Source organism: Patiria miniata, unplaced genomic scaffold, assembly GCF_015706575.1.
Source record: "Patiria miniata isolate m_02_andy unplaced genomic scaffold, ASM1570657v1 HiC_scaffold_7, whole genome shotgun sequence".
Classification (NCBI taxonomy): domain Eukaryota; kingdom Metazoa; phylum Echinodermata; class Asteroidea; order Valvatida; family Asterinidae; genus Patiria; species Patiria miniata.
Window position 1 is genome coordinate 4660564 of NW_024037074.1, and position 71987 is coordinate 4732550.

Sequence of the window (71987 nt, forward strand, 5' to 3'; positions counted from 1 at the left end):
CTGTAAGAATGATGGTACAGTATACAGCGTGTCCCCCAAAAAATGTCCCTCTCATAGACCACAGAATTATTACCAAAATCAAGTTTTATACTCCATTAAGTTTACATATTTAGATAGCCCACTTAATTTTGTAGTACCTGTAAAAATTTCAAAGGTCTCGCTTCATTGGTTTTGAATACACAGGCTCTTATGTAACAGCAGTGCTTTCCGGCCCATTCCAAGTTTGATAAAAAGAAATGCACACTACAGACATACCATACCTTATTCCATGCTTCACTTTTATTTCAACAACTGTGTTCTTGTTTTTGTTATTAAGTAACTAAAGTCAAGTTCATTTACTTTTTTTAAATGAAAACTAATCAAAGTTTAGTTCCACTGGTCGTGTTTGCTCTCACAGGGTGTGCTCCACTTATGGTTTGTTCTTCAATGTCCATCTTGTAAACCTTTATTGTCCTCCTGCACATCCTTCCACCTGCAAACTTGGAATGGGCTGAAAAGCACTGCTGTTACATAATAGACTGTGTATTCAAAACCAATGAAGCGAGACCAATTAAATTTTCACAGAAGTTACAAAATTGAATGGGCTTTCTTAATCTGAACACTAAATTGAGAATAATACTTGATTTTGGAATTAATTTAGCAGTCTATCAGAGGGACATTTTTTTTTGGGACACGCTGTATAAGATCATACAAATGCTATTTTCGAAGGCGTTTGAAAGTGGGAAGAATACTGTATTGTAATTATAGGCCTATTGATATGATTCATGTCATATATTGATTGATATTATAATAGTATACTGTAAGTTATAGATTGATATGATTTTGATGAAATTCCGGTTTTGTCTCATGCATAATATACCCTATCTTAAAAAGAAGTGGATTTTTGTGTGCACAATGTTGGAAGTATACGCACAAAATTATCGGTAAAATAATGTTTAACGTTTAAAAAAACATTGTTTGATTTTGTTTCAGTCTCTTGTCATGTTATGTAATATTATTATTAAAAGTTAGTGGAAATTTCTTGAATTTGAATTACGTTTTATCAGACAGTTTTAGTGATTATTTATAGCAAACTCTAAAACCATGGCACCTGAAATGTTAATAAAATTATATCGTATGGTAGTCTGTATAACCATTAGGAATAACATTTATATAACTACGTTCATATTTTTGTGGCACTAGAGGAGATTAAAAAAAAAGTTGTCACTGTTTATATGCTTATATGAGTTGGAAAAAAAATAATGTCAGTGAGCTTGGCAGGTTGCGTTGTAAAAACAATAGTATATCGGCTTCGCATGGAAAACTGACCATGACTGATTTCTTTCCAAATGAATGGAGAATGTTTGTTAGGTTCAGGTTCAGAGGTTAAATTTTAAACAAATCGCTGTCATTTTGGACTGTTCGTCCACAGAAACAATTGAATTGTGGACCCTATAATTTATTATGTCCTCTATTGTTCAACGCCTCTATTTAATACAATATGAGACCCACCAATGTGTGCAGGTTCATGGTTTCTTATGGGGCAGTAAACACAATAGAACAATAAACCCCACAACGAAGTCTTTTGAAATATATTTGCCCCAAGGGAGACGCTATGGAGTTTGAGATTTCAAAATGTCCGTGCCCCCAGGTGTCCCCCCCCCCACATTTTATAATGTTGAATGGTATACCATTGGCCTGCAGTGCCCCCTTGAAAAGTTTATGCACCCCTAGGTGCCCCCCCCCCCCCCCCCCCCCATTGTAAACCGAGTTACGCCACTGCCAGGAATTATAATTTATACAATGAGCACGTCCAAAGTTTCCTTTAAAAAAGTCCAAAAATAACGTCATCACTCAATATTGCACATCCTGCTTCACTGCTTCTGATTTAGTCTTTACAGGGTGAGTAAAAAAACCGAAACCCAAATGTCGGGACCATTGTTTTAGTGAAGTTCTGCATGTAGCACTTTCAAAATCTAGGATATAAAAGCCCAATTCATAAGCTTTCTTTTAGTTTAAGAATCATTCAAATCACTCATGTACTTTTCAAGTTACGGAATTTTAAACACAACCACCGTTTTAAGGTTCTGTCCACGGATCACAAAAAAAGTTAAGTGTTCTTTCGGCAAAACGAAACACTTCACACACATCCCTATGTGATTTGTTTTCGCACTTCACACAAAAATGGTCCCAACATGTTGGTTTCGTTTTTTTTACTCACCCTGTACAACGCTTCATCCAACACCTTGAAAAATCTCGGACTTCAAAACCCCGGCCCATCCTTTGGGATTTTCTACATCTGCCGCGCCACTGCGTTGTAAGGTTTATTATTTTGTGCTGAAAAAAAAAATACATGCAAATCGAATGTCAGTTGTAACCCTTCCGCTTTGACACCTCGATCTATCAGTTAAAGGCATTATTATAAGCCTCACCTGCATTTGTCCCAAAAGTATAACCTACAGAAATGTTATTGAAAAACCTTACTCAGGTTAATGAGCATACCAATTATACTAAACACCACGGGAAATTACTCCGTGTAGATTGCTAATTCAGGGTTGTTCAAGTTGTGAAGTGAACCCAAAAATTTGCTCTTAGTGAAAACATTTTTTGAGAAAAGTTTGCTCATTGGCTTACTGCTATGTACTGACACTACAACGAAGCACTAAATTATAAAGAAAAGAAAATTTACGACAGCGAAGTACATGTATCCACAAAATTCTGGCAAGGCTTGAAACTTGTGGTGCTAAATTTTAGCTGTAGTGAGGTTTCTGCCTGAAATGACATCACACTTTTGCTTGCGAATATGGAAAGTTTCATCAGCATAAAAACCAAGAAAGCACAAAAAACACTCTTGACTAGACTAAATAAAGGTTAAATAGGACATAAAGGTGATTTTCAAGGATTGCATTAAAATATATGAGCCCTTTATTGCGCCTTCTGTTATTTAGATCTGCAGAGGATAGGATGCTGATATCCAATTGGTAGTTGCACGGATGGGGATCATCTACAAGATGTTTTCTTTTTCTTCTCGCAAAGGAAAGGATTCTAAGCGAAATTAATCTGTAAAAAACTAATCTAGTTAACTATTGTGCAAGCGCTAGTATGTCATGCGAGGGAGCCCTTCTGATGTGGCAATCAATCGATCGCTAGCGTCTTGAACAAAGACTATCATTGCTCACGTACATGCACATGTACCCACGCCACCGCACATGTCACACGCGCACGTGGCGGACACGCGATAATACATGCACCTTGTAAGTTCTATAACACATGGGACAACCGTAGAAACTGGTACTGTGCATATTATGACTGGCTATAATTTGCAAGGAACTCTCTTAATAACCAGTGGACCTACTTCTATTGCATGTAGAATAATAAATATGTAGCATATGCTGTGTTTACGACTGACGCAAAATCACTCCACCGAAGGTTTTTTGTCTGCTAGCCTAAAGTGCTATTTTTTCGGGTGTTCCACAGTTTTTCGTCATGGATTCGTTGCGCGAGGGTTGGTTTAGTGAGTTCAGCACGCTGTGGCCCGGCCAGTGTATGTCACTGAAAGTCAAGGAGGTTCTGTTTCACGAAAAATCTAAATTTCAGGACGTGCTTGTATTCGAAAGGTAAAAGTTTAACGTATTATTACTACTATTAACGTAACAATTGCAACGCTATGGCTATTTTAGCCCTGTCACGCCCCAACTATCGCATCGGTCCCAACTATAGTTGGGCCTGTCCCAACTGTAGTTCCACAGTTGGGCTGGCCCAACTATAGTTGGGCCTGTCCCAACTATAGTTGGGACGGTCCCAACTGTAAGTTCCACTGTTGAGCTGGCCCATCTATCATGTCTATAGTTGGGCCACTCCGATCTTTTTATTTTGCGGTGTCCCAACTATAGTTTACATTGATGTACAACTGTAAAACGTTCCCTACAGCTCTGATACACGTCTGACTTTACTGGGGACCACTGAAATTAGTTATTGATGGGGCGAATCTATAGTTGGGCCACTCCAATCTTTTTATTTTGCAGTCCCAACTATAGTGTACATTGTTGTACGATTATAAAACATTCCCTACAACTCTAATACACATCTGACTTTACTTGGGACCAACTTATCTATGGGTGGGGACCATCTGTAGTTGGGCCACCGCAATATTTTTATTTGGCGGTCCCAACTATAGTTTACATTGATGTACAACGACTATAAAACATTCCCTACAGCTCTGTTACATACTGTCCGACTTTACTTGGGACCTTTGACATTAGCTATGGGTGGGGCCCATCTATAGTTGGCCGGCCATGGCAATCTTTGAATTTTGCAAAATGTTGCTGGACAATCAACCCAGCAGCTGGACAACTCATCCAACTAGGCAGTACCACGTGACCGGCCAGCCTTGCGGCATGCATGCACGACGAATACACGGTGCCAGCGCCGCGGAACATTTAATCCAACAAGATCTAGATCAAGCATGAAGCATCCGGCGCAACTCCAGTCCTAACTATAGTTGGGCCGACCCAACTGCCGCACTGTAGTTGGGACAGTCCCAAGTCCCAACTATAGTTGGGACCGATGCGATAGTTGGGGCGTAACAGCTCTACTGAGTGGAGCGTTGAACTACGGTACCCTCCGTACGGAGGGTACCGTAGTTCAACGCTCCACTCAGTACTAGAGCTAAACACTAACACAGTGCAGTTCTAGGCCTACATACACATGTGTACATTGTATTTATTTTGCATTAGGGGCCTATATAAATCGAAGTGCAGTTTTGTGATATTAATTAATAACTTAGAGTCTTAGGCGGGCGATCGTATATCTAAGGGCCCGGTTCTTATAACAAGGGAACAAAATCCACTTTTAAATTATTTGACCAACCAAGCTAGTTCAAGTTGGCATGCGCCCAGCAGGCATCACTTTGTACATGAGTTAGCGCTCTACATGAGTTAGCGCTCTGGGCTAGCCCCATAAATGTGGCTCAAATACTGGACTTCCTCCATATTGTGAGCCACATGGTGTTTATAACAAGTTAACAACTTATGAGGAAAAGCCTTTTTTGCGAAAGTCAAATACACGATAAGCCAGTTTGGTACAGCTGCGCATGTGCACAATGATATGGGTCATGGGTCATTCGGGATAATCGAATGTTTCGAAGGCACATTTCAAAATCAAAATCATATCAATTCAAAACAACATTTCCTCAAATGTTATCACCGCTGAGTGACTCGCAAGACACAGAATATCCAGTATTTGAGCAACTTTTATGTGGCTATGGGGCCTTACATTATGCTATGCGATGACTTTTAGTATTATCACTGAATTTGTATGAGGTGAAAATAGAATCAGGATACTTCATTTCCCCCTTTTTGTACTTTGACAGTGAGAACTACGGCAATGTGCTTGTTCTCGATGGCGTCATTCAGTGCACGGAGCGGGACGAGTTCAGCTATCAGGAGATGATAACCCACCTGCCTCTCAACTCACATCCCAACCCAAAGAAGGTACCGGTAAAAATGTAGACAAGATATAACATCAAGGCTTTAACCTTAAAAGGGCAAGGTTATTTTGACCTTCTCACAGCAGGGGGGAGGGAGGGGGGGGGAGGGGCGGTTTAGGTATTTTGCCCCCCTCTCCCTCCCCCTCCCTTAGATCTCGATCATCCAGTGACGAAAAATTATGAAACCCGGTACATTTACATGCATAGAACAACTTAACACGAACATACCCAAGATATTTCAAGACCAGGCCAAAGGGTTTTGGAATTATGGCTTATTATTTATTCATATGCACCAATGGTAATTCTGCTTTGTGTACACTACGTACATGTATGGGGAAATTTAGTCTTCACAGCGGGTATTTTTTTTTGCTTCTCGGCAACCCGCTGTCTAAATTTTATATTTTTTGGTATCAAAAGATGCACGAGATTCGAGGTTAAAACGTCAGGACAGACTGGACACCAACATTTTTTGCTTGACAAAATTGATAGATTTTGGCAGATTCAGGATACTTTCTAGTAAAAGTGCTCAAGGGGTTAGGGTTAAAAATAGAACTTGGTCAATTTTATAAGTCTTTCAGTTTAATATATTAATGCTGAGTAAAACAAAAATTGAGCTGTTTCACGTCCGGCCTTAGTGGACGTTTCACTATAAGCCAAGCAATCACTCACGTTTTAGAACTTTGGTCTTTACATTATATGTCTGTCTTTGTGTTTGCCGCGCGTTTCTCGTGAAAAAAAGTTTTGTGTGTAGATTGACCAATGTCTTTCATGTGGCGTGAGAATTTAAAGAACGCAGCCTTCTTTTGCACCGAGTGCTTTTCAATTAATTAATTGAACTGAAAAATGCAATAATGATCGATAAATCAATATTTTTTTCTGCCTTCTAAAACGGAAGCCTTCACTTTTATGAAATAAGTTTCTATTTGTGGAAAGAAAAACTGCACCTGAACAACTGACACATTGATAAATCAATTAATCAAACAGTTACATTTTTGGAACTTCTGAAAAGGAAGCCTTCATTTTCATGAAGTACGTTTCAATTAATGTAACCATAAAATGAAACTGAATAGCCCACACAATGATCAGTTAATCAAATGAGTGATTTTTGTGCCTTCTAAAAAAAGAAGCCATCATATTTGCGGTAAGTGCTTTTCAATTAAGGCCTAACAATAAAATACCTTTGGTTCAGGTCACATGATTAGAACAAAATTGGGTCAGTTGGTCGGCATGGCATTTCATTTCATTAAAAATTTTTTTTCTGGAGCCAATACATTTGAGTGATTGATACATGTTTAAGTGGTCCCCATGGGATGTTTTTTGAGACGTGTTTTGTCGAAATAAGTTCGTATTTAAGTTCAACCATACAGCAAGCAATTGAAAAATCGTCAACTTCCCCATGGGTTTTCACGAAGAATTCCCTGAATGTCATTTTGAGATGTCACTATGAGAAATTTGCTTTGTGTTTTTGGGAAGTGCTCACATTCTCTGATGTCTAGAGCAAATTGCAGTCTTGCGTGCACGTGCACGAGAGCCGAACAAAAGCCACAAAAGTGGTGCGGCCGTGTGATCCGATGTGAAGTATAGTACATTTTCTTATTGGCTAACATGATGTTTACAAAGACTTGCTTTCAGCAACCTAACAGCGTTTAGTTTGGAAAACGATCGTTAGGACACTTTGCTTCCATGATTTCTCCCACGATTTGAAACAAAAGTTTCATCGAAAAAATTGTTTTCCATGCTGCTGCTGCATGGCGTCCCAAGGCTTGAAAGTTTGTGTAGCTGTGTAACAAGCTGTCTTGGTACAACGTACATGTATGGGTTTTCAAAGTACATGCAATCTGATGTTAGACCTTGATGATTTCTTTCGGATAGTACCAGAAAGAAAAAAAAAATCACTTGCTGATAAATGCCTATAAATTGTTCTGGCGGTCGGCGATTTTGAAACATTTTGATCAGACATCGGTATCGTAATATTTGTTTTCCAACTAACCAATAAAATGGTGTGGGGTCGCATTTCGGTTAGTCCGGTGACCCGGACCAAACATCTTTTTTTGTTCGGCCTAATGGAATTAAAAAAATACAACTGACTTACTGACACAATGATTGATTGATTTATCAAATAACAACATTTTTTTTGTGCCTTCTGAAAAAGGGAGCCTTCGTTCTACTTAATGGAACCGAAAAATGCAACTGAATAACCGACACAAAGATCGCTTTGAATCAAATAACTGAAGCATTGAAAAGCTGTGGTGAATCAAATATCTGAAGCATTGAGGCTGTGGTCCGGAATTTAACCAACTTTGAATCATTCTTTGCGGCAGAAAATACAGCACAAAGGAAAGAATCCCAGTTGCAAAACCCGGGGAAGATTTGTTAGACCTTAATTGAAAAAAAAAAAAAAAACAGGAAGTTTAAGCATTTGCTGTGTTCCTTATAGGTAGATTACACCATTTGTATGTTTTTTTGTCCCGTTTTTTTTTTGAACCAACAAAAGTGCTCAAATTGTAAAGAAAGATGCTTAACCCTAACTCCCTAGGCCTTTTTGCTAGGATGTAGCCACAATCCTGCAAAATCCTCCAATTGGCCTCATGGAAAAATAGCATATTAGCGTTGTAGTCTCAATCCTGTGATTTCCTTCATTATTCTTCGAATATGGTCCATGGAGGGGTGACCACTGCCTGAATCCTGCAAAATCCTGCGGCAGTGACTGTTGATATGTTGAGGATTGGCAAGAGACATCCTGGAGCAGTACGGAGGATTTCAAGCATAATCCAGGCCTAAATTTATACATGGCTGAGCAAAAACAACACAAGGCCCAGCCTTAGACCTTGACAAAGTGCATCCTAAAAAATCAGTGACGCACTTTTGTCACGAAACCTCAATCCTCCAAATTCCGGAAATAAATGTACTATTCAATCAAATTCCTCCACTTTGGCAAAGAGGATTTTGAAGGATTCAGGGCGGTTAGGGTTAATACTACCTAACCTGATAAAGGTTTAAATCTGGGAATGCTGTATAAATTGAGGAAACAGAACAAACTTAAACACAATATTCTGCATTTCGATTTCAATTCCAAAGTTGCTGAGTTATATATTTTGAATTGCGCCCTCTCGTGACGCTATCCCGAAATCAGCATTTGGGACATTATTCTCAGTCAGCCAGTTGTCACCCATTCACAGATTTGCGGAGCAAAATGAAAGCCTAGTGCAATGGTGGCCGATCACCGAGAAACTGGATGGTCACGTGGTCCTTTGATGTCGTACGTGGAACCTATGTGGGTGATGATTTGTTGGGATTTTTCTTTCAGGTGTTGGTTGTAGGGGGCGGAGACGGTGGGGTCATCAGGGAGGTGGTCAAACACCCAGAGGTGGAGAGTGTCACACAGTGCGAAATCGACGAGGTATGGAAATCACAGGTCACTGGTTCGAATCCTGCGCTTGTCAGTTTCTTTGGTCAATAAATATATATATTTCATCAGATTTTGAAATGCCTAAGGTTTGTGTTGTCATACATACTCGTTTTTTTTTTAAGGCATCATTTGCTTTTCATGCACCACTCAAAATCAAAAGAGGACTGTTAAAAACTATTAACCTTTTTTGCGTAAACATACAAAAATGTGTGATCTTCATTTTTCTCGACGCAAAGCATACCGGTAATAATAATATAATAAAAGTGGGTATTTATAAAGCGCACGTATCCACCAGGACTGGTGCTCAAGATGCTACATCAATATTACCCCTGCTCACTGTGCCAATGAAACATTCCAAATACCATCTCAGCTCCCTGGGGAGTATACAGGTAGATGCTGCCTGTTTGGCGCAAGCAAGCTAAGGCCAAAAAAAAAAATAGTTCTGCTTCCGATTACATGTCTTTCAAAAATAGGGTCGATCGGTCGGAATTTTTTTTTTTTGCCAATTGTTTTTATGCAGATTGAATGGGGTATTAAATTATATGCGAAGTTTTAGCCTGAACTATTTCTATTGCAGTACGAAAGCTATACACAAAATGGCCACAAAAAGTGAATAAAACCTACCTTAATTATTGTCGATATATTTAAGTTCGATAATTCGTAAAAAAAATTGTGGGAAATTCAGGTCGTTCGCACCATAGGCACAACGCTAGTCAAGAACGGGAGCTGGCCAAAACTCCGAAGTGTGTGATGCACTGTACATGTACATTTGTACATGTGTGGCCCGCGGCCAACGGGTCGAACATTTCAGGAAACACGCTGCATTGTATCACTCCAAATACGAGTAGTGCGATCTCAAAATGAACTCTTGAACACGGAAAATACATACACAGACAAGCTAGATCAAATCTGTGAATTAACTTGCAAAAATGTTCTTTCTCCATCGGTGTTTTCTTGGCATTTTTACGATGTCTTTCTCAGCATTTTTACGATGTCGATTCCGACCAGTTGACAGAGCACGTGCCTGCGCCTGCATAGCCATGCTAGCGCTAACATCGCATAGCCGTGCACAGACTAGTTACCGCATTTTCATAATTGGCTCCTGCGCGGCGCGGCGGGAACCTGTTGTCGCCGCATTGCGCTTATTACGCACGTGATTATAGACATCGAATTGCGAAGTAGTTGAATCGCGCAGCGAATTTGTAAAAATAACGGAGGTTTCTTTTGAAAAAATAGCGAATGTAAGTAAGAAAACAATAAATACAAGCATTTTTTGATGCAAAAGGGTTGTTGAGAGGTATTTTGTGAAGACAGACAAGACATAAGGTTTTTATTTTTATTTATTCAATCTTTTTTTTTTTTTTTTTTGGAATTGCCGATAAAATTTTTAGGGTCGCAGCCTGAAAATAGGGTCGGTCGGGTAACCGGAAGCAGAACTATTCTTTTTTTTTGCCTAATTCAAATTTCAATCACAGTAACCATCTCTGCCCTCACAGGTACCCATTTACTCCTGGGTGGAGAGAAGCAATGAGTGACAAACTGCCTTGCCCAAGGGCACGCGCACCATGGCCCAGGCTGGACTCAAACCCACAACCTGCAGCTTTACCCGCAGACCACGAATCCAATGCCCTTAACCACGAGGCCACAGCATATGTTTCTGTTGACGGCGTGATGGTTACATCCCAACTATTGCTAGGAAATTGTGATAGTGCCTCTTTCCTTGAAAATGACAGCATACTAGGCACAACAAATTCACAGGATTCTTGATCCCATTATTTACTTAAAATCAAGTAGGATATTTCATGATAGTTTGGCAGGTTTCGTTTTTAGTAGGATATTTCATGATAGTTTGGCAGGTTTCGTTTTTGAATGCTTGCAAATGATCCTACGTGCCTTTAAACCATATACATATGTAGATACACTAATGTTCTGTTTGTTGGTCTGTGTGTCTGTCTCTGACGACTTGCAGAAAGTGATTGAAGTGAGCAAGAAGTACCTTCCCTACATGTCCAGTGGCTTTCTGAGCCCCAAGCTGACCCAGCACATCGGCGACGGCTTCGTCTTCATGGAGCAGCACCACAACGAGTTTGACGTCATCATCACGGACTCGTCGGATCCAGTAGGTGAGAAAACACCGGGGCCAAAGTTGGTTGGGCTGCTAAGCCCACGATTTTCTACCCACAGGCCTCCGTCTATTTCACGGAGACCGTAATCTGTAAGGACGAGGTTTAATGGGATCTTGTGGCGTTTTTCTTTTGTTTTTTTCTCGACAGGGCCAGCAGCAGCGCTATTTGAGAAGTCTTACTATGAACTCATGAAGAAGGCACTTAGACCTGGCGGAATCGTCTGCACGCAAGGTGAATAAGAATAACATCTCAACCACTCCATGTGATATTCATATGCTCATAGGCAGCAGAGGTGGGGAGGTGTTTGTGTCCCCTTTTTGATAATTATGTCTTTCTTCCGTTTAAGATCCACCACTAGTACAAAGACGTACATATATGTACTGCCCCCTCCCATCCCCCTCTCATTCCTCTACACACCCCCGTCCCCCCACCCCCACCACCCCTGAACTCCATTCTGCCGCTGCTGCCTATGCCAGACACTTGATTGTTAATAACTCTCCAATTCACAAATGACAATGCAGTGCACCACCAGTGCGCCACGGAGAGTTCATTTTTTCCCAGTGCATTGTGGGAGATGGTCAACAAATTCGCAGCGCGGGATTTGAAATTGTTAGTTTATCCGGTCAGTAGTTTCGTAAGCGTATGATTCGAGTATCTGTTTGCCCTTTTCTTTTCTTTTTGTCAGCAGTGCGTGAAATTAGACAAAAAAAGTGGTCAGACAAAATGTCCGAGCACAATCAAAAGTGTTCTGCCATTGTCAAGTTTTGATCTGCCATTTAGCGTTCCAAATTTGAAGGTCACATGAGCAAACAAATAGGTTATCAACAGTCGAGGACTAGTTAAAACATACTTACATAGTGCTCTCTTCATGATTGAAAACTTGAAATGCTCCTTTTTCCCAAGTAAATTACTCTGTGAAACCTTGCGAGACGAACTTTCAAAAGGCCGCGTTTACTATACTTCAAACACGTGGACGGTACATACACGTGTGTACATGTACAGTATGTATGTTTACGTACGTACGTATCCATAATACACACTATGTAGTTGCAATGACAAGCGCCAGGCATTCACGCGCTCGTTTCTGTAGTAAGCCACGTTGTGAGAATTTAGTAACAATCACGCACTTAAAGCATACCGCGCAACACAACGTACTTTGATCTTGCTAAATTCTCATTACATGTATTGGGGTGTAAACGCGTTGCATCTATTGCGTGAATATAAGACAACACGTACATGTAGTTAGCAGCCGCTCAGCGTACGGTAAGTATTACAGACCGGATCATCGGAAATAAAGTAAAACAACAAAATACTTTTGAGTGCAACCGTTTATTTCATACTTCTGAAAAAGACAACTCCACAAAGAATACATAAATCGCTCGGACATTTTGTCCGAGCACATCTGCATTTGGTCGGACAAACCATGAAAGTGGTCGGAAAATGTCCGATGTCCGACTGTAATTTCACGCACTGTGTCAGTATCGTGTTTTTTGTTAGGCAGCAGAACGCTATGTCCCAATCTATAATGAGTTAGCTCAAGTTGTCTACTGACACTCGTTCAAATGGGCCACGTTTAGCTCAAGTTGTCTACTGACACTCGTTCAAATGGGCCACGTTTAGCTCAAGTTGTCTACTGACACTCATTCAAATGGGCCACGTTTAGCTCAAGTTGTCTACTGACACTCGTTCAAATGGGCCACGTTTAGCTCAAGTTGTCTACTAACACTCATTCAAATGGGCCACGTTTAGCTCAAGTTGTCTACTGACACTCGTTCAAATGGGCCACGTTTAGCTCAAGTTGTCTACTGACACTCATTCAAATGGGCCACGTTTAGCTCAAGTTGTCTACTGACACTCGTTCAAATGGGCCACGTTTAGCTCAAGTTGTCTACTGACACTCATTCAAATGGGCCACGTTTAGCTCAAGTTGTCTACTGACACTCGTTCAAATGGGCCACGTTTAGCTCAAGTTGTCTACTGACACTCATTCAAATGGGCCACGTTTAGCTCAAGTTGTCTACTGACACTCGTTCAAATGGGCCACGTTTAGCTCAAGTTGTCTACTGACACTCATTCAAATGGGCCACGTTTAGCTCAAGTTGTCTACTGACACTCATTCAAATGGGCCACGTTTAGCTCAAGTTGTCTACTGACACTCGTTCAAATGGGCCACGTTTAGCTCAAGTTGTCTACTGACACTCATTCAAATGGGCCACGTTTAGCTCAAGTTGTCTACTGACACTCGTTCAAATGGGCCACGTTTAGCTCAAGTTGTCTACTGACACTCATTCAAATGGGCCACGTTTAGCTCAAGTTGTCTACTGACACTCATTCAAATGGGCCACGTTTAGCTCAAGTTGTCTACTGACACTCATTCAAATGGGCCACGTTTAGCTCAAGTTGTCTACTGACACTCATTCAAATGGGCCACGTTTAGCTCAAGTTGTCTACTGACACTCGTTCAAATGGGCCACGTTTAGCTCAAGTTGTCTACTGACACTCATTCAAATGGGCCACGTTTAGCTCAAGTTGTCTACTGACACTCATTCAAATGGGCCACGTTTAGCTCAAGTTGTCTACTGACACTCATTCAAATGGGCCACGTTTAGCTCAAGTTGTCTACTGACACTCATTCAAATGGGCCACGTTTAGCTCAAGTTGTCTACTGACACTCATTCAAATGGGCCACGTTTAGCTCAAGTTGTCTACTGACACTCATTCAACTGGGCCACGTTTAGCTCAAGTTGTCTACTGACACTCATTCAACTGGGCCACGTTTAGCTCAAGTTGTCTACTGACACTCATTCAAATGGGCCACGTTTAGCTCAAGTTGTCTACTGACACTCATTCAAATGGGCCACGTTTAGCTCAAGTTGTCTACTGACACTCATTCAAATGGGCCACGTTTAGCTCAAGTTGTCTACTGACACTCATTCAACTGGGCCACGTTTAGCTCAAGTTGTCTACTGACACTCATTCAACTGGGCCACGTTTAGCTCAAGTTGTCTACTGACACTCATTCAAATGGGCCACGTTTAGCTCAAGTTGTCTACTGACACTCATTCAAATGGGCCACGTTTAGCTCAAGTTGTCTACTGACACTCATTCAAATGGGCCACGTTTTGTTGGCCGTAAACTTGAAAAAATGAACTCATCGTGGCAAACTCTTGGTGGCGCACTGCATTGTGAATCGCCCTAAATGCCGCACTTCCCAAACTTTCTCATGTTATATTCCAATCCTAATTTTTCTTGTGGGTTTATGAGGTCACCAACTTGTTAAAAGGAATTTTGAATTTGAGCAATAAGTCTCGCACATGTGCACACAAAGTGACTTGAACGAAGTCCAGGAAAAGTGACCACAAATTTGTATCCTTGTGGAGACACGCACACAATAGGGAACAAAACATTGTAAAGGTCTCCACAGGGAAATTTCTATAGATGAATAGGTCTCCACAAGGTTTTCACGAAATAGATATGGATTGTACTCAAAAACTAGGAATTTCCAAGGTGGGTTGATCTGTCGCAGTTTTAAAAAAGGGATATTAAGTCCGAATTTCAGCCAAGGAAATTAATTCTGGTTAAAATAAGAGCATTTTGAAACTTCACTTTCAAAATCGAAAACTTTACTACACGAGAACAAAGAATTTTCTCCACAAGGATACAAATTTGAGAGTGTGTGTGCTAACTGTAGAATATTAAAAGGGGTAAACATTGAAGAAAAAAAATTGTGCAATGAAGTTATTATTATGGACACATTTATATTCAATGTTCTTTGCTTTTTCAAAAATGTGAAGTAACTCTGGACTCAGCTACTGTCAAATTTAGCAAATAAAAAAAAATTGAAAAGTTTATGAAAACGGGATGATGTCATCACCACCACACTTTGTATATTGCACACATTGTAAAGGGCAGGCATCAATAATGACTGTTCGCGAGGTCAACGAAGTTCGCAAACTAATTTTAATCCCAAGTTAGGGTTAAACATCGAGCTCTCCAGGTTCATTTGCATCGCATGACAATGCGCCTTTGTTATGCTAAAACTATGCTAATATGCTACAGCCGCTGAGTTCGCGAAGTGCGCGAACCTATCGTACACGGAGTTTGTGTATTAGCATAAATGTATGTGATGTGATCAAGCTACATGAGTCGTTTGTCAACCCTGGTCAAAACAATTCTTATTACAGTTTTGAAAAGAAAACAATCGCAGCATTACTGCTGTGAAAACTGCATACCGATACCATTTTAAGTTACAAAATTATAAAAGTTTAAACACCAAAAGATGTGATGAAGTGATGTTATGAAGTGGCCCTATTTTGGCCTGTATCTCCAAATAAAAATTCCTGACAAATGACTCATTTAGCTTGATCGCATCACATATTCTATTACCATGTTTCTCGACGATCAACCAGAACAAAAAGTACAGTCTGTTGGATTGGGGTAGAGGAACAAGAAATGACACCTATGCAGTAATACAAAAAACAACCACCCCTCCCCCCCCAAAAAAAACCGAGACGAACTTAACTTTGAACTTCCATCAATTGTTTTCCAGGAGAGTGTCTTTGGCTTCACCTGGACCTGATCAAGACCATGAAGGATTTCTGCCAGACGCTGTACCCTGTGGTTGACTACGGCTACTGTACCATTCCTACCTATCCCAGCGGTCAGATTGGCTTCACGCTATGCAGTCTCAGTCCCGTAAGTACATGTAAATACAGAAAAGTGAACAGGAGGGAGCTGTAGGTCTGTCAGTCTGTTCAGAGCCTCTTATCAGGCCAGCATTTATCTCCAGTGCCCTTTGCATGAAATGATTGAGAATATCCCTATTCTTCCTGGATGGGATGCCAGTCCATAGCAGGTACCCATTTATACTCCTGGGTGGAGAGAGGCAAGTGGGGGTGAAACTCTTTATACCAAGTTTCAAGGGGCATCAAGCCCCTTGCAAAGTAATAGTGGCTGGGCTCTACCTTCCTCATTCCTTCAAAATCCTTCACTGTGCAGGCAACCAATGGCACACTCTTTGTACCTGCCAAGATTCAAGCCCCATGCAAAGTAACAGTGGCTGGGCTCTACCTTCCTCAATCCTCCAAAATCCCCCACTGTGTAGGGACCCAATGGCACACTCTTTGTACCTACCAGGTTTGAAGGTGTAACAAGCGCCATGTAAAGTAATAGTGCCTGGGCTCTATCTGCCTCATTCCTCCAAAATCCTGCACTGTGCAGGCAACCAATGGCACACTCTTTGTACCTACCAAGTTTCAAGGAGCATCAAGCCCCATGTAAAGTAACAGTGGCTGGGCTATACCTCCTCAATCCTACAAAATCCTCCACTGTGCAGGAACCCAATGGCACACTCTTTGTACCTACCAAGTTTGAAGGTGTAACAAGCCCCATGTAAAGTAATAGTGGCTGGGCTATACCTCCTCAATCCTACAAAATCCTCAGGAACCGAATGGCACACTCTTTGTACCTACCAAGTTTCAAGTAGCATCAAGCCCTATGCAAAGTAACAGTGGCTGGGCTTTACCTTCCTCAATCCTACAAAATCCCCCACTGTGCAGGCAACCAATGGCACACTCTTTGTACCTACCAAGTTTCAAGGAGCATCAAGCTATACCTCCTCAATCCAACAAAATCCTCCACTGTGCAGGAACCCAATGGCACACTCTTTGTACCTACCAAGTTTCAAGGGGCATCAAGCCCCATGTAAAGTAATAGTGGCTGGGCTCTTCCTTCCTCAATCCTACAAAATCCTCCACTGTGCAGGCAACCAATGGCACACTCTTTGTACCTACCAAGTTTCAAGGGGCATCAAGCCCCATGTAAAGTAATAGTGGCTGGGCTCTTCCTTCCTCAATCTTACAAAATCCCCCACTGTGCAGGCAACCAATGACACACTCTTTGTACCTACCAAGTTTCAAGGAGCATCAAGCCCCATGTAAAGTAATAGTGGCTGGGCTCTAGCTACCTCCTCAATCCTACAAAACCCCCCACTGTGCAGGCAACCAATTGCACACTCTTTGTACCTACCAAGTTTCAAGGGGTATCAAGCCCCATGTAAAGTAACAGTGGCTGGGCTCTACCTCCTCAATCCTACAAAATCCTCCACTGTGAAGGAACCCAATGCCACACTCTTTGTACCTACCAAGTTTCAAGGTGTAACAAGCCCCATTCAAAGTAACAGTGGCTGGGCTATACCTCCTCAATCCTACAAAATCCTCCACTGTGCAGGAACCCAATGGCACACTCTTTGTACCTACCAAGTTTCAAGGGGCATCAAGCCCCATGTAAAGTAACAGTGGCTGGGCTCTAGCTACCTCCTCAATCCTCCAAAATCCTCCACTGTGCAGGCACCAATCCCCAATGGTACGTTCGTTATTTCCTTGTCCTTCAAGGTTTTTTGGTTCCATATTGCTTGTAATTACAGGACACCAATTTCCGGGAGCCGGTGCGACAGTGGACCAAAGCCCAGAAGAAAGAACTCCAATTAAAATACTACAATGCTGCAATTCACAGAGCGGCATTCGTACTGCCCGAGTTTGCACTACAGGTAAGTCATGATGTGAAATGTTTGCCCTCTCCGTTCTGTCAAAGTTTTTCTCCTACCAAATGTTCAATGTGTATTACCATGATTACCATTTTAAAGGGAATGTACATGTACATCATTGGCTTTTGCTGTAATTTTCAGAAATGAACTATTTGAGGGGTTAGTATAATAGATCAAATATTGTTACATTGACAAGTTTGATGTTTTGTGTTCGAAAAATGCTGGAAAAACCAAGAAAAATAAAAATGTTCAAGTAGTCTGGTTCCCTGACTCCACTAAAGATGAAACGAATCAATTTATAGATGCCGGAAAATTATAAGGTAAGGAAACCAGTCTAGCTGGCCTGCACCCGTTCATGAACATGTAACCAATAGCAAACAAAATTTGGACTGAAAAAAATGGTAAATTTGGAGCAGTAGTTTGAAAAATAGTTAGGTTTTTCCAACGGTGGTCGGCCGACCACCATTGGAAATTTATACAAAATACCACTTTTCTTGAAAATGACTTCACACCAGGTGCCATAATTTTACAGGATGCTTTAGACTTTCATTTACCGACGTCCTAGTAAGCTTTTTCGTAAAAATTTGGTAGTTTTGTTTTCCAGTGTTTGCAAATGTTGTTTATTCCCTTTAAATGAAAAAAACCATTTTTTTTCCTTCATTTTTTACAATTTTTAAAGTAAATATTCCATAACTAAATGTGGGCATATTATATTTGTTAGATGTCTCATGCAAAAGTGAAAAACTTTTATATTGCAAGAAAAAAAGCGATTATAAAAAAAAAGTCAACAAGCCGGAAGTCAACTTGCAGTTGCAGATCATTTTTGTCAATCAAATCATAAGTAAATATTGAGTAAAGTAAGGTGTTTCCTTGTCTCCGTCTTTACAGAGATTAGAAATGGAAGGAGAATCGCCCGAGGCAAGAGTGAATGGCGGAAGGGAAGATGCACAAGGAACAAACGGAGTCAAGGAAGACAACTCTTAAAAAAAAAAGAAGCAGGGTAACGCTAAGCTTCACAGACACAGCTTCGGAGTGGAATCAAATTTGATGTGGAAATGTTACTGCTGTAATAGATAATCAAAGATTGAATGCACCGAAAAAAATCAATTTTTGGTTCTTTGCTAGTGGTCAGAATTTCGCTTGGAAGAGTGCGTCTGAAGTGAACATCGCGCAAAAAAAAAAGGTGATTGGACGGAAGTCCAGTCATTTAAAAAAAAAAAAAAGGGAAAATGTGCAAAGTGTATATTACGATTGAATCATGATAATGCCTTCTTTAAAGGTTTTGGGCCATGTAATTTTGTTTTGATGTGTGAGGGCGCTGTTGTCATGCGCTGCAGTGATGTCACAGCAGGAATTCGGCATTGGTAGTGTGGAGTGCTGTGGCCTTGTGGTTTAAGGGCACTGGATTCAGTCGTGGCCTGTGGGTAAAGCTGCGGGTTGTGGGTTCGAGTCCAGCCGGGGTCATGGTGCGTGTGCCCTTGGGCAAGGCACTTTGTCACTCATTGCTTCTCTCCACCCAGGAGTAAATGGGTACCTGTAAGGGTAGAGATGGTTATCGTGGTTGAATAAGCTTGCTTGTGCCTAACAGGCAGCATCAAGCTGTATACTCCCCAGGGAGCTGAGATGGTGTTTGGAATGTTTAATTGGCCCAATGAACAGGGGTAATAATAATGTAAAGCGCTTTGATCTAAGTTAAAAGCTCTATATAAGAACCTGTTATTATTATTATGGGAGAATATACTCAATAATGTGGTCAATTACAACGCTCAACATTGTCCAAATTTTCTTCCTGGAAAAACCAAAACCTGCCTCAAATAATATATACAACGATTAGTTTATGATGATATAATACATGGTATTTTAATAGTGGTTAAATTGGTTTTAGTACCCGTTGCTATATCAGATTTAAATCGGCCAATTCACACCAGCAAGTTAGTTTTTCATGGTTTTTCAATTTTTAGCATCTGCAACCCTAAGAGTGCACTTTGGTGACATCACTCATCGATTTGCTGTACAGCCATCTTGGATTACGAACGCGGGGACACGCATTGTACAGTATAGTACATGCCATTGCATGCGATCACGTCAATTAAGATGTCCACTGTTATTTTTCATCTGTTTTTTTTTAAGCAAAAATCGGGACCGATTCGACCTATCCTTTGTTCAGCACAATGAATTTGAGTTTGTCAGTAAGTACCAGACAGATTTTGGGGGCAAAATGTACAGCGTTTTTTTTAGCACATTATGCAAATACGTTCGTTTTTGTCTTGACTTTGTGTGGTAGTAATATAGCAAATGTTGGCATTCCATCTGTGGGGCTCTTCGCCTCGTGGAGCCCCATAGTTCTGGGGGGTAGGTGCATACACAGGGAAATGGCCGATACCATACAAAATCAAGGTGAACATGACGGCTCTTCATTCCATTTTTTTTTACAGGGCGAGTAAAAAAACGAAACCCAAATGTTGGGACCACTGTTTTAGTGAAGTTCTGCATGTAGCACTTTCAAAATCTAGGATATGAAAGCCCAATTCTTAAGCTTTTTTTTAGCACAAGAACCATTCAAATCACTCATGCACTTTTCAAGTTACGAAGTTTTAAACACAACCACCGTTTTAAGGTTCTGTCCACGAATCACAAAAAAAGTTCAGTGTTCTTTCAGCAAAACGACAACAAATCACATAAAGATGTGTGTGAATAGTTTTCGTTTTGCTGAAAGAACACTGAACTTTTTTTTGTGATCCGTGGATAGAACTTTAAAACGGTGGTTGTGTTTTAAAACTCTGTAACTTGAAAAGTACATGAGTGATTTTAATGATTCTTGTAATAAACTAAGCTTATTAATTGGGCTTTCATATCTTAGATTTTGAAAGTGCCACATGCAGAACTTCACTAAAACAATGGTCCCGACATTTGGGTTTCGTTGTTTTTACTCGCCCTGTACAATAAATGGTATGAAGAGCCGTCATTTTTACCTTGATGTTTTTGTAAGATCATGATCTTGCAGTAACTTGCTTGCGGTTCACTCTGTGTGTAATCTAAGATGGCTGACCATACCTGTTACCAAGGATTATGTGACGTCAAAATCATCATTTTTGACTGATTTTACCCCAAATTTTCGTCGAAATTTCATTTTGAGAAGCCAATCTGTCCAGAAATCAAATTGAAATACGTTCTGGGGTCCTTAATGCAACTTTCCGGTAAGTTTGAAGCAATTCAATTTTTTGGCCAAAATTGGGAAAAAAACAAGGGGTAAGCCTTACTTTTTTAACGAAATTTGGCCAAAAATTGAGTTTTCTAAAAACAATGCAGAAATTCTTTGAAAGGCAAGAGGAGCATCAATCAACCTTCAAACACCCAATATTTTGAAGATTTCTCCGATTTTTAGAGAAAAAACAAAATCATAATTTTTGACTGATTTTACCCCAAATGTTCGTCGAAATTTCATTTTGAGAGGCACATCCGTCCAGAAATCGAATTGAAATATGTTCTAGGGTCTTTTAGACATCTTTCATTTTGAGATTTCATTTTGAGAAAATTTCATTTTGAGAAGCCAATCTGTCCAGAAATCAAATCAATATGTTCTAGGGTCCTTAAGGCAACTTTCCGGCAAGTTTGAAGCAATTCAATTTTTTGGCCAAAATTGGAAAAAACACAAGGGGTAAGCCTTACTTTTTTAATGAAATTTTGCCAAAAATTGAGTTTTCTAAAAACAATGCAGAAATTCTTTTCAAGGCAAGAGGAGCATCAATCAACCTTCAAACACCCAATATTTTGAAGATTTCTCTGATTTTTTGAGAAAAAAAAAATCATAATTTTTGACTGATTTTACCCCAAATTTTCGTCGAAATTTCATTTTGAGAAGCCAATCTGTCCAGAAATCTCATTGAAATACGTTCTGGGGTCCTTAAGGCAACTTTCTGGCAAGTTTGAAGCAATTCAATTTTTTGGCCAAAATTGGAAAAAAACACAAGGGGTAAGCCTTACTTTTTTAACGAAATTTGGCCAAAAATTGAGTTTTCTAAAAACAATGCAGAAATTCTTTTCAAGGCAAGAGGAGCATCAATCAACCTTCAAACACCCAATATTTTGAAGATTTCTGCGATTTTTAGAGAAAAAAAAAATCATAATTTTTGACTGATTTTACCCCAAATTTTCGTCTAAATTTCATTTTGAGAAGCCAATCTGTCCAGAAATCTCATTGAAATACGTTCTGGGGTCCTTAAGGCAACTTTCTGGCAAGTTTGAAGCAATTCAATTTTTTGGCCAAAATTGGAAAAAACACAAGGGGTAACCCTTACTTTTTTAACGAAATTTGGCCAAAAATTGAGTTTTCTAAAAACAATGCAGAAATTCTTTTCAAGGCAAGAGGAGCATCAATCAACCTTCAAACACCCAATATTTTGAAGATTTCTGCGATTTTTAGAGAAAAAAAATCATAATTTTTGACTGATTTTACCCCAAATTTTCGTCGAAATTTCATTTTGAGAAGCCAATCTGTCCAGAAATCTCATTGAAATACGTTCTAGGGTCCTTAAGGCAACTTTCCGGCAAGTTTGAAGCAATTCAATTTTTTGGCCAAAATTGGAAAAAACACAAGGGGTAAGCCTTACTTTTTTTTACGAAATTTGGCCAAAAATTGAGTTTTCTAAAACAATGCAGAAATTCTTTTAAAGGCAAGAGGAGCATCAATTAACCTTCAAACACCCAATATTTTGAAGATTTCTCCGATTGTTTGAGAAAAAAAAATCATAATTTTTGACTGATTTTACCCCAATTTTTCGTCGAAATTTCATTTTGAGCAGCCAATCTGTCCAGAAATCAAATCAATATGTTCTAGGGTCCTTAAGGCAACTTTCCTGCAAGTTTGAAGCAATTCAATTTTTGGCCAAAATTGGAAAAAAAACAAGGGGTAAGCCTTACTTTTTTAACGAAATTTGGCCAAAAATTGAGTTTTCTAAAAACAATGCAGAAATTCTTTTCAAGGCAAGAGGAGCATCAATTAACCTTCAAACACCCAATATTTTGAAGATTTCTCTGATTTTTTGAGAAAAAAAAATCATAATTTTTGACTGATTTTACCCCAAATTTTCGTCGAAATTTCATTTTGAGAAGCCAATCTGTCCAGAAATCTAATTGAAATACGTTCTGGGGTCCTTAAGGCAACTTTCCGGCAAGTTTGAAGCAATTCAATTTTTTGACCAAAATTGGAAAAAACACAAGGGGTAAGCCTTACTTTTTTAACGAAATTTGGCCAAAAATTGAGTTTTCTAAAAACAATGCAGAAATTCTTTTCAAGGCAAGAGGAGCATCAATCAACCTTCAAACACCCAATATTTTGAAGATTTCTCCGATTTTTAGAGAAAAAAACAAAATCATAATTTTTGACTGATTTTACCCCAAATTTTCGTCGAAATTTCATTTTGAGAAGCCAATCTGTCCAGAAATCGAATTGAAACATGTTCTAGGGTCCTTTAGACATTTTTCCGGCATGTTTAAGCAATTTGATTTTTTGGCCAAAATTGGAAAAAACACAAGGGGTAAGCCTTACTTTTTAACGAAATTTGGCCAAAAGTACCAAAGTCCGATGTAATCTGTTTCTTTTCTCATTTGCGCGCTGCTGATGTCTTCACACACACTTGAGCTTTGCGCAGGAACCAGAATAAGTGGCACACTTTGGTACCCTTTTTTGGTTCCCTAGAAAAACACACACGAACAATTGACATGATTGGAAAAGAATTAGAACGGGGATAGTACATCTTTAAGCCTTTAAAAATCTACGACTTCAGTGAAGAACATATATTAATAATTTACACAATTTAACAACCAAACAGTATTACTAAGCTTGCCAGATTTAACACATTGTTACTTTTATTTCACTTCTCTGTTTATGCATCATCAGAGGAATGATCTGTTTTATACAACATAATGATTTTCTTGACTTTCTTTCGAAGCAAAGTTACAAAAAGACCAAATAAATTTGCAGGTACATTGTACGTAACACTCGGCCACAGTGTGCAAAAGGACACCAGTATTTCAGCTTTCAATATTCTTAAGAGACGCTTTGGTATTTTTTGAAAATATTCTGTGCAAACATTTTTAAAAACAGGGTATTTTGTGCCCAGTCGGCTGCCCAATATATACAGGGTACCATACTGGAAAGCTAACTTGGTAGAGTGAGTGGAACTACTCAAACCCCAATCTATTATATTTTCATGTTCAAAAGTTAGAAAAAAATTATAATGCACCTATTCAGTTGTTCATTGTGGTTAATTTGTAATAAAACAGTTCAAACTTCCTGGGATATGTGCATGTATTAAGGTGCTACCAATGCCTTTTAAACTTAAAGACATTTACATACTATTGAGGTATTCCAGTTTTTCACTTTGGGCCAGTATAAACCGATGTACATTTACTGTTTATTTTATCAAAAGTAAGTTACATTGGACGCGACAGACATTTTGTGACATACATGTACGTAATTTCAAGTTGTGTCAATTGAATGCAGCGTACACGTTTTGTGAGTCTGGTACATAATACAACATAACAAATACACAAATGTTTCTTACACGTCCGCAGAGCGCGAACCACTGTACATGTGGCTGGATCACAACTAGCACTGAACAGCTTAAGTTTTCGGGGACAAAATTCTGACCCCCGAAATTCGTTCTTGCATGGTTCTCGCAAGAATAACACAAAAACACCAAATTTTTTAAAGATGGTTGTCTGGACACGTTTAAATTCATGTGGCGATGCATTTTAAACAAATTAAACCAAAATTTAGCTTTTTCATACTGAGCTACATGTATAAATTCTTTGATTTCTTAGTATTCCTTGTGTGCTTTGTCCTTGAAACTTAAACAAAATAATAAATTAATCACGCGACGAGACATTATTTGTAATATATTATATTTACATCATATATGGGTGGATCAATTTAAAATATATAAATTCCGCAAGTTTGATTAAATATACAGCCTTTTCTATTCGTTGTTTCTTGTTTGGGATCGGTGAATATTATATCGGTTAACAAGATTAATCTACATTGTATATTGTGCATTATGACAAGTAAATATTGTGCCAAAGTGGGCAAGGGCCCTGCACAACTAAACTCTATGGTCATGGTGTTTGGTGATCTGTGATGTGTACATGTATATAACCCTAACCACCCTGAATCCTTCAAAATCCTCTTTGCCAAAGTGGAGGAATTTGGAGGATTGAGGTTACATGGCACAAGTGCGTTACTGAGTTTGTAGGATGCACTTTGTCAAGGTCTTGACCTTGTGTTGTTTTTGCTCAGCCATGCATAAATATAGGCCTGGGTTATGCTTGAAATCCTCCGTACTGCTCCAGGGTGTCACTGGCCAAGCCTGAACATATTGATAGTCACTGCCGCAGGATTTTGCAGGATTCAGGCAGTGGTCACCCCTCCGTGGACCATATTCAAGAAATAATGGAGGACTTTGCAGGATTGAGGCTATACGCTATTTTTCCATGAGGCCAATTGGGGAATTTTGCAGGATTGAGGCTACATCCTAGCAAACAGGCCAAGGGAGTTAGGGTTAACGAGATTAAAAAAAAAAATTTTGAATAATTATTCTCGTCAAAGAAGGGACAAAAGACTTTATCTCTCCAACTCCCCCCCCCCCCAAAAAAAAAACCTTCCAAAAAAAGAAAGGTGGCCAGAATGATTTACCTTTATACCTTTTTTCTCTTCAAATCTTTTAAAAATGTTAGCAAGCTTTTAACAAATTTCCAACTCTTTTTCCTCCTGTGTTTTGCCGGCAGTTTTAAAACCACCCTCGTGACAGGCTCTTTTGACAGTTTGATTAGGTACATGTATACAGCCTCTTCTATTGATCAATAGGAATTGGTAAACTGTCTCAAGTATTTATGAGTGGTAATTAAAAGTCTTGCATACATTTTTTGTGACACATGCGTGCGACTCTGAGCGTACACGCAGTGTACCCCCAAAACAGTGCTCCAAACAGTGGTTGCAATGTAACATCTATACATTTACTGTTTTTGCACGCTGTCGATAGCCCCAAAATAGTTATCCCAAAATATTCAATTTCCCTCTCTTTTTATAGAATTTAAAAAAGAAAAAAAAATCTCAAGAAATTCCTGGGAAAGAAAGTAGTATCCAGACGCCACTTTGGCGGTTGTGTTCAAAATTTATGAAGAGTCAACAAAAATTTCCAGTTTTTTTTTAAACAACATTGGAAATGTTTTTCAGTCCCAGATTCATGTCTCATCATCATTTTTGCAATGACCAATGACTGACCTTCATTGAGATGACATGATGAAAAAGAGCCATCAGGATGCAACATTCTTTCCAGTTCCTGAAAACTTTCTCTTGTTTTCCCTCTCTTCTAAAACTTTTTCGAGTGCTATATTCAAAATTTCCAGAATATAAAACCTACATTCTATATTTCCAGCATTTTACTGAAGGCAACACTACTTGAAACCTTTGGTTCCATTGTCCGCTAATCAAATGATTCGATACATTGAGTCGATACGTTGAGTCGACCTTCAGAGTCTGTCCCTTCACTGCTGGGCTTCATGACGCTTTACCAGAAGGGGCACCTGTGGTGTCAAAAACAAAATTCGGGAAAATTATTAACACATCTGAATCTACAATGTTAACAAAAAAAGACATTCGCGTCAGAAAAATCGGCACAAATGAGTTTCTCTTGAATGTGGTTTGATCACCATGGGGCCGATTTCACGAAACTCGTCTTATGTTGCGACTCATCTTACGACTTCAGACGAGTCCCGGCTCCAAGATCAATCTTAGCTAAGAAGCGTCCTAAGACCGATTTCACTAAACCCATCTTAAGCAAGATGCATCAAACCCACCAATTTGATGGCTGTTTAATGTTTGTTTTTACTGCTCGATGAAACAGTCGTTGAAAAACACACGCAAAACTTTTGTGCACAGAACACAAACTTTCGCCAGAAAAATTACTTTACTCAATAAATTTCACACGCAAGGTAGTTCAGTAAAAATAGCAACAGCCTCCCCCATCAAAATCATCAAATCCTGTGCCTTTTCGCATTTGGAATACAGCATGGGCTTATCGTCGATGCTCAATGCCAAGGAATCGTGTTTGATACACTCACCATCCAATATAGCATTGGCACAGGTTCTCATGCGATGTGGCTTGCTGGATCAGTAGCTCCACCTGCTTGGCTACGTCCACAGCTTCCTTCTGAGCAAAATCATTGCCTGCAAAAAAAGGAGAATAAATTATTTTAGGTGGGTCATTCTATAAATTGAAAAATCGAAAGTTGTGACTTTTTTTTCCCGTTACCTTGGTACAGTGGAACGACGCTATAATGAACATTGCGGGATCCACAGAAAGTGTTCATAATACTGATCGTTCGGTTTAGCGATTTTGAACCGCTGGTACCCTCTTCAGTTTGACCAATAGTGAACTGGCATTTCTCGCATCCCACGGCCACACAAGTCATCGTCACGAAACTTTTAGCAACGGGTGGTTTTCCCTTTTATTCCTTGGGGAAATAACAGCCATCTATCGTTCTTCAACATTCAAACACGATGTAACCATGGGTGGTTTGATGTGCGGGAATTAAATGTGGCCCAAACAGCCTTTAATACAACCGGTAGATAATTTGTTAATCTGTGGACTTTTTTCAACAACAATGTTCGGTACGTTTTGTACATTAAAACCGGGAGCCAAGGATGATGCTCGGTATAGCCGAAGGTTCGGTATAGTGGTGTTGGGTATAGCGGCGTTCCACTGTACTTTGTAATTCAAGGGTCATTATGAATTTCCAAAATGTCTTTGTTTTTATTTGCTATGTAGGTACAAGCCTACTTTGCTATTCGTAGTCACTCTTGGATGACTGCATTAAGGAGTGCATCAGAATCATAAAATCATAGATGTCAGATGTAACAGGGACAGGAGGAAAAGTGGACCCGGAATTTATACAATTACCCACTTATAAACTAAACATGCTTCTTTCATTGGCTGATGGCGAGTAGAAGTAGTATTTACATCTCATACATATTTATGAGCCAAACTCTCCTCTTTCATTGGTTGATGTTCCAACTGCATACATGTACTATATCGCCCAACTGATATGTACCCGGTAGTATTAGGCTATCAGCTTTAGTCCAAAAATTGGGCATCGAATGATCGAAAAGAGCAATGTTCATAGCGATTTTTGGCAAGGTATACAAATCTAGAATTGGAAAAAAATGTTTGATAGCTTTGTAGTGCGAGCGGTGGCAATTGTTTGGGTGTTCTCCCTTTTAATTTTGTTTTTTTCAAAATGGCTGCCAATATGCTTGAACCGGATTAATTATATGTGGTAACAAGCATGTTTTGGCTGCCATTTTTGAAAAACAAGTGATAGCACCCAAAAAGCTGCCACCGCTGCAATGCTATCACATATTTTCCAACTACAGGGGTGCATACATGTACCTTGCCAAAAATCACAATGACCATTATTCCCCTCGTTTGATACTGACCAAACCCCAAGCTGATGGCCTATATGAGGGAAGTAATACACAAAAACTAGCTCCTATACTCCCTTGTATACAACAGTAGCAACCTTAAGTCAGTTGGCTGGGGGTACCTTACTAAAACCTTCAAGACAGAGAACTTATACTCATTCCTTGGGATGGATTTTCTTCAGACTTTTGTTTGATTTTCAAAATGGAGTTACGTAATATGAGGCTTAATAAAAACTTGTAAATGGACTCATCATGGCCAAAATAACCCATGGTACTTGGTTCTTCTCCGGAATACTAGGCACGGGAGTTTTAACAGGACTAGGAGGCCAGAAACACCGGAGCAAACCGTGTCTCTTAGTGATAAGTGTTACTGGGTTCTTTTACATGCATTGCATTACACAACACACGGGACCTACGGCTGACGTCCCATCCGAAGGACGAAGCAATAATGGTTAAGTGCCTTGCTTAAGGGCACAAGTGTCCAGACCCGGGCTCGAACCCACATTCTGCTGCCTCTGAAACACCAGAGCATGAGTCCGGTGCGGTGCTCTTAACCGCTAGACCGTGACACTCCATATGGGATGTCTGTATTGCAATAAGACTTGTGTCAATTTTTCTAGGGATAGAGTCAAACAAGGGGAGGTTTTTGCAAAGAAAACAAATGTTTGATGATGAAACTGACCAGTCAGCTTGTCTCGGACACGATTGATGATACTGATGGCCTTCTTGTTGAGAGCCTCTGGTTGAACAGCGCCCTCGGGCTCTGAAAAATAGACAGGTTCATCATGTACGGCACTATACAACAGAGATACTTTTGAAGATCTTAAAATTAGAAAAATGAATTTGTAAATTCCATTGGAAATTGAAGTCTTTATTGTGGAGTCCAATAAAGCCGATGTAAAAAATTGATTTCAGTATCTCTGGCATGCAACTCTGTTCAATGATAACTAGTCCGAACACAAGAAATTGAAAAAACATTGAACCCAGTTTTCCAGAAACATAATGCATCTGAAATGCACCAAAACAGACGTTATCGATTTAATGTATACTATTCATGTACTATTCTACAGGGTGAGCCCCCCCAAAAAGCGGAACCCAAACCCCCAAAAGTATAATTCATATTTAAAAAAATATGTAGCACCAGCAATAATAATGACTGGAAAGCCAATTTCATAAGCTACTTTTAGATGAAAAAATTACTGCAATTGCTTAATCCGTTCAAAGAATATCACCATTTAAACGCAATGACCCTAAAACCTCTTTCGTCCAAAAATGCGATTTCGAGAATTGTTGTCACAATTGTCTTCAAACATCCCCAACAATAAAACCTCAGTTTCAAAGTTTAATAATATTGAATAAAGTCCTTTTGAATGCCTGTCTTTTAAAAAACAGTTGATTTCATAAATCATATTGTTTGCCTAGCCAGGGTTGTTAATAAATATATTGAGTACTACAGTTGTTGACAGTCGTTGAAACAAGCATTCGGAGTCATTTTCGTTGTTGTTCCCAACAGTCAAAACACAAACTAAATTGCTTTGTTTGGACGAAACAGGTTTTAGGGTCACTGCGTTTAAATGGTGATATTCTTTGAATGGACTGAGCAATTTCAGTCATTTTTTCATCTAAAAGTAGATTATGAAATTGGCTTTCATTTTTGTTCATTAATTTAACTTCCTGTTTTGTGAAACACCCCTCTAGTTATGTTTATGGTATGTGCCTCGCACGATTAGTACTAAAAATCTCCTTACACGGAGATTGGCGTGCATGTAGCGTGTACTGCGCGATGTGGCGCAGAATGCAGCGGTGCTGGAAAAAAAATGTTTAAACCCAGTCAGTGTTTTATCAACCACTTAAAACCACTAACGTGACTGGCTCTTGACCAATAGGAATGGGTAAAACTGTCTTAGGCTTGGAAAGAGGAATTTTGCTACAAATGTATGTGGTCATTTATGTGCAACGTTTTGAAATGGGCATGGTTTCTACGCAATGAGATGTCAGGCATTGAAGAATGAGAAAAATTGAAACACTTTTTAAACCAATTTCGATGAAGTCATTTTATATCCCTTTTGACTTGAATGCATTTTTGCATAAAAAAAAGATTCAAAATGTTCCATGGCAACAGGCAAATTCCACCCGACCTCTGACCTTACCCGATGATTGCAATGACTCGGCCTCGCCCGCCTTCTTCTGTTTGGGCGTGTCTATGTTCACGTCGTCGAGCAGATCTGAATGAATGAGTGGAGGAAGGGACAAACAAACAAACAAACGCTCATGGAATATGAATGTAAAAAAAAAGCGGGAAAACGTTTTAGGCTTCCAACAAATGTTTGAATGAAAAAAATAATAATTTTCTTGGATCTGTTCATGGGTGGTTTGTTTGTGAGAAAAATTCTACCTTTTGCAACAAAAAGAAAAAAATGTCCTTTTTTTTCATTTGCTATGAAGAAGTGTTGCTTGTTCTCAGAAAAAAGTGCAACGTATTGGCAGTTTATAAAAATTTATTTGCAAAACTCTGATAATATATGTTAATATATTATATAATTAACATATTGATACTAACAACTGATATTTTGGTAAAGCCCTGCATATTAAAACTTGGAAAGTTACAATATTTTTGTCCAGATTTTCAGAATTTCCCTTCTCATTTTTATTTCTGTTTACGTCATACCGCCCTTTCTTATCCCTCCTAACCCCGCCCCCGATATAAAAAAAACTGCGCATGTACATGATAGCAACTTGCAGATACTTGCATGGGAAAAACCTGTGGAAATTGTGTACTTTTGATGAAATATGTGAAAGTGCATACGGCTGCATTGTTGAATGCCAGTGGGAAAATTTTCAGCAGCATGAGAAAATGGTTCAAAATCAGAAATACTGAAAGAGAGAGATGATGTAAAAACTCTTGTGTAAAAAAACACAAGAAAAGGAAAGATAAAGATGTTTTATCTCATTTTCAATGTCCTACCTGCATTGTTCTGACTGCTGGAGAAGGAGTCTGATCGGGCCTTGGAGCGTTTGGCTTTAGGAGCGGCTGCAAAGAGGTTAAGGAAACACAATAAAAAATCATATCATATACAACAAGAGTCAGTAGATGCGTTCACTTTTTTTGGAGAAAATGTCCAAAACTTAATTGAAGGTAACAGACAATCAACTTACTGTCCATTAGTCTCCAGTTCAGCAGTGGATCATAGACGAAGGCTTCCAGCACAGCCATGATGCTATCCTTGTGTTCTCTGAGTACTTGCATCAGACAGGAGCAGGTGATGCGATAGTTACCATCAATGCCAGTCACCTTTAAGAGAGAAAAAAAAACAAATTTCATTGAATTCAATTTGAGATAAAGACCTTATTTCATGATTGGGGAGGGGGTGGGGTTTGAATGGCTGGACAATATCCGACTATTGGAGGCACTTTTCAAAAACACCATCGCACAATGGAGTACCGAAGTGTGACGTCGTTTAGAACCAGAAAGTGTAGTGCAAACGAATGGAGTATGCGCGCGCGCATGTTGGTTCACGGGCTGAAGCACGCGCGCTAATGTCTTTCACACACATTTTGTGCGCGTGACGTATTCACTTCGGTACTCCATGGGCGGCGCTCTACAGGGCGAGTCAAAAAAGCAAGAACCAAAACCCCCAAAAATGTATTTCATATTTACAAAAATATGTAGCAACAAACATAATAACGACTGGAAAGCCAATTTCATAAGCTACTTTTAGAGGAAACAATTACTGAAATTGCTCAATCGATTAGAAGAATATCACCATTTAAACGCAATGACCCTCAAACCTGTTTCGTCCCCAAAACAAGTTAAGTGTGATTCGTTGTTTGGAACAACAAAGAAATTGATACAGAATACTTGTTCCAACAACTGTCAACAATTGTAGTACACAATATCTTTATTAACAACCCTGGTTAGGCAAACAATATGATTTATAAAATCCACTTTTTTTAAAAAGACGGTCCTTCAAAAGGACTTTGGTGAATATTTTTAACTTTAAAACTGAGTTTTTATCGCTGTTGATGTTTGAAGACAATTGTGACGATGATTCTTGAAATCGCATTTTTGGACGAAACAGGTTTTAGGGTCATTGTGTTTAAATGGTGATATTCTTTTAACGGATTGAGCAATTTCAGTAATTTTTTCTTCATCTAAAAGTAGCTTATGAAATTGGCTTTCCAGTCATTATTATGTTTGGTGCTACGTATTTTTTTTTAATATGAAATATAATTTTGGGGGTTTGGGTTCCGCTTTTTTTACTCACCGTGTTCATTGCAGCAAGTCAACAAAACTGAAACCCCTAAAAAAAAGTTCAACTCTTCCCCACCAAGTCACCTCTAAATACTCCACTGATCACAAGAAAAAAATGAAAGAAAAATTAATTACATGGAGCTAGACAGAGTTGGAGGGGTATCAATATCCTTTTTTTTCCAGAAAAAAAACCTCTTAACCTGACATTTCATCTTACCTCCATGGCGTTGATGAGCATTCGCGTCAGTCGGAATGGAATCTTTTCCGGAAACTTCTCTCTCGTCATGGCAACCTGAGACATAAATACCAACAAGTTTATCAATTTCTGATTTTTCATTTCTTGAACAGAACACTATGACCACAATCGTGAGAAAAAAACCCAAGCACTTAATCGGGGTACAAGATTAATAATAATAATAATAATAATAAATAATACTGGAGTCTTAGATAGCGCACGCATCTACCAACAATTAGTACTCAAGGCGCTGGAAATTATGTCTAGTATTAAAGACAGGTAAATTAAGTTTTATGAGACCCATTATGTACAATGTAGCACCTTATAGAGTTGACAAGGTGCTGCGGCGCATATTGCAGCCACTGCCAGAAACACCGGGGCAAATCCCTTCTCTTAGCAATAAGTGTTTTTGGGTTCTTTAACGTGCATTACTGAACACACGGGACGTACGGCTTTACGTCCCATCTGAAGGACGAAGCAATAATGGTAAAGTGCCTTGCTCAAGAGCACAAGCACCATGTTCCCACGGTCAGGATTCGAACCCATGCACCACGGCACACCAGTCGAACATTGTAACCATTGGACCACAGCACCACCGAGATTAAACAGATTTGAGGTTTAAAGCAAAGAGCACAATGCAGGTTGGCTATATTAACTGGTTCCAAATCTTGAGATACAATGGAGGGTTACCTCAAAGCAATCGCCAAAGTCGATGTGGATGATCTTTCCTGACATGCGGTCCAGCATGAGATTCGAAGGATGTCTGGAAAAACAAAATGAAAAGGAACTTGATTTATAACAGTGAGCAACATACGCCGTACAGTGCACCAACCTTGATGCTTAAAAATTGCTTAAATATAAAAACAAATCTAATTTCTGCTAAGCATCAGATTTTTTTTTTTTTTTTAATTTTGATTCCCATCATGCGTCTCTTTCAAAAAAGGAACTTATTATGGCAAAATAATGACATTGCACGGAAAAACTGCCAGACGTGATTTTTTGCTATTAATTTTTTTCTAAGATATTTTAAAGTGCTATACCTAATCAGGAAGTTCTTTGCTAAATATTTGCCTAGTTTTGGAATTACCATATTGGGAATTTGCAATTTAACATCTACATATACACTGATAAGTCTTTCTTGAGAATTAAAAAGAAGTCTTTTACTTGGAGTCTGAAATTAAAATTCAATTTTATCAACCAAAAAAAAGACAAAAATTGTCAAAACTCGAAAAGTGAAGCCATTGAGGGCACTGTCTCATGTAATGATAGTGATACCTGTCTCCAAGTCCTAGGATGTAGCCCACCATGGACATGACGGCCAGGGATCGTGTGTAGTTGGTGCGTCGCTCAAACCAAACCTATCATCATGATCAAGAGAAAAACGCCAACTCAAATCAATGATGAATCATTTTAAGAAATAAACAAAGGGTGAATTCAAGTGGGCGTACAAATTCTTTGTGTAGTTTGATGCAAAGAAACTTCAATTGTCGGAACCGAATCGGAGAAGAGATAGTTATTAAAAAAAGTCATGGTGCAATACTAATCAAATAAGGGGAAAATAAAATTCAACCATGAAGTTAAGTAATTTGGATACACATGTGCAAATATAAAGTCGAGTAAGAGTACCATAACGTGAGTATGAGTACACGTACATGGGAATTTTGTTCATGAGTGTGAGTAAGAGTACATTTCTATGAGTACAAGATAATAGTACTGCATGATACCAACCTCTGAGCTAGGACTCTTAAGCCAGAGTAGTTTGGCCAGGTCATCTCCCTGAGTGTGCTCCAAGGCGTGCTCAAACACCTCCACCTTCTGCATGAGGGTCAGGTGCTCGTAGTCTGGCGCCATCTAGTGGTACAAAAATGGCCAGGAATGGTCAGTTGTTATTTAAGTTTGCAACAATAAAGTTTCTCCAAGTACAGCATCCAGGTCAAACCACGTCATCTGTGATGTCATGTCATGAAAGGTTGGCAAGGACGCCCTCGTACCACACCTCAACAAGCGCCTACACAACAAGGCCAACTTGGAGCAGCTACGGCTTCTGAAGCTCGGCTCATACTCGGCGAAAAAGCGAAAGCGAACGCGACTTTGTGATGTCATGGCAAGTATTCGCGCTGCGAATTTGTAACAGTTGAACATATTTCAACTCTGGCAAATTTTGCAGTGAACGTTTCATGACGTCAAAGTCGCTTCGCATTCGCATTTGCATGAAGTATGAACCGGGCTTTACAATGGAGGAGTGGATGGCACTGACGAAGAAAACAGTTGAGACGGCAGAAGCAAAACTGACATAATCTTATGACAGCAGATCATGTGTTCTTCTCCAAGTCTCCTTTGCCTTTCGGCTTGTGTGAGGTGCGAGTGACAGAGGGTGATCTCCAGAGTGCTGATAGTTGGTGGTGTGCTTTGGGCCTGGCGGTAGACTTCTGCCGAAACGGGTCTGTGTTTCCGACCTTACAGTCAGACCACTCACTCAAGGCCAAATCCAGAACACAACTTTTTTTGGGGGGGGGGAATTATTTTTTGTTCCCCGAAAATTGGGCCCAAAATTTTTCCGCCCCAAATTTTAATATGAAAAGCAAGGGCGGGGCACTAGAGGACTCTTCATGGCACTGGTGCACGTTGGCGCAATGTCAATGCTATCTTTTTCGCGACGTCTCTAAAAACAATAATAACAAATATATTGAGTTCGGTTTTTTTTGGGGGGGGGGAGGGGAGATGGTCCCTGTTGCCCCCCCCCCCCCCCGGATCCGCCGTTGCACTCACTGCCAGTGTCCAAGACCTACCCGAACAGTCGTTAAAGGGTAATAGCCCTACAGTACGTGTACAACTTTTTGAATCAATAGAATTGAGGTGTTTCTCTCTGTGCCTACCCTGAGCATGATGCGGTGCTCGATGTTGAGCAGTATCTTCTTCTTCTTGTCTCGGTAGTCTCTGATCAGAGTGTGCAGGGTGTCGCAGTGTCGCAGCCAGCCAATCAGGCCTGAGTTGGTGGACAGTGGAATGATGGAATAGCGCTGGATGCTGCATTGAAAAACAGAAGAAAATGAGAAAGATAAATAAACGTCATGTGTTTTGACAAGCAGGGATGAAACATTTTAAATGTAATGATCAGGCCTGGATTATCCAATAGGCACAGCAGGCACTGTGTCTATGGCCTACAAAAAAATTGGGGACCAACAAACCATTCGGGGGCCGACACAAACTTTGAGGGCCTACGAAAATACTGCAGTGTGCCATAAAACTCATACACCCACACCAACACCAACGCACATACAAAAAGTTTTAAAAAGTTTTAGCGTCTCTCTCAGAATTTTCGATTTCACCCACTAACGCTGACATACAATGTACCGGTAGCTGCATGTACATGTACGTATAACATTTACATGTAAAGTTTGTCGTTCTGAAGCACAGGGCCAACAGGCTTTTAGAACTACCAGTTTGGACTGGCTTGCTTTGTAAAGCTTTAGCATCAACACGATATAGGTGCCAGTGCCAAGGGCAGAGTAGGGCCCACAGAACACTGGTGCCTAGGGCCTATGGAACACTTAATCCGGCCCTGGTAATGAAGATGACGTAACAATGAAATTTGCTGATCGTTGGAGATACAAAGAAGGGGTGGGGAACAGTGGCTCAACTGGGGTCCAGAGAGGGGAACTCAATGGGGTACTAAACAATGAAATGCTTTCTCCTCCCAAAATTCTGAGAGGTGGGAAGGTGGGGGAACAGGCCTTTTAATTACATCAATGGCAGCGAAGGACACCAACTTGTTCAATAGACCTTATCATGCAGCCATCATTTCAGTCATGTTCCCTGTATCCAGTAACAGTACTGAATGAAAATGTTTTTGTGCAAAAAGGAACCAGACTGTTTTTCCTTCCAGCCTCGCTTTTGTTACGTTGATTTGAATGGGAACAAAATGAAGATGGCCCCAACATGATGATGGTCTATAGCTGTTCAAGCTTTAACTCGTACACGTAGATCTGCAGTTACACGTAATACAACATCCTAGCAGTATCACATGTCAACTGTAAACTTAAATTAACAATTAAATTTACCGCCAAAAAGTGTCTTGCTCTACCTTTCTTCATTTCCTAATATGAGGAATGACGGCGAATGAAAGTCATTATCGACATCCCTTTCTTTAAGGGGGGGGGACAACCCCACGCCCACCGTTAGTCCCCATCTGGACTCTGATGTATACTGTTTTGTATATTTAAACATCAATTTGTTTTCCCTAGCCTGCGGGCAATCCCGGTTTTACCGTTGTTTGTCCGCAATCCACTTTTCCCCTGAACTGGACAACCTTAATGTTACCTTTACTGGACAAGTTTCAGCCAAAGAAACAACAATGAAATCAGTACTTCCACCCCTGAGAGAAAGCCCAGAGGAGCTGGGGCAGATGGCCCTGATTCATGTAATGGATGGCACAAGGAAATTGAGTTTGTAGTCAACTCCCATAATGGACCAACAACAGGCTTCAATCCGCCCACGAAAATACACACAGACACAAATACACACAGACACAAATATAGCCTGAATCTGATTTAAAGCTATAGTCCATCATTTGCAGCTATCCCAAAAGTAACTGGCATAATTATTTTTGAAAAACATACTTGGTTGAAAGATAGTATAGGGATTAAACTCCCTGTGAAATTATTCTTTCTGGCAAGCTGTCATTTTGAAGTAATCAACGAAAGAAGGCCTTTCCAACGGTGCTTCTTAAGACGCACCGTAGGAAAATTTAAATTAGTAGTTCGTTTTGTTATTCGGCGAAGCGCGCGCAAGCATTGGCACGACGCACACGCACGCGCAGTTGCTATAATTCATCTGATCAGTGCGCGACATCGCGTAGCTGCAATCGGCTCAGCGAGAACGTGTCTCGGACGCTGAATTCATGTGCAATTCATAACATGATTCAGCAACTTTTGATTTGAAATTGAGATCCTAGAATGCTGTTTTTCTCGGAATATACAGCTGAAGCTGAGCTGAAACTTCATCAGGTTAGTTGTTCAGCATCCTTCTTTAGATTTTGAGCACTTTTGTTGCTTCAAACGAACAAAATGCACAAGTTACAAATGATGGACTATATCTTTAACCTTTTTGGAGCACACAACTTAGTCTCCAGTGGCCTGTCGTGTATTATTTTGCGATTTGGTTTTACAAATTTTGTTTATTCTTTTTTATTATTTGTGTTTTTAAATTTGTTTAGGGGGGCAAATGAAGAAGAACTGCAACATCTTGGTCGTATATGGTGAAAACGGCAATGAAAATAAAGCTCAAGTTAAGAAATAGCGGCCATTTACAGAATGGTCAAAAACTAGTTTGTCCACGTCTACGGCAGTTAATTACCGCAGTTCTTTGTACGCAGTGCTATTGTGTTTACCATATACACTGTATCTCACAGACTCACGTTTGGATAAACTGGGGTTCTGTTTACCATATTTCTTTAAACCTTAGCCATTTCGTAATTAAGGCTTTATTTTCAGCGCCGTTTCCACCATATCCCACAAAGATACTGTAGCTTAAGAATATCTTAAAACAATTCTAACATGCCTCCCCAATTCCAAGAAATCTGTGTCTCAAAAGGTGTAAACGTTTTTTTGACCACCCTGTATATGCCATATGACGGGGGATCACGTGCAAAGTCAAGGCACTAGCAACAAACATCTAGGCAATGTTGCACATCTGGGAAATGGCAATTAATTGAATATCTCTGAAGTTGGGTGGGGTGGGGAACAGTATTAACAGTGCACATTTAATGGACTCACGATTATTATTTTTTTCCAGACTGGTGAACTTAATGGATAACGTCTCAAGCTTTAAGTACAGATCCATACTTTTGGCCTTTAGTCAGAGATGTAACATGTTTCCTCACACGAAACACATTTGGGCATAACTTAAAATGGGGATATGACTCAAAAGAACGATGCGGCAGTGATGTTAAGATTGCTGCAAAATTGTGATCCTAGATAGCTAATACACGCATAAATGAATATATTTTTTAGACCGTCTTAAAGTTTTTGGATGATTCACAGGGGTGCATCAGCTGATGAGGAGCATCCCTCTTGGCTACCTCGATGAGAACATTGCTGAGAATTACTGATCTTAAACAGCTTGATTTTTTTTCCAAGAAGAGTCCATTCTTAAAATAACACCACCATTGTAAAGGAAGAAGATGCAGTAAAACAATAATACAATTATCTACCCAGAAGAGAGTGTTATTCGACAAGAGGCATAAAAAATCTATGTGGTTTTGTGGCCAATTTTTCTTTTTCTTTTGTTGTAGGGGGGGGGGGGGGGTTGGGAGCAGAGTAATTGGGACCTCCAGATTTCCTGTTTTTACACCGAGCACAGCTGATAGCGGTCCAAACACGTGCTTGGATGTCCCGCCTCATCAATTTTAAGGCTTGAACTCTTGACGGGTCCAACATGACTTACTTGAGATGTCTCCTGAAGGTATCTGGGTTGTTGGCTAGGAGAGTGTTGACCAGGCCAAAGAGCTGCATGACCCGCTCGTCCTGACGCAGGTCCTCGTGGCCCTTCAGGAGGTACATGTACTCCGCACCGTCGCTTCCTGTTAAGATAGATGTTCTAATATTCAAACCTGTGACTTGATTGTGATTGGCTTGTGTTTGAGTTGTGATTGACTTGTGATGACTTGTGATTGACTTGTGCTTGACTAATTGTGATTGACTTGTGACTGACTTGTGATTGACTTGTGATTGACTTGTGATTGACTTGTGATTGACTTGTGATGAGCAAATCCTAATATTGATTTACATCCCCCCGACACAAATTCCGTCTTATGAATAGTTTCATTGCGGTGCACAACATGTACATCAGATTCGAACCAGTGAACCGATTCTGCAAGCTTGGTGGTCGAGTGGTAAGACATCTGCACTACAAAGCAGGAAGTTTTGGGTTCGAGTCCCTCCCAAGTGATTTTTTCCAACTTTCACTCAAGAAGGTAACACACTGAGTATACAGTGTTTGTACATCGGTGAAGGGCAAAACCTAATATTGATTTACATCACCCCGACACAAATTCCATCTTATGAATAGTGTTATTGACTTGTGATTGACTTGCGATTGACTTGTGATTGACTTGTGGCTGACTTGTGATTGACTTGTGATTGACTTGTGATTGACTTGTGATAGACTTGTAATTTGACTTGTGATAGACTTGAAATTGACTTGTGATTGACTTGTAATTGACTTGTGATTGACTTGTGATTGACTTGTGATTGACTTGTGGCTGACTTGTGATTGACTTGTGATTGACTTGTGATTGACTTGTGATAGACTTGTAATTGGACTTGTGATAGACTTGAAATTGACTTGTGATTGACTTGTAATTGACTTGTGATTGACTTGTGGCTGACTTGTGATTGACTTGTGATAAACTTGCAGTTGACTTGTGATCCAACTTGTGATTGACTTGTGATGGACTTGTGATTGACTTGCGATTGGCTATGATTTGACTTGTGGAAGGGGACCTCAAGCATGTTCATCGGTCATGTGCTCGGATTTCTCCATAAGGGTACGTAACCTTACCAAAGATGCTGAGCTTGCGAGGGCGCTGTTTGGAGGTAATGACCTGCAGGGAGGACTGGACGCGTTGGATGCGTACGATGGGTCGGTTGGGGTTGTAGGTCCCTGGGACGGCTAGCTCAAGGTCACGGCACATCAGGAGCTTGGGAGAGACCAGCTGGAGCTCTAGCTGGGTCAGCTGTTACGGATACGGTAAAGACAGCAATCATACAATTTCAGTTTTATTTTAGTGGTTTGTTTGATCATGAAGTACTCCGTGATCGGTCTCAATTGAGCAATTGGCTGCAATAGCCCACGAAAGTCTTTCAATATTATCAGTGGAGTCCCTTGGTAGAAGAGGAATGAAATTACAGTTTTGGTGGCCGGAGTAAAAATAACATTCCAGATAAAAACCAAGGAATCAGGCAGGGACTGAAAACCCAATCCACATGTAGTATGTAGGTAGGACTGGAACCGGGGTCACAGTGGTGGAAGACGAGGCAAGTATCACTACGCCAACTTTATTTCCCTTCATTCTAAGAGCAATTTTTTTCAAGCTTGAAACATTGGTAATGTTGCTGACAAAATCAAATTTGAGTGTGAGCCCGGGCCACAAGCCACATACAAGTTAATGGCCTCTGACTACCATCCCATAAATACACAGACAAAAACACAGAGATGTTGATTGTTTCCCTCTTTTCTTCTCATTTGTTTTGCTATTGTTTTCCAATAAATTGGGTTTTAAGACAATGATATGAGTTTTGAAGGTTTGTATGGTGAAAAGATACTAAGACAAGATAAGTTTGCGGTAGCACCATGTGAATACATCTCTTTTGTGAGTATGTGTGGTTCTGAAAAGAACCGGAGGGACTCAACGTTCTGAGTTGGAATCCCTCATTCTCCTGACGACGGGCAGAGCATACTGTTGGAAACGTTGAGTCCCTCCGGTTCTTTTCAGAACCACACATACTCGCAAAAGAGATTTATTCACGTGGTGCTACCGCCAACTTATCTTGTCTTAAGACAATGGTAACTGATAAACTATCTCGCAACCTTCGATCTGGAAATAAATATCTTCTTCAAAAAGTCAAATCTCATCGTACCTGGGGGGACAGATCTTTCTCTGTTGCAGCACCACATCTCTGGAATCAACTACCTCTTCATATCAAAACCTCCACTTCTATTCACTCATTCAAAACATCTCTCAAAACACAACTCATGTCGAAAGATCCGTTTTTTCGTAATTAAACTGATTTTGTTTTGTTTCGTTTTCATTGTAATAGCGCCCTGAGCACCTTGGTGGATATGCGCGCTTTATAAAACTTCGTTATTATTATTATTATTATTAAGTTCAGTGATAGACTGATCCCTACCTGAGGGAGTTGTTTTGCTATTCGCCTGAACACGTGGTAGTACAGGTCCCAGGCCTGAGTCAGGTCCTTGACGTTGCGGGATCGCGTGTACTTGCGACACCATTCCTGGGCCTCCATTAAGTCACGCCCGTACGCCTGTTTGTCAGGTGACCAAAATATCAACGTTGAAATAAAAATTAAAAGATTATAAAAAGGTTGGGGTTGATCTCAAATAGTTTTGGAAGAAATGTTCATTATTTGAAATACAAATTCTAGAATTGGTTGCTACAATTTGCTTGATATCTGTGGAGTGTGCCTTGAATATACATGTAAGTATCACCTGGTTCATTTCAGTGCAGCACAGTATATGAATACGATATGGTTGACAGGGCACTGTTTAAAACAGTAAAGTCCTAGCTTTGCTCTTCTTTTATTCTTAATATTGATACATCAGCTACTGGTATATCAAGTCGGGCCAGAGTGTGATGTTTCTGCAGCATTGAACTTGGCACAGATAACCCTCTATGTTTATTAGTGAGGCAAAGCAAATGAAAACAAAGAAACAAATTTATCTTCAAGGCACTTAGCATCCAATTAAATTTTCGAAGTTGTGCATTCCACAAGTAAAAAGTGAGTAAAAAGTCATGGGCACTGTTCTTATCCAAGCACTCCTGATCAGAAGAGGACACTGTTTATGTCAGTAGAGGGCACTTTTCATATCAGTAGAGGGCGTTGTTAATTTCATAGACGTCACATTCTATATCACTAGAGGACGCTGGTCATGTCAGTAGAGGGCACTCTTCATTTGATATTAGAGGGCAGTATTCATTTTCATTAAGGGTGCTGTTCATATCCTACCTGATTGAAGGATGTTTCTTTCATTGTCTGCGGGCCGCGTTCCATCATGGCGTGGAGGGGCTCCAGGACACCGAACATCCCCTTGACGTTCCTCTCTCCGAAGTAGAGACGGGAGGCTTCCTCCAGGCCTTCATGCCAGAGCTCGTGCCACAAGATGGCAACACGGATCAGCTCCTCACTCACCTATCAGAACAAAAGAAAACTTGACACTTAATTCCTTATAAAAATCACATCTGTTTCTACAACTTTTTGAAAGTCAAAGTCAAATATACTACATGAGATTTTATTCCACGGAGGTTTTTGAAACATTGGATTATTTCTTGTTTCTGTTGTGAGAGATTTCAGGCTCCAAACTTTGGGGACTCTATCTCAATATGGAGTCAAGTTCTACATGCACTTCCAAAATATGGAATTCTTTTTCTAAGACTAACAGTTAAAGACTATTGGACATTAATGGTTTTTAAATATTTTGGAGCTAAGGATGAAGCCCAAATCTGATAGGAAACTTCTGCCCCACTGCCCTCTCCAAGGGAGCTGGTGGGGGCTGATCGCTTTGAGGTCCCATTAGATGATTTTGTTTACCGACAAACGAGGTCGCCCCAACCCAACTCTCCTCCAACAAGTCTGTGCAAACCAATGAACAGAAGCCGAATTGTTTGACATGGCACGTCCACGATCATTTGAAATTTAATCAAATTAGGTTTTGCCGTTCACAGACGTATAAACACTGTATACTCAGCGTGTTACCTCCCGAGCGAAAGTTGGAAAAAAAATCACTCGGTTGGGACTCGAACCAACGACCTCCTGCTTTCTAGTGCAGATGTCTTACCACTCGACCACCGAGCTAACGGGATCGGTTGGCTGGTTCGAATCTGATGTACATGTATAACAGCGGTTACCGCATTAACTATTCATAAGATGGCATTTTTTTGCGTCGGGGTGATGTAAATCAAATTAGGTTTTGCCCTTCACCAACATTTGAAGTTTCCCAATCGAAGCAGTAAAGCAAATGAATGAATGAATGACCTGGGTTCATTACGTTGCCAGCTCTCATTGAACAAACTGTTTACCCAACGATCACGTCAACTCTTCGGTGTGCATGATGCTTTCGCACAAGATGTTTGTTCATGTACAGAAGATCTCGTGAAAACGGGTTTGCCCGACCAGTGGCGATGAGCAAAATGTCGCAAGCACAACTCAGCTTCATTGAACATATATGTGACCTGTTCTGTCAAAAGCAGACGCTTCTGGGCATACATGTAGGTTGAAATTGAGATAGGGCCAAAAAATGCTGTGGGGGCGATTTTTTTCCATTTTCTAATTTTTGCATATTTGTAATCCTGAGCATGTCTAAAATATACTATAAAAGTTTGAAACCCTAATTTGATCTCTAATTATAGTATTTTTGATGATTTGTTAAGGTATATCAGTTAAAGAAATGTCTGTTTTGTGACGTTCGTGTCCATTTTCTCTGTTTTCTACTTTTCTACCCAATGAACTTCAAAATAGCATAACTTTGTGCAAGAATGACCTGTTTCAAAAATTTAACCACCTATTAAAAGGAAACAGAACATATTTTAACAATATGCAAAAATCTAATATTTGACCTTATGCCCAGAAAAGTCTGATTTAGACAGAACAGGTCACATATTGCCCTGGTCAGACAAAAACTTCTATTCATATTACTTTTCAGACAAATGTACCCACCATCATTGCCTGCTGTACCAACGTGTTGCTGTGGTCGCACATGTTCTTCAGTATCTTGTTTGCGGCATTGTGTCGGGCTGTGCTCTGGGACTTGGAGGCGACGGTCAATGGGTAGATCAAGGCCTGTACAATCATAAAGACAGCATTAAGTTGAGTTTAGTTTCGATGAATTTTTGTGTGTGTGTCTATGAATAAACTACATTTCTCACGAGAATTGGCAGTCAGGTTTGTACATTACCATAAGTAGGCCATCAGCCTGGGGGTTTGGTCAGTATCAAATCAGGGCATACATGATTACAGTGCGCATGCGAAAGGTATATACCGCCCCTAGAGTGGTAACAAGCATTTTGATGGGCATTTTGAAAAAAAGGGTGATAACACCCAAAAAGCTGCCACCGCTGCAATGCTACACATATTTTCCAACTCTGGAGGTGTATACCTTGCCAAAAATCGCTATGACGATTATTCCCCTTATTTGTTCTGTCCACGGATCACAAAAAGTTCAGTGTTCTTTCAGCAAAACGAAAACAAATCACATAAGGATATGTGTGAATTGTTTTCGTTTTGCTGAAAGAACGCACACCTTTTTTGTGATCCGTGGACAGAACTTTAAAACAGTGCTTGTGTTTAAAACTCTGTAACTTAAAAAGTACATGAGTGATTTGAATTATTCTTGTACTAAAAGAAAGCTTCTGAATTGGGCTTTCATATCCTAGATTTGAAAGTGCTACATGCAGAACTTCACTAAAACAATGGCCCCGACATTTGGGTTTCGTTTTTGTTACTCACCCCGTACAAATAGTTAAATTTGGCAATTGTCCAAGTATTTTCAAGTGGAGTTAGTGTATTCTGATGCAAAGATCTCATCCAGCTTAATTTATCTAAAGTGAAACAGCTGCAAGGAACTCTAGGTGAAGTTTAAGTTGAGGCGTATAACGTCCATCTACTTGTCTTGCCAAGTGTTTCCTCACCTGTGGATGTTGTTTTCCAATGTCCATTAGGAGTTGATGGATCAGACGTCCCACTAGCTGTCTTGGGGTGTCAATTCTTGCTATCAGCTGGGGGATCACCTGTTATTACAGAAAAGACAAAAGAGTAAACATGTAGTATAATGTTATTACATTCGTCACGTATAGCCTACGTGCAGGTTAGGGTGCAGATTTTGCGTGAACATTCCAATTCTTTTAACTTTTTTTCAGAACTGAATTGTTTTTAATTTTTGAAACAAGAAAATCATTTTATGCATGTCTTCTGAAACTTCTGACGAAACATAGGTCTTCCAAGTTTCAGAATTTATTACCTATCTTTTTTTTTAAGTCTGTTTTTAGAATCACAACAGAATAATACTACTTCCCACAATTCAGGCGATTCACAATGCAGTGCGCCACCAAGAGTTGGCCACAGAGAGTTAATTTTTCCCAGTGCATTGTGGGAGATGGTCGACAAATTCGCAGCGCGGGACATTTGAAATTGTCAGTTTTTACGGCCAGAAAGTTCGTAAGCGTATGATTCGAGTATCTGTTGCCCTTTTGTTTTCGTTTTATCGATATTTTGTAAGGCGGCAGAACGCTTTGCCCCAATCTATAACAAATTAGCTCAAGTTTTCTACTGACACTCGTCCAAATGGGCCATGCTTTGTCGACCGTAAACTTGAAAAATGAACTCTCCATGGCAAACTCTTGGTGGCGCACTGCATTGTGAATTGCCCGAATTAATTTATTATTATTATAGTTACATTGAAGTCAAATTGGAGGATTGGATCCACATAAGTTGATAAGTCATAAAATTTTGGCTTCTTTCAAATAAATAGACACCAAACAAATTGAAATTTAAACTTTGTGGTCAGGTCATTGGTCGGCCAAATGCAAGTTATTTTTTTGGCCGTTAAAAAGACTGGCACAATTCAATTCTGGAATATATATTTTTTTGGGAATGATGTGGTCTCAACTGGAGTAATAATATTTGTGGCATTTTACGAACAAATTTTCTGCATTCCAAAAAGCCTGTAAGAATTGCAGTGAAAAATTTAAACAAACAGATAAAAAAGACTGACAGATGAGAATGATAAACCCAGCAAGGTTGCCAGCTGGAAAGGCCAATAATTGCCACTTTTTCTCCCAGGGAAATGAAGTTCCACAAACAATTTCCTACAGGAACCAATCTTCACACAACAATCAAGAACTTCGTTTCCTCGTCGTCTCATGAATCAATTAACACCCTTGTGTTCAGAAATAGAAGAATTTATCCTTGTTTTCATCTTTTTCCCCCCTGTTTTTTTGTTTTGTTTTGACGTAACTGAGTACTTGTACAGGATATTACTTGTGGAAATGGTGGATTAACTAGTCTGGTTTTCATTTGTCAGGAGGTGTGAAGTCGGGGCTCCAGACATAAAGCCAGGAGATGGATGTTTGTTTCTTTCATTAATGAGCTGACAAACTCTAACAAGTTTGCACGCAATAATGATCCAAACTTAGGGCTTGGTAGCTTTGAAACAGATGACAGCGGCAATCATAATAATAAAATAATAATAATAATTGTGCTTATACATTTTACCCTGGATTGGACATTTGGGAGACATCCCCATTTACTTGTGCACACAATTTTTCAAACTTAAATGGGCCCTAACCCAATATTCCCTGGTCCCTTTTCCACGAATTTCGGTACATTTACTAATTAGACCACGAGCAACAATTAACCTAATTGCGACAATAAAATTGTGCCTCTAAAGGGTGGTTGAAACATTAGGGAGACATGAAAATGTCTCCCTAATGACCGATGTCTCCCATCGTGCGAAGAAATTACGATAACGTGTCTCCTTAGTGGTACCTTTACACGTCTCCTTAGTGGTACCTTTACACTTTCCATTGTATCAACGATCTCAAAGCACTTTACAATTATTACCCCGTTCATGCAGGCCATGGGACCACACGGCAGCCGATATCAGCGCTCAATCGGTCCTCGACCCTCACAGGTACCCATTTATACTCCTGAGTGGAGAGAGGCAATTGTAGATAAGTGTCTTGCCCAAGGACACAAACACTGTTCCTGGTACGGTTCAAACCCACGCACCTTCGTACATGAGTCAAACACCCTAACCACTGTACCATGGCGTTCAATTAAAGATGACAAATGAAAGTAAACGGGACACAATGCTGTACATGTATTAAAACATTCCCAGTCAAACTCCAATACCAGGGTTTGTTGGAATCTGTTGGAGTGAGCACTGCACTAGTAAACTGATTATGCTTTAATACATGGTGTCAGGGATAATGTACCAACACAATCAGAGTAGGTGTTGGATTTTGCACGAATGAAGAAGGTTCCTAGTAAATCCCTTACAATGAAAGAGGGCTAGCATTAAATTTTCTTCAGTTTGGGGATGGTGAATGGATATTTCAGGTTGAAATATATGGCACCCACTGGAGTTAATGGGCCAAAAGATCAGCATGAAAAGTAATTGCAACTTGTTTGATTTCCTTACAATTCATTACCAATTTAGGCAATTAATTCATTAACCCTCCTATGAAAACATGCATTGTCAGCCTTGTTATTACTTGGGTCAATACTGGTCAAGACCCCGTTGGTTTGCACACAGTATGCCAGGAGGTGAGGAAGAAAATTTTGACCGATTGTGACCTCTTAAATAGTAGGAGGGTTTGAAATACTAGTACAAGAAAAGACATTTTTCAGTGGCCCTTTAAAGCAAATGCCCCAGACGTTACCGCTTCATTCAACTCGAGTTCCCATTCCAAACTAAAATAGCAAGTAAACTGGATTAAAAAACTAGGCCTCGGAAACTCCCGTCAGCAGCACGCCAGGAAATCCCATCTGATAAACTCCCAAACTGCAGTTGAAAGAGGAGGCAGGAATGAAGGGGTGGGGCGGGAGGGGGGGGGGGGTGGGGGGAATGACCTCTCGTTGACTCCAATATCTGGAAGTTCCGTACGTGATGATCACATGATGTCCTTGATGAACTACTTTTTCGGGTGGAGGGATATTGCTTTAATGTGCAAATGTTTTGTGGATGGTCGTAGTCCAATTTTCTCAACTTGGGGTGAAGCCAAGTTTAAGTGCAGAGCACATCTACAACTGTTAGTCAGTATTTTGACCTGTTTTGCAAGCCACCTTTTGGCTTCGCGTGACAGTAGTAATTCCTATTTTTAACAAGGCACAGTCCATGTCTTGATTATTCTTCACCAAATGGTGTTTTGTGAATACTGAAAAACATGTCACCAGTACACATGTAGGATCAACCACCTTACATTATAAAATCATATGTCATACCAACAATTTTGAAGTGCGCCCTCTACCAAGATTCACATTCATAATTTAATTGTAAGGCACATGTAATTTATCAATGCACGTTACAATACAGTACATTTGTTTTTGTGTGTTGTCCCTCTCATGTCTTAAAAATGTACATAAACCAGCTGAAGGAAATGAAACAAAACTAGGGTGGGAAAAGGAAAAGCTCTTTGTCTTTTTAACTTTTTTCATTTTTCAAATGTGTAATTCCTTCAATTTTGATGAATATTTAACAAATCATCCATATTCAACAGTATATTCAACATTTACATGTAAGTTTGGATATCCTAATGAATATTCAAACTTCCCGACAGGTCTACCTCGTACATGCACTCAAAATATGTACATGAATGTCAATAGTTGGGTGACCACAAGGGCTACTTCCAGACACATAATAAATGTAATATTCATCACTTCACTTCATGGCAGAGCAGTTCCATCTCTGCACCAGATGTGCAGCTGAATATGAATATTCAACTAGGTCATGCATATTCAACAGTCTACCCTCCAGATGAACTCATAATGTGTCAGAGCACAGGTACATGGATGTCAATTTGAAAATGTAATTTTCATCACTTCGCTTCATGGCAGAGCGGTTCCATCTCTGCACCAGACGAGCAGCTGAACATGAATATTCAACTAGGTCATGCATATTGAACAGTCTACCCTCCAGAAGAACTCATAATGTGTCAGAGCACAGGTACATGGATGTCAATTTGAAAATTATGTAATTTTCATCACTTCACTTCATGGCAGAGCAGAGTCTGCACCAGATGTGCAGCTGAACATGAATATTCAACTAGGTCATGCATATTCAACAGTCTACCCTCCAGATGAACTCATAATGTGTCAGAGCACAGGTACATGGATGTCAATAACCTGATGACCCAAGGGCCTATACTTCCAGACACATTCTTGTTCTCTTCACCGCTACACCTGATGACAGACCAGCTAGGATGTAGGTCAATCTGGTTCACTGGATCTTCCTGTTCAGGAAGTTTGTAGTCTCGCCTTGTAAATTGATGAACCATTCATTGGAACATGGAATTCCTCCATGATTGGAAAGGCTTGCCAATTTCTTTGTTTTTTTGTTTTTAAGGAAGATGGAAGCTTGAGTTAAAAGTCTATGGAGGTTCATCAAATCTGGACTTCGCCTCCAGCTTTGCCCCTCGACTTTGGCTCAAGAATAACTTTTTAAACCTCAAATGGACAAACCAAAAGGAGATAATCTAAACTTGTATGTTATATAACAATGTCTAAGCATTTGATTTTCCTAAAAGCAAGATACATAGTAAAACTACATGTAATGAACCTCACGCAAGACAGCCCTTGAGTCAGGAGCTGAAACTAAGTCAGGACACGATCTCGCAGTTTGGATATATCTCGTTTGTTTTCTAAATAGGCATGAAAATGTATTCATAGAGACGGTTGTCTTTAAATGAAGAATGCTAAATAGCTTGAAGTGGGCCCTACTCTAGGCCGCGTGCCCACGTGAGCCATGTGCAAAGAGTGCTTTAAGCACGATCAGATGCGCGTCTACCACTCCTTCCCCCCCCCCTTTAAGAACGGAAACATACTGGAATGACAGCCTGTTGACATCAACTACTGTCACAGCTGGGATGCAAGTCATGAAAATATCCACATGTCCGGCCACGACCAAAAGGCCTAAGTCAGGGGAAGAAGCTTCAATCGCCCACAGGTGGAAATCTAAGGTTAGAAGGGGGCTAGTGTATCCCCAAATATCCCTCTTACCTTCCCCCTTTTTGGCCCATCCCCCTCCAAATAAATTTACCCTACTTAAACCTAAACCAATGACATTTGTAATATTCCTAGTGTTTAGGAGATTTCTAATTTCTCTAGCTCCCCTTTAAATATGAACCCAGAAACGTGCTTGTTCTTCAAGTATGACGATTTTATTGAGCTGAAATGATCGGGGGGGGGGGGGGGGGAGAAATCAAACTTTACAAGATTACAGATTGTTATTTTTTTGTACTTTCTTTCAACTGAAATACATCGCTAAAGTGATCTTGTACATGTTTGTATGATCCTCATAGTCATATAGCCTGTTTAATGTGATAAATATGGGAGACACATACTGATGTTTTTCAATGAAAAGACTCATTCTATCATCCCATTTTTGAGAGGAGCCCCTTGCCCCTTTTAATATGGGTCTTTAATCTTTTTTTCTTTCCCATATGGTACAGTTTCTTGAGACATGTCCCAAATCTTGGCATTGTCCCTCCCTGTCTAGCTTTTTCTTCAGTTCCCTTATTTGAAGTCACTGACTTTGAGGATTCTGGCTCAACACGGGGCTTTCCTTGTTACAGGAATATTGATTCTTCCCGTAGAAAGTCAATATTTGATGTCTTAAAATATCATAAAAGTCTTAAATGTTTGGCTGCCTGCGATTAGCCAAAGCTGGAGGTCAGGCCAAGATTTGAAAAATGGCCTTTGTATGTCAGGCTTCAGGGGAAAGGAGAGTCACCGAGAATGCCCACAGCTAGGCTGCCTGAAGTCTGGTACCCGGAGTGCCTATCTGTTGTGTTTGGCTGCTGTTGACGACAGGTGGACACGACACCTGTTCAAAAATGCGTGACTGGGTCGCGCCCCTCTGCAAGGGGGACGCAGGACCATATGGCCTGATTAATACAAAATAGAATGCAAAAATATGGAATATGAATTTAATTTCAGGAATTCAGCTTCCTGTATTGAGCCTATTTTGGCCGGCAAGTGGCAGATATTGCTCGAGGAATTTGAATCTGTGTTTCAAGGCAACCGGTGAAATTGATGAAGACTTATGTCCTTTAACTGCCATTTCCGGAAAACAATCACACGCTTCCGTGGCTGGGGACTTGAACCCATTACCTCTTGTTCACAAGTTCAGATGCCTAGACCACTGAGATTGTCAGGGTCAGGTCGTTGGTTTGGTTTGTATTCTTCACAGGCTTGTAGGGGTGGGACTCGAACCAAAAACCTCCTGCATTCTGGTGCAGATGCCTGGGCCACTTAGCTGCAGGGGTCAGCTGGTTGGTTCGAATCACAGACTCGCTTTGGTGGGATGCGAACCCCACAACCTTCTGCTCACTAGTACAGATGCCAAGACCACTTATAAGCTTGTTAGGGCCAGCATGGTGGGTTGGGTTCACATGCACAGGCTTCGAACCCATAACCTCCTGCCTTATTGGTAAAGATGCCTAACCACCAGTCCAAAGAGCTTGCAAGGGTTAACTGGCTGGTTTAAATCACGGGCTTGACACTCGAACCCGTAACCTTCTACTCACCGGCACAGATGCTTAACCACTATATCAATGAGCTTGCATGGGCGAGCTGGCATAGTTTAAATATGACTCAGACATCTTTATCGCCATCAAAATCAGAAGAAATGTTCAAGAAAATATAAGCCTGTAAAATTTCTCTTGGAGACTTCTCTCAAATGCCGAGCATACAGGGATAATAAATTGCATGAAGGGTGACATGGTTCCTTGTTTACAATTAGAAAAAAATGTCCAGGACCAGGGAGACCATATTTCATAGGTTTCACCTCGGACGGACAGATGGCAAAATCATAAACTCCTTGCGTTGTTTCTGACCCTCAATATTTAATGCCCAACAATCGCCGAAGGTTGCCAAAACAATAAGCTCATTGCCAAGTCTTCAATGCCACGTGTCATCTGACCACTGGAATTTGCCCTTGCACTTGCTCTCTTAACACAATCCAGACATAATTGCCACACGGCACGCACTTACTTCGACAGTGCATTGTAATTTTGTCACCTTCCTGATTCTAGGCCAAAAAATGTCCTGGCCTACGTGTAGTCCTGAAAATGAAATTATGACCAGCTTCTGGTGTTTTTGAAAGATGGCTTGTTTGAGGAGCTCCTAACTTGCCATATTCTTCTGCTTGTTAGCCATTTAGTTACTGTACCGCCCGAAACCGCCCTGCCCATTACTCAATGCCAGTAGCGCCCAAAACCGCCTGAGCACTCTACCGTTCTTCAGTGAATAAATACAATGTAATACAATGTAGTACATGTGCTAATGGGTTAAACTCTTTGGACAGTTAAAATTTTGACAATTAACAACAGCCAAGAAGAAATTTTGTACCCATTTTGTACTTTTTTGGTACCCATTTGTTCCCCAACAAAGAAACAAAAAAAAATTGACTTGAATGCTAATTTTCCTAAATTGAAAGATTTTAAGAGGGTCGTTAGAAACTCCTGGCATGAGTTTACAGGTATTAAATCAAAAGAATCATTCAAAGTGATTTTATTTAACTCATTTTATAAAACTAAAGAAGAACTGTCCCGTTTACAGATGTTTGATAATCCTGAAGCAAAATCTTGAAGAGAAAAGAGCTGGACTATGAACAGATGTACATGCAATGCTCTCTTTAACTCTAGCCCATGCAGGGTGCAGTTTTCATCAAGGGTCATCTTGTAAGATGATTGACTGGGGTAAGGGTTAGAAAAAAAATAAAAGAATTTGGATTTAAAAAAATTGTCCATCATGGAAAAAGACAAAATTGGGGAGCAACTTTCATTGTAAATGCACACGCACAGCGGGTGTCTAGATTGGCAAATGAAATGGAAGATTTCAATATTACTCTGTTTTACTCAGAAAGGTCTTTGACTTGAAGTGAATGACTAGAGAAATTCAAAGGGGAACAAAAGTTCATCGGAGAAAAGGCACAGGGGTGTTGAGACCTTTTAGTCAGGCTAAAATAATTTTCCAGTAAGTTTATTTGTTTGGCAATACAAGAGGTCAGGCTATGGTGGTTCAGCCACTGTCCACCCCCTGGGGCCAACTTGGCCAAGGTTTTACCCCTCTGATGAAGTCATAACTTCATCCTCGTGGACACTGGAAAAAAGTGGGCTTGAAACAATTCACAGATATATACTTGGCATTCCAACGGTGAGGTGGTTGGCCATTCGCTTGACCATAAAACTGCCCACAGGAAGTAACAAATAAAGAGCCACTACTCTTACAAGCAAATTCGGGGTCAAATTCAATGGAGCGATTCCACATTTTTGGCCAGACCTTTTATGGAGCAACCTTGATTTTGTGGATTTTTTTTGGGGGGGGGGGGGGGGGAAAGGATGAAAAAAAGAAGCGATGAAGTGATTTGATTGATTCGCAGAATTGAGTATTGACCCAAAAGGTGGGGCCAATTTTGTTTAAGTACAAAGAAATCCACTGGTTTCCTAGTATTTGATTTAGATAGCTTCGTAGAAAAAAAAATTAACAAAAGAACAGAAAACAAGAAAAGAAAACAAAACAAACCAACACAAAAGAAAAGAAAAGACGACAAAACAAGCCCAAGAAGTGTGTAAAAAAAACACCAAATCTTCCGTTAACCTGCGATCCCACTACAATCCCCATGGCCCACGAACCGGTACCAACACTCGATACGGTCAGCGGGCGTTCCCAGTGGCTACGCCTACACGCGAACAGCCTCCTCCCCCCCCCCATATCTAAGACTCATCCTCAATAAACTCATGCAAAACTCAGTTAAACATATACTTATTCACACAGTAGACAGCCCTTTGAAACACCGGTGGAAATCCTAAATGTAATAAGCTGTTTCGGCAATTCTGCCGAAACAGCTATTGTTTTCGTCGAAGATTTTTTCTTCTCTTTTTTTCAGACTTTCTCCATCTATGGCTTTGTACATGTATTTTCTTCTACCCATACACTTTGCCACCTTTATCCCGAGATGTGTCACAGATGAACATTTACCGGTAACTGATGTCAACATGACGACGTTATCAGAAGTCACAGTCATTTCAATCAGCCGAAACAGCTTGTGTTTGTCCACAAACACATTTCTAGGATATTCTTATTACTATTATTACTCCTAACACCATGTTGTATCAGCACTGCATATTCTCACTTCTCTGGTTCGAGATTCCCTTGGAGGTCACGGTGACAAATGCATGAATTTATTTCATTCCTTGCAGCAGCGTCTTCAGTTTCTCTCTTTAATTTCCCTATGGTCTAATTCTCTACTCAGTGAACATCAATCTTGGACTCACACTAGGCTTCTGCTTTTTCCCAATGGAGTGAAGAAAGTTGGCAGATCGGTGTCAGGTTTGATGTCCCTTTTTCAATATTGAGTATAGATGTCCAATTTTTCACTTTGGAAATTGGAATTTATGAAATCCCAAATGGATTAATGTCAGGATGTCAGGGTAAATGACTGATGCAACATAATCAACTAGAATCATTGAAAGATCTGTTACAGATAACATTTGTTGTTTGCTGTGAGTGTGATGTGGGATATGACATTTTAACACACGAGGGGTGCATATAATGAACACAGAGAGTGCTATGTACCACGAGGGGGTTAAAAACGGCGTTTACATATCCGACATCTCAGCAGTCAACAATTGTTTTGTTATATCCTGCCAATAAGTCACAAAGATTGATGTGACAACTGAAGGTTTTGATGTTCTGCCGGCATGCGACTGAGTGTTTGACTTTGCAGTTTTTTTTTTTTCTCTCTCAACATTCTGGTGTATAATTTCCAGTCGTCCTCATCAGAATGTAAAGCTTTTTGGCAGAATCGTCTCGCCTGCCCATGTTGATATCAATGCGGATCCACAAGTAAGTGAAGCCACAGGTCCCATCAAACACGGGCAGGTTAAGGCATGCATTCACACTTACACCAGTGTGTAAACGGGTCGGCTGTTATTTTTGATTTTATACCCAAGAAGAGCCACGATCTACCAAGTTTGGAATTACCCACGTAGAATGCTGGACCCATGTTAGCCTTTTGCCAAGGCCATCGTGGCTTAGAGCGGCGAAAAAGCTGGAAAAGGCCTCGTGGCTTCGCTACTCACGCATGCGTTCTCTGCTCCAGTCGCTTCGCGGCTTTGACGCTCTGTCTAATAATGCCGGTTAAAGCCACGATGGCCTTGACGAAAGGCTAGACCCATGTAGAAGGTGCATTCTTGCTATAGTGTAAAAGAGTTTCCTAAAATCTCTGTGCTTGATTAGTGTGAATGGCCCTGTAAGACTTGGCACATGGAAACAAATTTTATAAAAGCTACATGTACATGCACTGGTACATGTAGATTAATCAAAACTGGGACAGGTTGATCATAGCAGGAACACCCAATTAATTCCAACTGCGCAATGTTTTTAAACTCTGTCCTGGCTTTCCCCAGCATCCCTCTACCTCACTAATGTTTTTCGTCGATGTGACTAATGTGACTGCCGGGGGAGTTGTAAATGTTCCCATGGAGGCAGGAGTGGGCGTAATGAACAGTTCCCCCTGGGGAATTCTGCAGGTTCAGATGTCCCGATTACTGGGGTTTTTCAGACATTTCTGTCTCCTGGGAATGCTCCAAACGCTGCATGTTTTGAGGTCGAGGTCTGATTTCATGGGAAAGCCTTGACCTACTTGAACATGACAAGGACTACATTTACCTATGTTAAGTTCTGCCAAGGGAATCGATACATGTAGATGCACCATTACATCGAAACTTACTGATATCAGAATCATAAAGGTAGAGCATGTACATCATTTGCAGCTATCCAAAAAGTGACCACAAAGTTAATGTTGAAAAGCATTCTTGGTTTAAAGGTAGTAATGGCACTAAACTCCCTGTGGAATTATGCTTTCTGGCATGCTGTCATTTCAAAGAAAACAATATTAGCAATTTCCAAAGATACATCAAGTGAAGCATTTTTGGAAATTTCTGTTAGTAGTTCGTTTCTGTTTCAGCGAAGCCGTGAATGGGTGCGCGCAAGCATTGACACGACGCACACACTCGTGTGGTTGCTATAATTCGTCGGTTCAATGCGTGCCATCGCGTAGCTGCAACCCCTGCATGAGAATGTGCCCCGGACACTGATTTTTGAATTGACAACTTTTGAATTGAAAATCGAGATCCTGGAATATTGTTTTCTTGGAATATACAGCATTCACTGAGCTTAAACATTCATCAGGTTAGTTGTTAAGCACCCTTGTTTAGATTGTGAGCACTTTTGTTGCTTCAAATGAAAAAAATTCACAAACGACACATGATATGTAGGCTTATACCTTTAATTTGAATAGTTTCTCACACAGTGACTTAATCAGTTGTGATCCTATAGTGTTTAAATTGTTTTAGTCGTTTAATATAAATTACTAGGAGGATCTTGGGAAAATTTTAATTTCTTTCTTTAAATTCTGAATTTAGTGGAGTCCTTGACTGAACAGGACAAACTTTTAAGACACTATTTCGGAAGGGTTAACTGTACAATGAACGACATGTACATTTTTTTTTTAAAATAATACATGTATTTCAATTTTTATGTGCAAAGGGGGGGGGGGGGGGGAACGAACCTGTGTTTACAGGAACGGAGCGCCCATCTCTCTTTCATTAGTGATTGGACCAGACTCATATGCTGCTGTGGGGGGATCGCCACACCTCCTCCACAGCGAGTCTGTTACCTTCCCAGCATTGAACAATGCCGGTACCCATTTAACACCTGGGTTGAGAGGAGTAATTGAGGTAAAGCGCCTTACTCAAGGGCACAACAGGCATGGCCACGGCGGGGCTCGAACCCACAACCTCACGACCATGAATCCTGTGCTCCACCGCTAGACCACACGTGTCCAAGAGGGCCATATGTGCAAAAAGAATGCATTGTACCTAATAAAGTCCTCAATGTTTGCATGGATGACTTTCATCCAATACATTAATTCCTTGTTTGTCCGTGTGAACAGAACAAATAAGCTTTCCTGAAGCAAAACAACAACATGTCCGTTGATCTGGGCACAAAGTCTAGACTGTTACTTCCTACAAGGACTCTAAACAGCTACCATATGGAAACGGGACATTAGTTTCATGAAAGGCAAACATCCAACGCCTTTCATTATAGTGACTTACCGGTAACAGCGCATAATGTGACGGATGTACATTAACTTAGATTGCGAATAAAGTGTAGGGTTAAATGCATCACTTCTAACTCATCAATTTACATGAGAATTTGTGACACTACTGTATACACGTATTGTACAGGGTGAGTAAAAAAAAGCGAAACCCAAAGGTTGGGACTATTGCTTTAGTGAAGTTCTGCATGTAGCACTTTCAAAATCTAGGATATGAAAGCCTAATTCATAAGCTCTCTTTTAGTACAAGAATCATTCAAATCACTCATGTACTTTTCAAGTTGTGGAATTTTAAACACAACACCATCTTAAAGCTCTGTCCACGGATCACAAGAAGGTAAGTGTTCTTTCAGCAAAACGAAAACAAATCACATAGGGATGTGTGTGAATTGTTTTCATTTTGCTGAAAGAACGCACACCTCTCTTAAATTTTCCCACTGGAAATTAAGCCTCCACGCTTTCCTCTCAGATTCAATATAGGTTTCCCTAGAAAGTCATTCTGGGGATTAATATATATCTGATCGTTTTCTATCTCCACATTTTTTTAAGGCTACCGTTAATTACTGGTAGTGTCCAAGCCACTATGCCTGTGCACTTAGGGAACCCTTGTTTTCAAGAGAATCAAAAGAAGGTATAAGTTCAAAAAAAAAAAAAAAAAGTTCAACTAATTAGGTCATCAGTGTGTGCCAGCAAGAAAGACACTTGCCCAATCCGGACGGTTAATGAATAACTTCCGAGCTGAACATGCAACTGATTCCCATGAACGATAAGGCAAAGTAACAGCCACTGACAAGCCCGTCTACACAGGGGAGGAGTTGAAATAACAGTCAAGGTGCAGATGGAAAAACAACTGGCAAGTTGTTAGTCCCTCTGGGATCTTTTTCCTCCTTTGTAAAACTTGAACTTTTACACGGTTTGAATGGTTGACTCACTGTGAGCAATGGAATGTTTTCTATCACGTTGTTTCCTGTGCCAATTCATGGACACTGTTGAAGAAGGGATTTCAATTGGGCTGAACATCAGACTTTTTTTTAACCATTTTGCCATATCTTTGCAAAAACCTGATATTTTGGTGACTGATCATAAATTGTGACGCACTGGACGTACATTTTGGCACATTTATTGATACTGATATTATTGTTTTCAAAATGATTAATAATAATAATATGCTTATACTATATCGCTAAAGCGCTTCACAATTATTGCCCATGTTCATCAGGCCACTGGACCATTTTGTTTCTGCAGCAGCTTGATATCAGCGCAATCTGGTCTCTACCTTCAGAGGTACCTATTTATACTCCAGGGTGGAGAGAGGCAATCGTAGTAAAGTGTCTTGCCCAAGAACACAAGTACCATGTTCCCTGTCAGGGTTCAAACCCACGTACCGGTACCGTGGCACAGGAGTGTAACACCATAAACCATCGGACCAGGGCGGTCCACAGATTATGTGAAGCGTGGCCTATTTAAGAACTGGTACCCCGGTACTGTATACTACATGTATTCCAATTAGAATTTCTCATGAGTTAGTTGTACACATGTACCATTGTGTACATGTAGATCATGTGGAACAAAGTGTAAATGGAAACACATACATGTACATGTAGATACCAGGAGCAATTTCATGAAGACACTAATAAGCACAGACCTTAGCGTAGTACAACAAACTACTTAAAGCCAAAAAAACGGTAACCAATTAAAACGTCACACAATGCATACAACCTGTGATGGTTCTCCGCTGTTTTTTTTACTTAGCGCATAAATTTGCCTCAAAGAAATGTTGTCTGCTTTTGCAACGTTGTCTGCTTTTGCAAAGTTGTCTGCTTTTGCAAAGTTGTCTGCTTTTTAATGTTTTCTTCTTTTGCAATGTTTTATGCTTGCACTGTTTTATGGTTTTGCGGCTCTGTGGAATTGGGCCCTGGGCTTTGGAAAAAAACTTGCCTTTGAGATATGAATACTGGCACATGTACCGGTATATGGACATGGAAAATGTGGGGACATGGGGCAATAGGTGGACATAATCCCTCAATCCCTGTTACCTTTTTCCCTCCCTTTTCCTGCAAAGCCCAAGGCAGGCACACCAAACATGTCACACACATGACGCATGTAGCCTTGTAGGTGAAAAGGTATCGAGGGAATTAGGTTGACAGCATGACTACATATCTGAAAAGGTGAACGACCTGTCATTTCTCTCAACAACCCCCCCCCCCCAACAAAAACAAAACAAGAAGTTAAGCCTATTCTGTTAAAATATGTGCCAGTGATAAAAACATCAGCACAAACTAGGCAAGGTTAAGTTTTACGACTGTAAAGTTTCACCTGAATGTAAATATTTGAAAAAATGCGTAAATAAACTACAAATTAATCCTAGATTTTTTGGGGGGGATGTAGCAATGCAAAAATGGTAATTTAGAGAAAATAGGATAATTAGTCTACAAAAGGCTGTATTGAGTTTTGTAAGGCCCGTTCTAGACGCTGAGCTCCTGCCCTGCTGAACGCAATAAATTTGACTTTTAGAATTCATTTACATATGAGTTACAAATAAAGACAATTGATAACGGTAGTCTCTTCGTGTGTGATACAGGTTCGTGGTCTCCCTCTCTCCACTATTAAAGTTACCAGCACAAGTTAATTAATGCCGCAAAAAGTGTGCATTGCGATTTTATGGAGCTGTTATGTTTCTAGTCATGGCTTTAAAAGTTTTCAATCAATTCAATTTATTTTTCCACAGGCAATAAACAATATCAACAGAATGAACAAACAAAAACAAACTTAAGTCTGACATGCATATTTGTTTAGATATCATTTTGGCCGCTGATTTGTCTGGCCCCGCTTTTTCTGGGACACGCAAACATGTACACCCATACAAATTATGTTGTAGGCCTAAATGCATGCTTGATGGGAATCATATAAATTCCCAAGAGATCTTGAAAAAAAAAAAAACACATTGGGAGAACTTTCACAGGACTAAAGAAGTGTGACATTTTTGTTTTCTTTAAGATTGGAATGGCTAGGAATTGCTAGTCTCAGTCAAGACATCGGTGATCGATAATCAATATCTGCTGTATTTTACCCTCAGATGATTGTGAGGACCAGCTGTGTGAGCAGTTTCAAACAATGTCATGCAAGGGCAGAACATGGGCAGAGTATATCAATCGCTTGCGTCTTGAACCAAGATTAGAGCTAAAACGTGGTGCAGAGCCAACTGGAGTCAGCCCTTAGATGTCCCGCCCTGCCGATTTTCAGCACAAAGCCATTCAAATGATGAAAAAGTGATAAAAAAAACCCACATCTGATTGCCTCCCTTCCCCAAAATACAGTCCTCTTATTTAAGTTAAAAGCGCTTCCTGAGGCTTACCAAAAGGTTGGTCAAATAAAAAGATTTGCTGGATTGCCCTGATTGTAATCTGACTTGACATTTTAAGCCGGTGTGGCGGCGTGCCCTATTTGCACTTTCCGGGTCCCGCAATATTGCTCAACTGGGAAAGAAAAGTCGGCTTAGAAATCGTGAGCCGATTTGGGGAGCCACAACGTCAGACTTCGTAATGTCATGTGACATCTGAAGGAATTTGGCAGCCTGTTTCTGCAGCTCCTGTTAAGGTCCAGTTTTAGGAGATATGGCAAGTGGTCAAGAAGTAAAAGGTCATCGTCCTGAGCCAAATGTCCAATTGCAACAAACAGTCACCTCTCGAAGGACAGATCCAAAAAGATTTGATTTACGCTAAAACCAGGGGAGGGTAATCGATCCGCAAATTGTTTGAACTGCCAACGATCCGTTCCCACCACCACAAAAATTCCTTTGAAGTTTGGCCGAGGGATCTCTTGGCTGAATTGTTACTGCCCGTCAACCCTGACTGACCCACTGACCAGAACTGGGTGCATATACTGATCGACCGATTGATCCTTGTTACTAACACAAACACAAATTGAACAATGAAACATTTCGGTACCAGTAGATTTGAACAATGCAATGTCGGTAATTTGCTTTTTGGGTATTGTTGTTTATTTCGAAATGAACTTTATTTTTACAATAGCTGTTGAAGGTTTCTTGGAATAGCTTTTATTTGACAGTGATATCCTTGAGTGAGTTTGAGTTTGAGATCAAAAGCACCGACAGAGGGAAACGAGCTGACAAACAAAAGGGATGGGGCCTGACAGAAAAGTGAGGGGCACTGTAGAGTTATAAAATGACAGAAGATTGGCAGGTTCGTGACTCAAAGCCTCAAGTGCCACACAGATTGACACTGTAAACTCACTAATGGCCCAGTGACACATACTGAAAGACCAGACAGAGTTGTACTCCTCACAAGTCGATCACAAGTCATCCAATCGAGTGGCAAGCTATTGAAATTAACCCTGACACTTTGTCCTTGTTCGTTCCCTGCTACCTAAAAACATGTACTGTGCTACTAAATGTGAATTTATTTGACTTGTGAATTGTGATTGACTCTTGTAATTAATTGGACTTGTGATTGACCATGCAAAAATAACAAACAAACATACAGCAAACAAACAAAAAAAACAACCCCCCCCCAAAAAAAACCGAGAGGATAAAAAGAAGGAAATTCATGCCTCCAAAACTGAGGATCAAACAGAGAAGTTAATGTAACTTTTGACCAATTCTTAAGACTCCTACCTCAAACCTGTGACTGGAATACTTGAATTCTCCTCACCTCATGTTCACAATAAGGCCCAAGCACGCGTGGGGCTTAGGCCCTTGCAGTTTAGAAGGAGGGTAATCAAAAATGGTGAAATTATAGTTGCCATTTCTAAAATCCCTTCTTATAAGGGGTGTCAATACATATACAGAATAAAACCTGTCTATTAAAGCCTGTGTAAGCCAACACTGTTCCAAGCTGCGAAGCACTCGGGAACAATTTCACACATTTCCACAATGACAAATTACAAATGTTTCATTTTCTCTCCAATTCTTTTTCCTTCAGGTAAAACTCTTGGGCGGTGATTGCCCTCCCGCAGAGGCATCAACTGCAGACTTGCTGGGCCCATTGTAGGGATCCGGCGACCCCGCGCAGCACTTCTCAAGGTCTCTATCGAAGAACCAATGAAGACTTCTTCGAGAAAACCGTACACTCGAACCACCACAATGATTTGGAAGGAAAGGGAGAGCGGGGAGCTTCAAATTTCTGTCTGTACGTCAGTTGCCGTGACCTACTTTTCTTACATGTATGTCTGCCACTGTGTCGCAATGGGGTCAGAAAAAAGGAAATTTACAACAAAAAAGTCTTGTTTTTAAGAAATCATCTGTGACTTTTTACAAATTTATTATAACCATCAGTTTCTGTGCTTGTCTGACAGATGCAAGTAACTTGTTACTTTGTGTGTGAGGTTTTATTCAGAGATTGTTAAAAAGGGAGATTTTAAAATCACAGTGTTTCATATAAATTTGTTTTCTTGGTTACTTTTAAAGATGCTTCACGGTTTGGTCATACCACTACCGAGGAAGTCACATGTGCACAGCAATCGGGGAAACAACTCGGCCTATTCAATTTGTTCCATCTTCAATCAAAATGGGATCAACTAAAAATAATCAATTTGGATGATCAAGATACTGGTACATGCAGCTGAAAATGTCTTTGAACCTTGGCCATGCTTTGTTAATAGTGATTTTGAGGAAGATTTTTTTTTCAAGGTAGGCTATTTCAAACCTCTGCACTTGAAAACTAACAGAGTAGAAAATATTGGAAAAGGGGTCATTTGCTTCAAAAAGGAAATTACTTAAAAGGGCAAAATTCAACTCAATTTCAAGTCCTTAAAAATGTAATGAACTGTAATCAAAACCCATTACTGTTTGAAGTACAATGTATATGTTTGACCGTTTTAAAATTAATTCAATAAATAAATGTCCAAAAGCCCGAAATGGGCACTCGACTACCTAAAAGACCTGCTTTCCCATGCAAAAAATTGGGGAAATTTTGAAATCAGTCTAATTTCCTTTTTACTGTCGCAGTTTATCATCGTCATCGCGGCTTTCACGTGGTTGGGTTTTTGACTTGATGGGAAAATGGTTTCCGACATAATAGGTTGTTTTCCCTCTCATGCTCCACATGTGTCTATTCCACCCAACAGGTGCAGCCGACCACACTGTAGGTTTAGGGCTACCGCAAAGTCAATTGGATTTGGGGCAATTTCTAAATGGTTTCTGAGGCAGAACAAATTGCTCAATTTGGAATCAAATAACATGTATTTTCCCCACTTTTTCATGGGATTGCTGTTGTTACTGTACTCAAAAAAAAGAAAAAGAAGATTTTTGCTGGAAAGGTAAAGGAATATCTAGGTCAATTTCTCCAGTTTAGAGAATCTATTCTCAGAGACTGATATATATTGCAATCAAGTAACATTTATATTCTCACTTCTTCTTGGGATATTTTTGTTACTGTAGGCCTACTTGCTATAAAACAAGTGCTCACTGGAAGGGTAGAGGAATATCTACGTCATTTTTCTCCCTTAGTTTGGAACAATTTCTTATCAGAGACTGATATATTGCAATCCTTAACTCTCTTGATATCTGAACAGTCACAGACAGTCAAAACAAAAATCCATCTTCTTCCCCTGCCATGCCTTTACACAGGCTCGTCATTAACAGTCAGATCATATTTAAAGCAAACACTGTGACTAGACAAATTCAGTCAACAGACAAAAGCAGGCGAGTGGTATTGGCACAGCTGGCTTTAATATCAATCACATACAGTCAAAGCATATATATCTGTATCAAGCTACTTAAACAGTCACAGCCAGTTAATCCTGCTTTATGTAGGCAGGGAGCTCTTATAACTGTTGAAAACAGTTACTTGATTGATTTTGACTGCAAGGACAACTTGGCACAGAATGTATTTTTTTTGCATAGGAGGGATAGCATGTATGGACGTCTAATTTTTTATAGAAGTTATTTCAGCAGAGCCTATATATTTCACTATCATTGGCCAGAATATGTGGGAGATCACCCTGTGCGTGCTGGCGCTCGATTCGCATTTTATGGTTGCCGACTGGTACCCTAGGAAAGCCCTTGGAAAAGTTTAAAATAAAGAAAAATTTAAACTCGGCAGGGATTCGAATACCCTAGTATGAAATATTTCGAGTGGGAGCATGTATCTGAAGAACTACTGTGCCTCCACTGTCAATCACCGACTTCTGAAACCAATATTGGTTGTTGTCAAACCAAAATGATTCAATCTTTCAGAAGGGTGGAATTACATGTAGCTTATTTTCCAATTTTGGCAGGGATTTTAAGATCATCAGCAAATCAGCCAATTTGAAAAACCCTACATTGAATCAATGTTAATTTCCCAGGGGTTTCCATTAAACTCTCATAATTCTCTGTGGACAAATTCAAAAGATTTTGAGAAGTATACTTTGGCCAAAGAATTTTAATATGAAGAATTTGAAACTAACCCCCCTCCCTCCAAATTCCCATAGCTGTATCAAGTTTCATAACAATCGCAACCAGTCAATCCTGCTTTATGCGTGAGAAGGGAGCACTCAACTGTTCAAAACAGTCACTTGATTGATTTTGACTGTTGGGTTGGCTTTGTGGAATTAGTCAGCCAGAGAGGGAAGCAAACTTTACAAATCGACTGAAACAAAACCCAAAACAATCTTGTTTTTTTCATGGGATACATAATACAGCATTTGCAAACATAAACTAGAGTTTTGTCCGTCTTATGCACGGAGCAAATGGCTTTTTCGCTGTAGGTGGTTTTATTAGGCGTAGGAAATATAGTATACCTTACCTACCTAAATTTTAAAAATAGAAATCATCATCAAAAATTGTACGAAGTTAAACGTGTACAAAGTCAATGGGCTTAAAATCCCACTGCAGAAAAACTGCAACTTTAAATACGTGATTTCATGACGTCATACTCTTGGCATTATTTTTGTAGGAAGGTCTTCCTTGGCTTTAACTTTGATGACGATTGAAGATTGCCAAGTTACCAAAATGGTGGTTTGAAAACGTGTACAAAGTCAATGGGCTAAAAATCCCACTGCAGAAAAACTGCACCTTTAAATACGTGATTTGCCTTTAAACTGAAACATTTTTATAAAATATTACTTGATATTCTGACTCTTGGGAATGTTTTTAATCAAATGACAAAGCGTAAAAATACGATTTTTCTTTCCTTCTCAAAGTAATTTTCGTCCGAAGTTCAGAACCACTCAGTAATCAGTGTTGTATAAGAAAAGACTTGTGGAGAAAGCTGCGTACAAAGTCTATGGGAAAAAAGTAATTATTCATAAATCCATAGTAAATCACTTGATGACCTCGCCATGACGTCAATCTTCAGGACACACCTTTGCTGTAGGGGCTAGAGTTGTTCAACAAGGGACATTAATATTCATGAGTTGACAATGTGGCGCTTGGTCCGCGCCCTCACGACCACGTGCGTGTGTGGTGTATGGGAAGCATGCGATGCCGAATCTGGTCAATGTATACACGCACACACTTGCGGTATATGCTTGCTTTACATGTGGATGAGACTCTCTCTGCAGCAACTTGCGCAAGGGTATAATTTGCCGACGCCGCGTCAACTGTGTGAACAATTTCACAAGCTCGGAACTTGGCACTGTTGAGGCAAATGTTTAAGCTATCATTTAATGGACAAATCAATATTATATCTGTATGGATTGATTTGTTAGCAATTTTTGAAAAAGGAAAGGTCTTTTCAACGGAACTTCCGGTCTGATGACGTCATACGCCTAAAACTTCGCACACGTCTAAAGTGGGTCAAGGTCATCATATACACCAATATTTAGGCGATTCCGACAACATTCGCCACAGACATCTATTCAAAATACATTTTTGAAAATATTCAACCCGTCGCTAGAGGGCGCTCGAAGATTGCATGACGTCATCGGTAGATGATTTGAAGAATACTATCAGCCAAGAGACTAACACCGTTAAAAGCAAATTCATATCTATTACCACTTTTAAATAATAAGCCACTTCCGGTTTTGGTCTTTTTCGACCGGAAGCAAGGGTCACGTGATTTCACGCACACTGAATGAAATAAAGAACTCAACCTATTCTACCACTTGCCGGCATCAGAATCCTGCGGACGCGTAAGGTTGATTTCTTATGCATTTTTAAATATTAAAAAGTGTCATAATTTAATTGCCTATAAATAAACACAGGATGATGTCATCATGACGTCATCATTACACAATGTTGTTTGAATTAGGGTCTTTGCTTGGACAAAGAATGGTGCAAATGATTTACTCGCAAAGAGTCGAAAATGCCCTTCGTATATCGACATTTTAAAAAAAAAATCTGTGTACAAAGTCTATGGGAAAAATTAAATATTCAAAAATATACAATAAATTAGTCGATGACGTCATCATGACGTCATTGTTCTAGGATCATCCTTGCATAAGGGTCCTTCATTGGTATAAGTTTGATGAAAATCCGAAGTTGCAAAAGCACTAAAGTCGTGTAGAGAAAAAACGTGTACAAATTGAATGGGCTTTTTGGAGAAGAAGAAGAAGAGGAAGAGGAAGAAAAAAAAACTAGAGGTCTATGTCTGTTTGCAACAGAACATAGGGCTTTTCCGCATTATGATTTTTTTTAATCAATAATATGCCCTGAATATGCATGAACATAAAATCTGTCAAAGTTAGCCGAAAATCGGCTAAAACGGCCACTGTGGACAGGATTTGACCTCGGCAATACGATGTATGTGCGTGTGCACAAGGTCTTTGCTTGGACAAAGAGTGATCAAATAAATTACTGGCAAAGAGTCGAAAACGCACTTTGAAAATCGACAAATATTTTTTAATTTGTTGATGACGTCATCGTAACGTCACTTCGAACTTTGCATACTAGTATGATCAACTACCTACCCACCAAGTTTCATAACAATTGGACCTTTCCTTAAATGAGTTTTGCAAAATCGCATTTTGATGACGTCATGATGACGTCACACATTTTTTTCAAGTTTTGTGCAAATAGCTATTACATAACAGACCAAATCCAAAAAAGAATTTTGCATTTTGCATGTTGCGTTCGGGAGATATGGCTAAAAGGTCCAAACAAATAAATATTCATATAAAATCTCAGGATGACGTCATCATGACGTCACCTCATTTTTAATCTATAACACATCCTGGTAATAGCCACATACCAAGTTTCAACCCAATCGGACTTACATTTCTGTAGATATAAGAGTTCACAATATGTAGGTAAAGTTTCAAAAATCAATAAAGAATTAGGTGATGACGTCATCGTGACGTCATAGTCTTGGCATAATTTTTGTATGAGGATCTTTCTTGGCTGTCACTTTGATGACGATTCCAGATCGCCAAAATACGAAATTGGTGGTTTGAAAACGTGTACAAAGTCAATAGGTTAAAAATCCCACAGCAGAAAAACTGCAACTTTAAATGCGTGATTTTCCTTTAAACTAAAACATTTTTATAAAATATTACTTGCTATTCTAACTCTTGGGAATATTTTCAATCAAATGAAAGGCGTAAAAAAATACGATTTCTTTTTCCTTCTCATAGTAATTCTCAGCCGAAGTTCAGAACTACTCAGTAAGATATATCAGTGTTGTATAGGGAAAGACTTGGGGAGAAAGCTGTGTACAAAGTCTATGAGAAAAATTAATTATTCATAATTCCATAATAAATCACTTGATGACGTCACCATGACGTCACTCTTCGGGACACGTCTTGGCTATAGGGACTATGCTTATGGCAACTTTCAATGATATCTGAAAAAGATTAATGCCAAGAGTGCTATAATACGTCCCTGTCTATGCGCATGCATGAACATAAAATCTGTCAAAGTTAGCCGAAAATCGGCTAAAACGGTCACTGTGGACAGGATTTGACCTCAGCAACACGTGCGCTGCAGGCTGACTGACATACGATGTACGTGCCTATGTACAACGTACGTGCATTGTGGACGTCCTGTCCTGTGCATGTTTTGAAGCAGAGGTATTGTCAACGTGAAGTTTTAAGCGTGCGCAGGGTATGTTCGAGTTCGCTTATCGCCTCGAAACTTTGAAATGTTTTAGACCTACTCTTCAATCGACAATTAAAGTAAAAACAAATATAAAAACTGCCATGGTTGATTTTTCAGGAATTTTCAAATGAGAAAGAGTCTTTTTATTATAACTTCCGGTCTGATGACGTCATTCGCCTGAAACTTTGCACACGTCTTAAGTGGGTCGAGGTCCTCATATACACCAATATTTAGGCGATTCCGACAAACTTCGTCACAGACATCTATTCAAAATACATTTTTGCTAATTTTCAACCTGTCGCTAGAGGGCGCTCGAAGATTGCATGACGTCATCGGTAGATGATTTTAAGAATACTATCGGCCAAGAGACTAACACCGTTAAAAGCAAGTTCATTTCTATTACCACTTTCAAATAATAAGCCACTTCCGGTTTGGGCCTTTTTCGACCGGAAGCAAGGGTCACGTGATTGCACGCACACTGAATGAAATGAAGACCTCAACCTACTCTACCACTTACCGGCAACAGAATGCTGCGGACGCGTACGGTTGATTTCTTATGCATTTTTAAATATTAAAAGTGTCACAATTTAATTGCCTATAAATAAACACAGGATGACGTCATCATGACGTCATCATTCCACAATATTGTTTGAATTAGGGTCTTTGCTTGGACAAAAAGTGGTGTAAATGAATTACTGGCAAAGAGTCGAAAATGCCCTTTGAAAATCGACAATTTTTTCTTAATTTTTGTGTACAAAGTCTATGGGAAAAATTAAATATTCAAAAATCTATAATAAATTAGTCAATGACGTCACCATGACGTCACTCTTCGGGGCACATCTCTGCTATAAGGACTATGACTATGCTTAATTTGAATGATGTAAGACGAAGATTAATACCAAAAGTGGCACTGAGAAAAAACGTGTACAAAGTCTATGGGATTTAGGCGACAAAAAGAAGAAGAAGAAGAAAGAAAAAAAATGAGAACAAAAAGAAAGGCTTTTCCGCTTTTTTGCGGAAAAGCCAAAAAAATCAAGACAAAAAGAATGCCTTTTTCGCAAAATTGCGAAAAAGCCAAAAACTACCAAATTATTATGAAATACAATGTACCTTACTGGACTGTTAGTGAATGACAGTCTAAAGCATCCTGTAAAATCATGGCACCTGGTGTGCTGACATTTTCAAGAAAAGTGGTCTTTTAATATCAATTTCCAACGCTGGTTGCGGGCCAACCAGCGTTGGGAAAATACATGTACTTCCCCTAATTTACCCATATGTACTTAGTCTGAATTTTGTTTGCAATCGATTACACATCTATGAATGGGTACAAGCCTTCTAAACTGGTTCCCTGACCTTACAATTCCCCGACGTCTATCAATTGATGCATTTGATTTAAGTGGGGTCAGGGAACCAGACTACAAGAACATGACTGTTTTTCTTGTTTTTTTTCCCCAGCATCTACGAACATTCAAGAAATTGTGCCCCCTCTAATTGTCCAGGCCCCCTTCAATCACACCCTGAACCCTCTCATTACCCCTTGTAAATTGGGACCTGCCCGGGAGCACTTGATCAATTTCATACAGAGTATCCATTTCAATTTCTTTTTTAATCAAATTTGGATCAATTCAGCCAGTGGCCTAAGCACACAGCCTAAGGGCAAGCGACCCATTAGCAAGTCAAAAAGGTCTTCCTGAAAAGAATTGGATAATAAAAAAATACCCCGGTCAAAGTTTCCGCATTGACGGCAATTTCTATTTTTTGAGGGAGGGTTTTTCAAGGCTTTTTTGGAGATTATTTGATTGAGCGGGCCTTTTTAGCCCTGGAATTATATAAATGTGGTTTGGCTTAAGCTGACCAAAACAGCTGCTGAAGTATTCAAATCCTAATGCAATGGAATTTGGGAATTTTTTTTGATATTTTAATTTGGCTGGTATTTTTGAATTTTGACATTTTTGATATTTTTTTGTTAAAATAGCTCTACATTCACAAAAGGTAACAGACATTTTAGTAAAGTACTGCATGGACCAATATGACTTAGTGAGTGTTCTTTTATTTTAGTAAATTTCACTTTGCCACTTAAAAAAACCAACGTTTTGGCAAGTTGTTTTTTAAGGTTTTGTTTTTCAACAGCAAAGGAAGAAAGTCATCCACTTAGCAATTCCTAATGTACACAAATGTTATCATCGTAGCAATTATCAATCAAGATGAAAATTTTTGTGGGGTACACAAGAACACACACTTCACAGTATAAATTCAACATATATCCCACACAAGTTATACACGTAGCACAGTTTTAGCATGGTCAAGTTATACGTGTACATGTAATGACATTTTACAGCCGCAGCAGTTAGAGTATGATGGGGCAGACGCCAAATTTTGAGGCATCAACTTTTTGGTGCCCAATGCTCATGATGGCAGCAGCATTCTGCTTTTAAATGAACTTGAACTTCAAGACTGCTGGATCTTTAAAAACCACTTAATATCCCAACAATATGGGCTCCGTGCACAAGTACCCCTTCAACAGCCAGAACAGGAGAGTTGGGGGAGACCTACATGTAGACTGGTTCCCTGTCCATCCACTGCGTATTTCGAATGATCCAAAGTTATTGGGGGCGGGGATTAGTCTGGGAGACCATCGCAAGTTTAATTTGAACGTATTCGCACGCCAACGATGCCCGACGCTCACGCGTAAGACGCTATGGATAAACTTGGTGCAAGCCGTGCGTGGTACTTCGCGCGCGCTAAAAATAAATGGTAAAAAACTCGCCATTTTTTGTTGGCACTTGGAGCCCATAAGGGACTTCATAAAATCCTGAGAAAGATCCCAAGTTAGTCAAAAACTCAACAAAGCCAAAAGCATTTAACCAGAATTGATAGGATTTACGTGAGTTTTAGCACGTTTGACAGTCTGTTATCTCAACCGAATCCGCAGGTCAAAAATTCCAAAAATCGCCACAAAAGGGCTTCCCGCCAGAAGTTAATTCGCATTACTTCCGCTAACAGCATAACATTCAACCAATGTGTGACAAAGTGAACAGTCAAATGCCCTAATTCAGTTAAATAGGCCCTAAGGGCTGAGATTTGGGCCATGGAAAAAAAATGGGACATTTTCCGATTCCAGACTTGGGCAAACACGGTTGTGCAAACAGTGAGAATGATATGGACATATTAAGTCAATATTGCCAATAATGGTTCTATCATAATGACGCCTGATATTATGCTATGGTATTTATACAGCCACTCAGTCACTTCCCAACCAATGAACTTCTGATCTCGGAAATCATGATTCCGACTTTCGTTATTTGTCTGTTCCGTCAGAATCCAAAATTTTAGAAGTTGGATTGCAAAGTTTTGCAGAAGTGTTGGAACGGTCAAAATCTTTTGCTTCTCTGTAGTGTAACCTCTTCTGGACATTTCAGGAATTAACCTTATATAGGTAAGACGTTATTCATTCTTGTTTATACTGGAAAGTGGTCTTCACCCTATCCCCCTTGGCCCTTTTGTTTAGGAACCATCCTCAACCCTGCAAAATCCTCTAATTACCACCATGTAAAAATTGGATTCAGCCTCAATCCTCCAAAATCATCCGTTATTTCTTAAATTTGTTCAGTGGAGGGGTGACCATTGCCTTAATCCTTCAAAATCCTCCAACAGTCACTGTTAATAGGTTGAGTCAGTGCGGATGACATTCAGAAGCAGTGCAGATGATAGCAAGCAAAATGCAGGGCTCAATTTAGCCTTTCGCCAAGGCCATCGTGGCTTACATGTAACTTGCTGGCATTAGACAAAGCGACGAAAAAAGGCGACTGGAGCGGGAGACCACACATGCGAGTGGCAAAGCCACGAGGGCCTTTTCGAACTTG

The 71987-nt window shown here is 39.9% G+C and overlaps 2 protein-coding genes across 2 annotated transcripts; one reads left to right on the forward strand and one right to left on the reverse strand.

Annotated features, from left to right (window-relative positions):
• Window positions 1-3117: 3117 nt before the first annotated feature.
• LOC119745893 (spermidine synthase-like) lies at window positions 3118-18642 on the forward strand. The gene is made up of 8 exons (XM_038222559.1): window positions 3118-3596; window positions 5351-5471; window positions 8775-8867; window positions 10846-10999; window positions 11150-11233; window positions 15552-15697; window positions 17427-17549; window positions 18435-18642. The coding sequence occupies exons 1-8, from the start codon at window positions 3466-3468 to the stop codon at window positions 18528-18530; spliced, it is 948 nt and encodes a 315-aa protein (XP_038078487.1). The 5' UTR covers window positions 3118-3465; the 3' UTR covers window positions 18531-18642.
• Window positions 18643-25786: 7144 nt separating this feature from the next.
• Window positions 25787-45058, reverse strand: LOC119746160 (serine/threonine-protein kinase mTOR-like). Its single transcript, XM_038222970.1, has 17 exons — window positions 44938-45058; window positions 43967-44089; window positions 42260-42442; window positions 41423-41557; window positions 40074-40248; window positions 38958-39093; window positions 35390-35540; window positions 34242-34364; window positions 33789-33871; window positions 33204-33276; window positions 32496-32570; window positions 31183-31318; window positions 30992-31057; window positions 30177-30251; window positions 28709-28789; window positions 26667-26772; window positions 25787-26129 (listed from the first exon to the last, which is right to left on the reverse strand). Exons 1-17 carry the CDS (start codon window positions 44962-44964, stop codon window positions 26114-26116), a joined length of 1764 nt encoding a protein of 587 aa, XP_038078898.1. The 5' UTR covers window positions 44965-45058; the 3' UTR covers window positions 25787-26113.
• Window positions 45059-71987: the final 26929 nt, after the last annotated feature.

Bases quoted from the DNA above. Each gene is read 5' to 3' on its own strand.
- LOC119745893 (XM_038222559.1), top strand. From the start codon at position 3,466: ATGGATTCGTTGCGCGAGGGTTGGTTTAGTGAGTTCAGCACGCTGTGG. The intron at 3,597-5,350 runs GTAAAAGTTTAA...GTACTTTGACAG, and splicing joins GACGTGCTTGTATTCGAAAG to TGAGAACTACGGCAATGTGC. The intron at 17,550-18,434 runs GTAAGTCATGAT...CCGTCTTTACAG, and splicing joins TGCCCGAGTTTGCACTACAG to AGATTAGAAATGGAAGGAGA.
- LOC119746160 (XM_038222970.1), bottom strand. From the start codon at position 44,964: ATGGACATTGGAAAACAACATCCACAG. The intron at 31,319-32,495 runs GTAAGATGAAAT...TCTCTCTTAAAG, and splicing joins TGCTCATCAACGCCATGGAG to GTGACTGGCATTGATGGTAA. The intron at 31,058-31,182 runs GTAAGTTGATTG...ACCTCTTTGCAG, and splicing joins GAACTGGAGACTAATGGACA to CCGCTCCTAAAGCCAAACGC.